This window comes from Oncorhynchus kisutch, linkage group LG19 (genome assembly GCF_002021735.2).
Source record: "Oncorhynchus kisutch isolate 150728-3 linkage group LG19, Okis_V2, whole genome shotgun sequence".
NCBI classification, from domain to species: Eukaryota; Metazoa; Chordata; class Actinopteri; order Salmoniformes; family Salmonidae; genus Oncorhynchus; species Oncorhynchus kisutch.
In genome coordinates, this window is record NC_034192.2 from 6,842,203 (window position 1) to 6,914,291 (window position 72,089).

General features: G+C 43.7%; 1 protein-coding gene across 1 annotated transcript; it reads left to right on the forward strand.

The window, feature by feature from the left end:
* The first annotated feature begins 25,975 nt into the window (after positions 1-25,975).
* On the forward strand, positions 25,976-48,551 carry LOC109910313 (leucine-rich repeats and immunoglobulin-like domains protein 3). Its single transcript, XM_020509465.2, has 19 exons — positions 25,976-26,432; positions 30,102-30,173; positions 30,293-30,367; positions 36,628-36,762; positions 36,945-37,088; positions 37,440-37,583; positions 37,857-38,000; positions 40,621-40,764; positions 42,312-42,392; positions 42,558-42,629; positions 43,288-43,359; positions 43,608-43,771; positions 44,243-44,581; positions 45,467-45,748; positions 45,944-46,402; positions 46,697-46,858; positions 47,047-47,187; positions 47,333-47,605; positions 47,790-48,551. Exons 1-19 carry the CDS (start codon positions 26,230-26,232, stop codon positions 48,053-48,055), a joined length of 3,372 nt encoding a protein of 1,123 aa, XP_020365054.2. The 5' UTR covers positions 25,976-26,229; the 3' UTR covers positions 48,056-48,551.
* Positions 48,552-72,089: the final 23,538 nt, after the last annotated feature.

A 72,089-nucleotide genomic window follows, 5' to 3' on the forward strand; every position in this document is an offset into this window, starting at 1 on the left:
CCCATCCTGGTTCATCCTGACTCTCCCCGTCAGTTCGTGGTGGAGGCCGATGTGTCGGATGTAGGATTGGAGGCGGTACTGTCCCAGTGTTCTGCCCTAGACCTAAAGCTACATCCCTGTGCGTCAATGCCACGGAGAGAAACTGCGATGTTGGAAATCGTGAGTTTCTTGCAGTGAAGATGGAGATGGAGGAATGGAGGCATTGGCTGGAAGGGGCAGAACATCTGTTCATTGTATGGACCGACTACAAAAATCTGGAGTATCTCCGCACCGCAAACGCCTCAACTCCAGGCAAGCTAGATGGGCCCTGCTGTTCTTCTCCCTCTCATATCGGCCGGGATCCAAGAATGTCAAGCCGGATGCACTCTCACCATTATAGTCCCACGGTTATTGCCCTGGTTCCCGACACCATCCTTCCCACCTCGTGCCTGGCAACTGCACTCAGATGGGGTCTAGGGAAACTAGTCAGGGAGGCACAGTGTTCCCATCCAAACCCCGGGGGGGTCCTGATAATCGGATGTTCGTGCCTGACACGGTCCACTCCGCGGTCCTGGAGTTGGCCCACTCCTCCAGACTGGCCTGCCACCCGGGTTCCCGCCGGACCCTGGCGTTTGTGCGACAACGCTTTTGGCGGCCCACCATGGTTCCTGACGTCTCCGCATTCGTCTCCGCTTACACAGTGTATGCTCAGAACAAGACTTCTCGGCAAGCTCCGGCTAGCCTTCTGCAACCTCTGCCTGTCCCTCACCGTCCCTGGTCCCACATATCCCTGGATTTCGTCACGGGTCTCCCCCATCTGAGGGCAACACTGCCATCTTGACGGTGGTCGGACGGTTTTCCAAGGGCGCCCACTTCGTTCCTCTCCACAAACTACCCTCGGCCAAGGAGAAATTCCAGCTCATGGTGCAGCACGTCTTCCGGATCCATGGACTGCCCGTGGACGTGGTCTCCGACCGGGGCCCTCAGTTTTCGTCCCGGTTCTGGAAGGCGTTTTGCACCCTCATTGGGTCGTTGGCCAGGCTGTCCTCTGGGTTCCACCCCCAGTCCAATGGCCAGTCAGAGCGAGCCAACCAGGATCTTGAGACAACTCTGTGCTGCCTGGTCTCTGCCAACCCCACCACCTGGAGCCAGCAGCTTGGGTGGGTGGAATATGCATGCAACACCCTTCCCTACTGCCATGGGCCTATCACCTTTTGAATGTTCTCTGGGGTATTAGCCCCCGCTCATCTCCGAGTAGGAGGAAGAGGTCAGCGTACCTTCTTTCCAGATGTTTGTCCGCCACTGTCGTCGTACCCGGTATCGTCTCTGGCAGAAGGTATGGCTATCCACACGGGATCTGCCGCTCCGGGTGGAAACCCGCAAGCTCTCCCATCTCTAAAATGATTAGTCCCTCTGCTGTTCATCGTCTGTTGCCCCTTACCCTTTGTATACACCACACCCTTAATGTGTCCTGAGTTAAACCCATGTCTCACAGCCCTCAGTTTCCTGTTTTGTCAAGTCAACCAGTGTTTTTTGTATCAGCTCCTGCTTTTCCCCAGTCTCTCTTTTCTCGTCCTCCTGGTTTTGATCCTTGCCTGTCCTGACCCAGAGCCCGCCCATCTGCCTGACCACTCTGCCTGCCCCTGCCCCTGAACCTGCCTGCCGTCCTGTACCTTTGCCCCACCTCTGGATTACCAACCTCTGCTGACCTGACCTTGAGCCTGCCTGCCGTCCTGTACCTTTTGCCCCTGTTGCTGTAATAAACATTGTTACTTCGACACGGTCTGCGTCTAGGTCTTACCTTGTTTCCTGATACAATCATTTGGGATTTTTTGGGCTTGGGTTTATTAAATGTTGTTAACGCTCAGGAAATGTATTTAATATGGGGCTCATCAGGCTAAGGTAGCATTAGGTTTGAATTTTCATGCTGATCAAAGCTCTCAAATCCAGACATTTATATGCATTATAATGCTTTTGAATGACTTGTGATTTATTCTCGGCATGGAACATTTGTAAAATACCGGGGAAATATTCAACCCTAGCCAATGGGGACTTTAGAACAGTTACAGAATTTAATGGCTGTATTAGGAGAAAACTGAGGATGGATCAGCAACATTGTAGTTACTTTTACAGAGCTTGAAGAATTTTGAAAATAATAAAGGAAATGTTGCACAATCCAGGTGTGGAAAGCTCTTAGAGACTCACAGCTGTTATCACTTCCAAAGGTGCTTCAATAAAATGTTGACTCAGGGGTGTGAATACTTATGTAAATTTAATATTTCTGTATTATATTACCTTTTATCTGTCTCAAACAAATTAGCCTTCCATAGTGGCCTCTGGGAAATGTCTACACATTTTACAGAAAACAGCATCCCCTTTCAAACTGCAAATAAAACTGTCCATACCACTTCCACGAGAAACACTGCACTTTCCATCGATCACTGTAGTGGGGAACACTCGCATGTCATGGACTCGTGATGACATGCTCACCGTGACGACGGTGGGCCAGGCGATGGTGAGCTTGCTTGGCTGTGGAAGTCGAAGTAGTAGCCATGCTAATCTCCTCATGGGCTGCCATTGCCATTAGCAAATAATTGCAGAGAGTCAAAACAATTTGCAGATTTAGCCAGCTGTATACCCACTTCTCCAGGCACCACTACACCACTGTGCATGCCAGATAATGACAAAACACCTGATGCCACTAATCATACTAATTTGAATAACCTACTAAAAGCAACATAACCAAACAGATTATGTTTACCTCACACAGTGTCTGTCTCAAACTGTAATTAGGCCTACATTAATCCAAACACAAATTTTACACTGTGCACATGGACATAAAAGTACATTTTATTCATCCATCCTGAGAAGCGATAGTCCGGCGTCCCCTTGTGACATAGTTAAGCGGCTCTGAGAGCACCATCCCCAGGGACACACAGACGGACGAGCACCTCCCTACAATTCCCAACCAACATGTCTCTGGTACACATCCCAAATTAATTTGAATGTGTTGACAGTTGGAGAAATTGCTTGAGCTGCGCTGAGAATTAGAAAAATATGAAATCCAATGGTCCAATATTCTAGAACACTGCTGTGTGTACGGGTACACGCTTGGTACTCTGATAGACCCTTTAGGCTTATCCAGAATCTATCAATGATCTTTATTTCTGTCTCTGACTTGGGGAATCCCCTTAGGCCTCATAATCACTCTCAAATGTCCATCCAACCAAAATGTATTGTCTTTGTTCCCACTATTATATTAGACAGAAACATTCCACACACTATGCTTAGCCTGTAGGCTTATGCATGAGTTAATTCACTCTGAGCAGGATACATTTCTGAAGGCAATGAACTCTAGTTTATTCTAGTAATAACCAGGCAGTTTTTTTACAGAAGTATCACACAAACTGAGTAATGTATTGACTGGAATAGAGAGCTACTGGTGCATGACATGTCAGTGACACAAAGATGCTGCCTGCACAGGCCCAGGTGTCACTGCGTGTGGGGAGAGAGAGTTACAGTTGGTGGTGGTGGGTGATATAAATAGCCTGGCATCTTAAGGTGATTGATGTTTGCTCTCTGTAGCACCAGTGTCATGGAAGGATGGATTAAATTCATTGAGTGCATTGCTTCCATCATCACTGGAGCTATAAGTTAGGCTACATAGACAGTGGTAAAATTGCGAGGAGTACGAACAGGCAGGAAACATTGCAGTCAGTGATACAAATCTATGTGAAATCATTCTTCTTTGTCACAGATATATTTTCTTATTCTGTATCTTGAACTGAAACCAGTCTCTCGAGTGCCATAAGCCAGCCAGCAATTATTAGTTTGGTTCCAAATGTCATGATAGATTGTAAATACCACAAAACATTGTTTCTTCACAGCAGTTTAAATGTGTTTCAATGTATTATAAAACAAAGATTTGCACACCTTGTCTTGTATTAGACCCAATGTTTCTATAATCAATATTGTTACATAATTATTATTTTCAGTCATCCATATTGTCTTTCGCGACATCCCATCACACATCACTTTTGGAGTTTGCTACTATAACAGCCTCCACTCTTCTGGGAAGGCTTTCCACTTGATGTTGGAACATTGTTGCGGAGACTTGCATCCATTTAGCCACAAGAGCGTTAGTGAGGTCGGGCACTGACGTTGGGCGATTAGGCCTGGCTTGCAGTCGGCGTACCAATTCATCCCAAAGGTGTTTGATGGGGTTGAGGTCAGGGCTCTGTGCAGGCCAGTCAAGTTTTTCCACACTGACCTCAACAAAACATTTCTGTATGGACTTCACTTTGTGCACAGGGGCATTGTCATGCTGAAACAGGAAAGGCCTTCCCTAAACTGTTGCCATAAAGTTAGAAGAACAGAATTGTCTAGAAACTTTACAAACTTTACAGTTGACACTATGCATTGGGGAAGGTAGAGTTCTCCTGGCATTTGCCAAATCCAGATTGGTCCGTAGAACTGCCAGATGGTGAAGCATGATTCATCACCCCAGACAACGCGTTTCTACTGCTCCAGAGTCCAATGGCGGCTAGCTTTACACCACTCCAGCCGGCGCTTGGCATTGGACATGGTGATCTTAGGCTTGTGTGCGGCTGCTCGGCCATGGAAACCCATTTCATGATGCTCCTGACGAACAGTTATTGTGCTGACGTTGCTTCCAGAGGCAGTTTGCTTCCAGAGGCAGATGATTTTTATGCGATACGCGCTTCAGCACTCGGCGGTCCCGTTCTGTGAGCTTGTGTGGCCTACCACTTCAAGGCTGAGCTGTTGTTGCTCATAGACGTTTCCACTTCACAATAATAGCACTTACAGTTGACCCGGGGCAGCTCTAGCAGGGCAGAAATTTGACAACCTGACTTGTTTGAAATGTGGCATCCTTGGACGGTGCCGCATTGAAAATAACAGAGCACTTCAGTAAGGCCATTCTACTGCCAATGTTTTGTCTATGGAGAGTGCAAGGCTCTCTGCTCAATTTGATATACCTGTCAGCAACGGGTGTGGCTGAAATAGCCGATTGCATTCATTTGAAGGAGTGTCCACATACTTTTGTATATATGATGTATTTATTTATTAACAGCTGCAAGAAATAAGTCATGGATAATCAGGTAGTATATCACGTACTGTAGTTGCTCAATAAATTCATCAACATTTTGTTGATTAACTGAAGCAGCCTAGTGTCAGGGATCCCTCTGGAACTTTCATTGCACACACCTGGCCCCTATTCCCACTGCTTAGTACTTGTATAAGTGTGCCCTTTGGTTTCCGTAGTCTGTCGATTATTGTTGCAATGTTCGTTGGTTCGTGTGAGTACCTGTGCTGTGTGTTTTGGGCATTCGTGTCCTTGTGGATTGTGCAGATGATTACAGGTCTCGTCCCGTGTGATAATCATTGTGTGCGTGTGTATTTATTTGAGTTACTCCTCGCTTTTATGTTTGCGTTTCAACCCTGTGTTTTGTGTACGTGTTTGTTTGGTCTTTGTCCCTGTGCCTTTACACGGCACGCCGTAATTTGGGGCTTAATAAGAAACCCTGTTACGCATTCCTGCGCCTGTCTCCCAATCCTTCTGTTGCTCAATAGTTTATATGAAAGCATGTGATCCATATGTGATATACACTTCTTCAGAAGATGCCCCCTACCTGCTTCAAATAATGGACAAAACAATAAGCTATCATCTCCCTCCACATGAACATGCTTTGAAAACCTCAGTCCCCTTTTCCATGTTCGGAATGAATTCCCCACCCAAACATGGGAGTAGAATTTAAGGAAGCTTGGCTCTCCCAAAAGCCAAACAAAAACATCCAACTAGTGTGTGTTTTCTATGAAGTATAGGTGAAGTTTCAAGTGAAAGCCAAGAAAAATAAATGAGCTTTTCACTGCTGTAGTATGTATAGTTACAACAAAGAGCTGTGTGTATTTTAAACTGGACCAAGAGAGAAAAATACCATAAAACGTTCAAGATAAGCACCTTCTTTGATGGGAAAACACCATCATAATATACAGTAAACTAGTCGCCATGGTGCATGTAATCAGAAAATAAACAGAAATTGAAATTCACTGAACAAACATGTAAACGCAACATGCAACAATTTCAAAGATATTACTGAGTTACAGTTCCTATAAGAAAATTAAGTAAATGCATTAGGCCCTAACCTATGGATTTCACATGACTAGGAATACAGATATGACAGATACCTTAAAAAAAGTAGGGGTGTGGATCAGAAAACCAGTCAGTATCTGGTGTGACCACCATTTGCCTCATGCAGCGCAACACATCTTCTTTGCATAGAGTTGATCAGGCTATTGTTGATTGTGGCCTGTGAAATGTTGCCCCACTCCTCTTCAATGGCTGTGCAAAGTTGTTGTATATTGTCTGGATCTGGAACACGCTGTCGTGCACGGCAATCCAGAGCATCCCAAACAGGCTCAGTGGGTGACATGTCTGGTGAGAACTCTGACATTTTCAGCTTCCAGTAATTGTGTACAGATCCTTGCAACATGGGGCCGTGCGTTATCATGCTGAAACATGAGGTGATGGTGGCGAATGAATGGCACGACAATGGGCCTCAAGATCTTGTCACGGTATCTCTGTGCATTTAAATTGCCATCGATAAAATGCAATTGTGTTTGTTGTCCGTAGCTTATGCCTGCCCATGCCATAACCCCGCTGTCAGCATGCCAGTTGCACGCTCCCTCAAAACTTGAGAGAAATAAACTTTTGTGCTTATGGAACATTTCTGGGATCTTTTATTTCACCTCAATAAATGTGGTATCAATACTTTTTACATGTTGCGTTTATATTTTTGTTAAGTGTATATTCAAAGAGTGTGTGAAAATAGACTAAAGGCACACTGAATTGAATTTAAATCATCAATATTGGCTAATCTATATAACAGTATGTATCGCCATGGGCACTGTTGCCATGGGCACTGTTCTTCGTATGACTAACGCCAACTGATCACCACCAGGTGGCAATATTGTCAATGAATATGTGTGTTGCCCAGCACATGAAGGGACAGCTTGATGTGTAGTAAATGCTCGAATACAATGTTGTTACTAGTAATAAACATGTAATAACAAATTTACAAGAGTACATTATAGTAAGTTACCAACTTGGGTTCTGTGCTAACTGAAGACCTATTATTAAAGGGGCAGGATTTGTGAGAAGGTCAACATGTAATATGTGAGTTTTATTGCATTGGTTATATTTATATTGGTTTTGGCCCGTAGAAATCATAATATATATCCATATTCATACTCTTCTCTTGTAGTTTTTCTGTCTTGAGGTTTCTAAACCAATATGTTTTTGCAAGTTGGTCTGTGCTGCTTTTTAGAAAATTGATTGCTGAACCACTGTACTTTCTGTGCTAAGCCTGAAGAAAATTCTTAATGGCTGTGCTTCATATTGACTGTAGGTAACTTCTCTTTTTACTTACCCAATCTATTATATCTTTCAATCTACTAATCAGTTCATTCTTCAGTATTTTAAATTGCAGTGTTAGATGATATTGCTCTTGGTTGATTTCATGGTTGCGTACTACTGTCCCAAGGCTTTCAAGTCTCTGTAATGTCAATTAATCTCTAACTTCTGCCCCTAGAGGTCACTAGTCACTAGAAACATCCCATTGGGGCTTCAACTAACCAGGAAGAAAATCAAGATCCCAATCAAATCAAATTTTATTGGTCGCATACACATATTTAGCAAATGTTATTGTGGGTGAAGCAAAATCCTTGTAAAAAATATAACACACACACAAAAAAAAAAATCCTAGGGAGCTAGATGTAGAGCTGCCATGTCTATCTGCGTCATCTTCTGTTCAATTGTTGCTGACAACTGTACTTGGTATTAAAGCAACTGTGCTACCCTACTCATGATAAATGTTCTCATCCTGTACCATCTACTGTATCAACTCAAAATATGCAAGCCTGCTAGAGTACTGCTTAAGTGCACTGTACTTCTAATTCAAGCTTTACTTAGACACCATTTGATCCAGTGACTGATAAGACCACCATAGGAAGTGGTTCTCTCAACACCTTAGTGTTTACTTCTGCTGTCATGTTGTTTCCACAAAGGTACCTGTGTAAAAGACCTTGGGTGTTTTGAGAAGCTGCAGCTGGGGGTAGTATAGTGTTGATATGTGGAATGGAGATATGGAGGGCTTCCCCCTTCCCCCATTCTTACCTCACCGCCTCCCCCTGTAACATGGTGGGGGGAGAGAGGAGACAACCAGCAGCTGTATTCTACCAAGCCCTCTGACCAGGGCCTTTCCATGCTTTCACAGTACACACACAGAAACTGGCAGGCACACATACACACAAAAACTGTTTATGTCCTTCTACGGACGAACTTCAATGTATTTCCCATTTTCTAAAGTTCCTTGTACCTCACACAAAGAGTAGTGCAGTTGCTACTGAGGTGTCCCATGCTGCCCCTGAATATACAACACCAGCCTTGCATGGTCGACCTACACACAAAAGCACAGGATGGAGGGAGGGATAGGGGAGGTAGGAAGATAGGAGGGGGAGGTAGGGTGCATAATCAGCACTCCACAGGGAACCCTATAGGTGCTGTCACTGTGGAGTTCACCCCCTCTCCCCCTTGCTTTCCAGAGGTGGTAAGGCCTTTTGTCTTTTTCCCTGCCCCCAATTCACCAAGCTCCCTGCATCTTCTTTGTATTCAACCTACACAGGGAACTGAAGCTGTGAAAAGAGTTATGCATGGTTATTTTGTCCCTTTCCATTTACTGATGTATTGTAATTGATAACACATTCCTGATGTGTCACCTTGTGATTCACAGGAAATGTATCAGCTAGGCCTATTGTAGGTCCTCTTGCAAATTAGAAATCAGTTACTTGTTATTAACTCTACATTGTTTTCCTTGACATCTCTTAACACTGCTGATTACCCTTAACACTGCTGATCACCCTTAACAATGCTGACCTGGATGTTAGGGGGTTGCATGCCTGTTTTCATGTCTTTGAAATGCAAATTCAACTTAACAGCGAATATCTAACAAATTTTGTCTCGAAAACCTGGAGATAGTATCAAATTTACCAGGGTGATATATTTTTGAAAAAGCCTTAGAGACCAATTATTTTGAAGAATGTTCTCCAATGGTCCACCGTATAGGCAGAACTGGAATCAGTCTGGACTGAGACAGGGATGTACAATATGTCAGGATCAACCTCTGTCATGGACTAATATTGACCTGCTCAGCAGTGACAGCTAACTGGAGATTTGGTGGATCCATCATGGTTGTCAGGTTCCCTGAGGCACAGTACTTTACTTCACAATAAAGACTTTCTAGACCCGATGCCCTCTATAGCAGCACATGAAGAATCACATTTTCTACAGAGGCACACATCCTGTTTTGATCACAGGCATGTTTGCCACATGTTTGCGCCATTGGACATAAGTGCTCACAATGGAAAATTGGATATCATTCCTCCTAGACCTACGGTATGGAACAATGCATGACTATACAGCTTGGTTAGAGCACTAAAGGGATGATTTCATGTAAATCTTTGTTGTCATGTTAATATAATCTGACTCACATAGATGCAGTTACATTATTTTCTATACTAACCTAGCATGCATGGGTGAAATAGTGACCCGGATGGATGGGTTATGGCAAATCACCAGATTAGAAAGGTTTCTCAAATATCCTGTTTATTTGAATCCACCATAGCTTGTAGTATGCGACAGAAAGTCTTCTCCTGTTTTAGTCACGTTCACGTGGGTCAACAAAAACACCCGAATGATACAACTCTGGCTCCCACAATGCATGGGATGGCTGCAGGGACTTGCTGTGACTATCAAAAAGTGTGTGGCCTTCCATCGGTTCTTGTAAAGTTCATGCAGTTGACTTGCGGCTTTTATAACTATAATGCAACACACTTTGAAAATTCACTGATCACTGGGTCATTCCACCAAATGAGTATTCTTTGGGTAGTGTAACTTCGTAAAAGAAAAGAAAAAAACACTTTCCATTAAGTTTGCCCTATTACTATGTAACTACACAGTAATTACTGTAATGACGACATACTAATTACATAGGTGTTACTATGTAATTACATGGTAATAATGTTGTAGGGCTATGGGTTGTTAGACAATTGAAACAAGCACTGTGTAATTGCACATCCACTTGGTGAAGGTTATTCCGCATGTGTAATTACTGATGTTATTGCACATGTTCTTTTTTCCACTGTGTAATTCATGTTTTGTAATTACACGTTTGAAAGTCACCTGTAAAATGATCATGGTAATAGCTCAAACCAAAATCTGACCTTCGTTACAAGTGCAACTACCTGGCAACAACAATTTTAACAAGGCACACCTTGTCATTAACTTCCAGTCATTTTCAATTAGTTTATGTCTATGTTATGACCTGGCTCAAAGGCTATACCGAGTCAAGGAGTAAAGTAAGAACAATGTAGTTATGTAAGATATCATTGTAATTATAGACTTGGTGGTTCGAGCCCTGAATGCTGATTGGCTGACAGCCATGGTATATCAGACTGTATACCAAGGATATGACAATACATGTATTTTTACTGCTCTAATTACATTGGTAACCAGTTTATAACAGCAATAAGGCATCTCGGGAGTTTGTGGTATATGGCCAATATACCACGGCTAAAGTTTGTATCCAAGCACTCCCATAAGAACAGCCCTGAGCCGTGGAATATTGGCCATATACAACACCCCCGAGGGCCTTCTTGCTTAATTATCATGTAACTTCATGTAAAGTGAAACCCATAGGGTATAATCTTTATTATTACTATGTGGTTACAATGTAAAAACCTTTGCAGACAATAGGCTAACAAGGAGAAATAAGGAGAAAGAAGAACATTTTGGGGTTAAGTGGGTTAAAATAAGAACATTTTCAAAAGTCACAGAGGGTGTACAGAGGGACATGTCAAAACATTGAATTCTGGCTCTTTAGCAAGTCTTTAGTCATATAAAAAACATATATTTGTTGAATTCTCCATGTGGTCTATATTAAAGGGCACGTAATTTAATACAACAGGCTTTAACATTAATTTAACATATCAAAGGGACGCAACAAGCACTAATTTGGTGGAACGACCCCACTGCTGATCACTGCTGATGATGACACTCGGAAGTTTGGTAAAGTTTCCACAACCAAGCAGGGACTGACCTATTTTCCAATCAATAACAATTCCCATTTGTTCCTATTATAGCTTCCTCCGTTCACATCCCTATATAAGAGAGAGATAAACATAATGGACTGCACAGAATCCTTGAAGACATTAAAGGGTTATTAAGTGCCTTGCTCAAGGGCAGATCATTCTCTGTTTCACAGAAACATGGCTTGCTCGGGATACGTTATCAGAGTCCGTACAGCCACCTGGTTTCTTCACACATCGCGCCGACAGAAACAAACATCTCTCTGGTAAGAAGAAGGGCGGGGGTGTATGCCTTATGATTAATGAGTCGTGGTGTGATCATAACAGCATACAGTCCTTTTGTTCACCTGACCTAGAATTCCTTACAATCAAATGCCGACCGCATTATCTACCAAGAGAATTCACTTTGATTATAACCACATTCGTGTATATCCAGACACCTCGACAGCCCTGAAAGAACTTCACTGGACTCTATGTAAACTGGAAACCACATATCCTGAAGCTGCATTTATTGTAGCTGGGGATTTTAACAAGGCTAAGCTGAAAACAAGGCTCTCTAACTTGTATCTAACGGCTGTTGGTGGAAGGAGGTGAGGACCAAAGTGCAGCGTGGTACGTGTTCATATTATTTATTTGAAACTGAACACTAAATACAAAAATAACAAAAGGAATAACCGAAACAGTTCTGAAAGGTGAAACAAACACTAAACAGAAATAACTACCCACAAAACCCATGTGGGGAAAAAGCTACCTAAGTATGGTTCTCAATTAGAGACAACAATAGACAGCTGCCTCTGATTGAGAACCACACCCGGCCAAACAACAAAGAAATACAAAACATAGAAAAATTAACATAGAATGCCCACCCTAGTCACACCCTGGCCTAACCAAAATAGAGAATAAAAGCCTCTCTATGGCCAGGGCGTGGCAGTATGAGCATATCGAATGCGTGACCCGGCCTGGCAAAATTCTGGATCATTGTCACTCTAACTTCCGCGACGCATACAAGTCAAATCAAATTTTATTTGTCACATACACATGGTTAGCAGATGTTAATGCGAGTGTAGCGAAATGCTTGTGCTTCTAGTTCCGACAATGCAGTAATAACCAACGAGTAATCTAACATAACAATTCCACAACTACTACCTTATACACACAAGTGTAAAGGGATAAAGAATATGTACATAAATATATATGAATGAGTGATGGTACAGAACGGCATAGGCAAGATTCAGTAGATGGTATAGAGTACAGTATATACATATGAGATGAGTAATGTAGGGTATATAAACATAAAGTGGCATAGTTTAAAGTGGCTAGTGATACATGTATTACATAAAGATGGCAAGATGCAGTAGATGCAACAAGATGCAGCCGTTTAAATGAGTACAGTATATACAGTGCCTTGCGAAAGTATTCGGCCCCCTTGAACTTTGCGACCTTTTGCCCCATTTCAGGCTTCAAACATAAAGATAAAAAACTGTATTTTTTTGTGAAGAATCAGCAACAAGTGGGACACAATCATGAAGTGGAACGACATTTATTGGATATTTCAAACCTTTTTAACAAATCAAAAACTGAAAAATTGGGCGTGCAAAATGATTTAGCCCCTTTACTTTCAGTGCAGCAAACTCTCTCCAGAAGTTCAGTGAGGATCTCTGAATGATCCAATGTTGACCTAAATGACTAATGATGATAAATACAATCCACCTGTGTGTAATCAAGTCTCCGTATAAATGCACCTGCACTGTGATAGTCTCAGAGGTCCGTTAAAAGCGCAGAGAGCATCATGAAGAACAAGGAACACACCAGGCAGGTCCGAGATACTGTTGTGAAGAAGTTTAAAGCCGGATTTGGATACAAAAAGATTTCCCAAGCTTTAAACATCCCAAGGAGCACTGTGCAAGCGATAATATTGAAATGGAAGGAGTATCAGACCACTGCAAATCTACCAAGACCTGGCTGCCCCTCTAAACTTTCAGCTCATACAAGGAGAAGACTGATCAGAGATGCAGCCAAGAGGCCCATGATCACTCTGGATGAACTGCAGAGATCTACAGCTGAGGTGGGAGACTCTGTCCATAGGACAACAATCAGTCGTATATTGCACAAATCTGGCCTTTATGGAAGAGTGGCAAGAAGAAAGCCATTTCTTAAAGATATCCATAAAAAGTGTCGTTTAAAGTTTGCCACAAGCCACCTGGGAGACACATCAAACATGTGGAAGAAGGTGCTCTGGTCAGATGAAACCAAAATTGAACTTTTTGGCAACAATGCAAAACGTTATGTTTGGCGTAAAAGCAACACAGCTCATCACCCTGAACACACCATCCCCACTGTCAAACATGGTGGTGGCAGCATCATGGTTTGGGCCTGCTTTTCTTCAGCAGGGACAGGGAAGATGGTTAAAATTGATGGGAAGATGGATGGAACCACATACAGGACCATTCTGGAAGAAAACCTGATGGAGTCTGCAAAAGACCTGAGACTGGGACGGAGACTTGTCTTCCAACAAGACAATGATCCAAAACATAAAGCAAAATCTACAATGGAATGGTTCAAAAATAAACATATCCAGGTGTTAGAATGGCCAAGTCAAAGTCCAGACCTGAATCCAATCGAGAATCTGTGGAAAGAACTGAAAACTGCTGTTCACAAATGCTCTCCATCCAACCTCACTGAGCTCGAGCTGTTTTGCAAGGAGGAATGGGAAAAAAATTCAGTCTCTCGATGTGCAAAACTGATAGAGACATACCCCAAGCGACTTACAGCTGTAATCGCAGCAAAAGGTGGCACTACAAAGTATTAACTTAAGGGGGCTGAATAATTTAGCACGCCCAATTTTTCAGTTTTTGATTTGTTAAAAAAGTTTTAAATATCCAATAAATGTCGTTCCACTTCATGATTGTGTCCCACTTGTTGTTGATTCTTCACAAAAAATACAGTTTTATATCTTTATGTTTGAAGCCTGAAATGTCGCAAAGTTCAAGGGGGCCGAATACTTTCGCAAGGCACTGTACATATACATATGAGATGAGTAATGTAGGGTATGTAAACATTATATTAAGTGGCATTGTTTAAAGTGGCTAGTGATACATTTCTACACCAATTTCCATCAATTCCATTATTAAAGTGGCCCTCCCTCGCCCTCCTTTCGGCAAATCTGACCACGACTCTATTTTGTTGCTCCCAGCCTATAGACAGAAACTAAAACAGGAAACGCCCGGGCTCAGGTCTGTTCAATGCTGGTCCGACCTATCTGATTCCACGCTTCAAGATTGCTTCGATCACATGGACTGGGATATGTTCCGGATAGCATTGAACAACAACATTGATGTATACGCTGATTCGGTGAGCGAGTTTATTAGCAAGTGCATCGGTGATGTTGTACCCACGGCGACTATTAAAACCTTCCCCGACCAGAAACCGTGGATTGATGGCAGCATTTGCGCAAAACTGAAAGCGCAAACCACTGCTTTTAGTCAGTGCAAGGCGACAGGAAACATGACCGAATACAAACCGTGTAGCTATTCCCTCCGCAAGGCAATCAAATAAGCTAAGCGTCAGTATAGAGACAAAGTAGGGTCTCAATTCAATGGCTCAGACACGAGAGGTATGTGGCAGGGTCTACAGTCAATCACGGACTACAAAAAGAAACCCAGCCCCGTCGCGGACCCCTATGTCTTGCTCCCAGACTAACTAAACAACTTCTTTGCTCGCTTTGAGGACAACACAGTGCCACCGACACGGCCCGCTACCAAAACCTGCGTGCTCTCCTTCACCGCAACCAATGTGAGTAAAACATTTAAATGTGTTAACCCTCGCAAGGCTACCGGCCCAGACGGCATCCCTAGCCGAGTCCTCAGGTTTACGCATATATTCAATCAATCCCTATCCCAGTCTGCTGTTCCCATATGCTTCAAGAGGGCCACCATTGTTCCTGTTTCCAAGAAAGCAAAGTTAACTGAGCTAAATTACTATCACGCCGTAGCACTCACTTCCGCCATCATGAAGTGCTTTGAGAGACTAGTCAAGGATCACATCACCTCCACCCTACCTGACACCCGAGACCCACTCCAATTTGCTTACCACCCCAATAGGTCCACAGACGATGCAATTGCAATCACACTGCACACTTCCTTAAATCATCTGGACAAGAGGAATACCTATGTAAGAATGCTATTCATCGACTACAGCTCAGCATTTAACACCATCGTACCCTCCAAACTCGTCATTAAGCTCGAGACCCTGGGTCTCGACCCTGCCCTGTGCAACTGGGTCCTAGACATTCTATCAAGACACCCCCAGGTGGTGAGGATATGCCCCCAGGCCCCTCAACCTTGGGGCCCCACAAGGGTGTGTTTTCAGCCCTCTCCTGTACTCACCGTTCACTCATGACTGCGTTGCCATGCGTTGCCATCCAACTCAATCATCAAGTTTGCAGACCACACTACAGTGGTAGGCTTGATTACGAGACGGCCTACAGGGAGGAGGTGAGGGCCCTCGGAGTGTGGTGTCAGGAAAATAACCTCACACTCAACGTCAACAAAACTAAGGAGATGATTGTGGACTTCAGGAAACAGCTGAGGGAACACCCCCCTATCCACATCGATGGAACAGTAGTGGAGAGGGTAGTAAGTTTTAAGTTCCTCGGCGTACACATCACAGACAAACTGAATTGGTCCACCCACACAGACAGCATCGTGAAGAAGGCGCAGCAGCGCCTCTTCAACCTCAGGAGGCTGAAGAAATTTGGCTTGTCACCAAAAACACTCACAAACATTTACAGATGCACAATCTAGAACATCCTGTCGGGCTGTATCACCGCCTGGTGCAGCAACTGCTCCGCCCACAACCATAAGGCTCTCCTGAGCGCTGTGAGGTCTGGACAAAACATCACCGGGGGCAAACTACCTGCCCTCCAGGACCCATACACCACCCAATGTCACAGGAAGGCCAAAAAGATCATCAAGGACAACAACCACCCGAGCCACAGCCTGTTCACCCCGCTATCATCCAGAAGGCAAGGTCAGTACAGGTGCATCAAAGCTGGGACCGAGAGACTGAAAAACAGCTTCTATCTCAAGGCCATCAGACTGTTAAACAGCCATCACTAACATTGAGTGGCTGCTGCCTACATACTGACTCAAATCTCTAGCCACCTTAATAATTAAAAATTGAATGTAATAAATGTATCACTAGTCACTTTAAACAATGCCACTTTATATAATGTTTACATACCCTACATTACTCATCTCATATGTACAGTGGGGCAAAAAAGTATTTAGTCAGCCACCAATTGTGCAAGTTCTCCCACTTAAAAAGATGAGAGAGGCCTGTAATTATCATCATAGGTACACTTCAACTATGACAGACAAAATGAGAAAAAAAATCCAGAAAATCACATTGTAGGATTTTTAATGAATTTATTTGCAAATTATGGTGGAAAATAAGTATTTGGTCACCTACAAACAAGCAAGATTTCTGGCTCTCACAGACCTGTAACTTCTTCTTTAAGAGGCTCCTCTGTCCTCCACTCGTTACCTGTATTAATGGCACCTGTTTGAACTTGTTATCAGTATAAAAGACACCTGTCCACAACCTCAAACAGTCACACCCCAAACTCCACTATGGCCAAGACCAAAGAGCTGTCAAAGGACACCAGAAACAAAATTGTAGACCTGCACCAGGCTGGGAAGACTGAATCTGCAATAGGTAAGCAGCTTGGTTTGAAGAAATCAACTGTGGGAGCAATTATTAGGAAATGGAAGACATACAAGACCACTGATAATCTCCCTCGATCTGGGGCTCCACGTAAGATCTCACCCCGTGGGTTCAAAATGATCACAAGAACGGTGAGCAAAAATCCCAGAACCACACGGGGGAACCTAGTGAATGACCTGCAGAGAGCTGGGACCAAAGTAACAAAGCCTACCATCAGTAACACACTACACCGCCAGGGACTCAAATCCTGCAGTGCCAGACGTGTCCCCCTGCTTAAGCCAATACATGTCCAGGCCCGTCTGAAGTTTGCTAGAGAGCATTTGGATGATCCAGAAGAAGATTGGGAGAATGTCATATGGTCAGATGAAACCAAAATATAACTTTTTGGTAAAAACTCAACTCGTCGTGTTTGGAGGACAAAGAAGGCTGAGTTGCATCCAAAGAACACCATTACTACGGCGAAGCATGGGGGTGGAAACATCATGCTTTGGGGCTGTTTTTCTGCAAAGGGACCAGGATGACTGATCCGTGTAAAGGAAAAAATGAATGGGGCCATGTATCGTGAGATTTTGAGTGAAAACCTCCTTCCATCAGCAAGGGCATTGAAGATGAAATGTTGCTGGGTCTTTCAGCATGACAATGATCCCAAACACACCGCCCGGGCAACGAAGGAGTGGCTTCGTAAGAAGCATCTCAAGGTCCTGAAGTGGCCTAGCCAGTCTCCAGATCTCAACCCCATAGAAAATCTTTGGAGGGAGTTGAAAGTCAGTGTTGCCCAGCAACAGTCCCAAAACATCACTTCTCTAGAGGAGATCTGCATGGAGGAATGGGCCAAAATACCAGCAACAGTGTGTGAAAACCTTGTGAAGACTTACAGAAAAAGTTTGACCCCTGTCATTGCCAAAAAAGGTATATAACAAAGTATTGAGATAAACTTTTGTTATTGACCAAATACTTATTTTCCACCATAATATGCAAATAAATAAATAAAAAATCCTATAATGTGATCTTCTGGATTTTTTCTTCTTCTCATTTTGTCTGTCATAGTTGAAGTGTACCTATGATGAAAATTACAGGCGTCTCTCATCTTTTTAAGTGGGAGAACTTGCACAATTGGTGGCTGACTAAATACTTTTTTGCCCCACTGTATATACTGTACTCTATACCATCTACTGCATCTTGCCTATGCCGTTCGGCCATCGCTCATCCATATATTGATGTGTACATATTCTTATTCATTCCTTTACACTTGTGTGTAAAAGGTAGTTCTTGTGAAATTGTTAGATTACTTGTTAGATATTACTGCATGGTCGGAACTAGAAGCACAAGAATTTCGCTACACTCACATTAACATCTGCTAACCATGTGTATGTGACCAATAAAATTTGATTTGGATTTGATTTGATCGACACTGGCCCACACGCTAACCGCTAGGCTACCTGCCACCCATTGTAAGATTGAAGGAAGTTTTGGTCCTACTAATGCTTTCTCTTTGCCTCACTAGAGGCCTGGAACCAGTTTGCCTGTCTGCCAGCCTGACCCCTGCTCTTTGATCAGAGAGCTGGCTGTGCTGAAGGAGAAACTGGGAACCACGGACCAGAAACTCAGAGCTGTGGAGGAGATGAGGAGTGTTAACAAAGCTCAAGACGAAGAACTGAAGACTTTGAAGGAGGGTTTAAAGTGTCTGGTTCTGGGCCTTTGGACCGATCTCCACCGACATCCATTTACAGTACAAGTGAGTATTCTCCAACGTTGGCAGTGGCTACAACTCTGCTAAAGGCGTCTTCACAGCCATGGAGAAAGGGGTATATTTTTTCCGTTACATCAGCGTTTCCCAAACTCCGTCCTGGGGACCGCAAGGGGTGTACGTTTTGTTTTTCCCCCTAGCACTACACAGTTGATTCAAATAATTAACTCATCATCAAGATTTGATTCTTTGAATCAGCTGTGTAGAGCTAGGGCAAAAATCTAAATGTGCACCCCTTCGTGTCCCCAGGACCAAGTTTGGAAAACGCAGCGTTACACCATGTACAACCAAGGAAGTCAACCATCTGTCGTGTCTATGATGAAGAGAGGCTACCTGCGTCTACCTGGTACAGCACCAGTAACCACAGCAGTAGTGAAGCTGGAGGTGGGAGACAGTGTTTACTTATAGCTATGGGCTACCAGGGTTGTCTTCGGTGATACTGGAATCTACAATAGTAATGCAGGTTTTAATCAAATACCTATTAAATGGTCTAACTATCAAAGTTTATTTGTTTGTTGCTCTCTTGCATTTAGTTATGGATGTCAGGATCTTACTACCCTTCACCAAATTATTTATTTTAGGTTCATTTTAGATCGTTTTTTCTTGTCATACTGTTAATGTTAAAAGCATTCACTTAAATACATGAACAATAAAATAGATAATTAAAGGTGTTTTGCTTAAACAAAAAAGGTAACATGAATGGGGGCTGGTGTGTAGTTTCTTGAGTCTGTCCTGAGCTGGTGAGGCTGCATTTCTATTTATTTTATTTATCTGTAAACACAAAAATACTAGCTGTCTATTTGCAATTCATATCAACCCCCTTTTTTCTTCCATGTGTGGCTCAGATCTCCTGTCGGGGTTAATCTGTGCTGTTGGAACAGCTAGTGTTTCTTTATCATTGAGTTTGACTCCACTACTGATTTCTCCTGGTAGGGGAGGGTTCCTCATGTGCGAAGGGCCCAGCAGGAGAGAGATCTTGTCTGACTTGACTGACGCCTCATTGTTTGGCCAAGTGCAGCTGCGACCAACAAACCACCACCGTTTTCTGGTTAATGGGTAAGCCCCTAAATATTGTAAAATGCTCATAATTGCTGTAGCTGTTGTTCTATCTTTATTTGACCAACAAACAAAAAAAGGGTTGGACCTTTTCACTTCATATCTGTCAGGTTGTCATGGTGATGGATACATGTCTACACACTCAAAGCATTAGTCTGAAACATGATACATGTATAGTCTCCAGCCACTGAGTGTCCCAGAAGCTATTTGTCAGAAAAACAGGCTCATTTCCTGGGACTGAAAATAATGCCTTACCCATCATTATAAGATGGATGACCTGTCAGGGACCTGAGTCTGTATTAAAATAATTGGGATTCTATGTTCCACTGCATTGTACTGGTGAGTGGGAGAGAGAAACAATTATTAACTTGGAGACAAACAACACCAAGGGAATGTAATTTAAGATAATCTGCAAACAAAAGCAGACACTCCTAGGGGGTCTTCATCCATCTAGGCTATCAATGTTCTTGTTTGAGTTGTCAACATGGAAGTTTGCTGCCTCTGGTCTGGATTTATAAGAAATAAAAGTCATGACCGTCAAAAATGTTACATCATTTGGTATGTTTTATTGAAGTAATTATAGGTTATTTGAGACCATCCCTATTACTGGGTTCAGTGGTTATAAGAGGTAGGGCTGCCAGAGCATGGAGAGGTCTACAACCTTAGTCTACATGGTACTATGAAAAACAGTACTCTCATATGTGGCAGTAAACAGGACAGATGACCTCTGTGGGACATTTCACACGGACTTGTGGGGACAGACAAGCCTTATGGGGACATTCAAATGAGATACGAGACACAGCCACATCCTGCCTGACAACCGTCAAACAGCTCTGTCTGTCATAGTGAGGTACTCACACACAGATGGTTTTGTGTTGAATGGTGCAGATGCCGAGCTCCACTGTAAAGCTAGCTCTGCTCTTCCCATCTATCTGAGAAGGCATTGGCGATGTGTCATCGTTTTCCATCAGATGATGTCACTAGTCATCTTTTAATAATGCTGGATTCCATTCAGACGCTCAGTGTTAACATCGTTGGCAGAGGTTCAGTCAGGGTCCTCTGGCTCTTTTTTCAGCTCAGCAGTTTTTCAAGAGGGAAAACTCAGCATCTGGGGAACTCATGTCTCCACTGTTCTTCTAGTTACCTTTTTGAGCAATTAATATGAACCCCAGAACCCCATATCTGTACATTATAGGAACACCTGTAGTTACAAAAGTACAATGATTCATGTTTTGCTTTATCTTGAGATTAAGAATCAGTGGTAGAGACTTTGTAAGTGCATGAAGAGGTCAACTGTACAAAAGTCAGATGTCTGTGTGTTGAAACTATACTTTCAGTTTCTGCTGATACTATGTTCCAGTCTTACTTCTGCGAGCACTTGATAGCAATAGGAGGAAGAAGGATTGGGAAACTAACTGCAAATAACAATAAGCTGAACTCTGCCTAGCAGAGACATCTTTATATTAGCAACTATTAATTATGAGCTTATTTGGTATTAAAGTTAAAGGACATCACCCTGGGCGGGGTGATCCTCAGTAGGGATACAAAGGGAAAACACCATATTTTGTACTGAGTGTGTTACTTGCAAATTACTGTAAGTGTATACTCTGGGTTGCAATCATTATTAAACAAACTAACCTCTGATCAGTTTCCTGGGGTCACTTGTGTGCACATAGGGCAGAATTCCCTTACACAACGCACACACACACACACACACACACACACACACACACACACACACACACACACACACACACACACACACAAGTAAGTGTGATTACAATGGGTTAGTTTGGACATTGCCACAGGCATTGAGTGTCATGACCATCATATTGTGAGCTGTTGAAATGTCATTAGATTTTGTCTCCCACAGTGTGAGGTATTGATTGAGGCAGGAATTAGGACAGTCTTTCACCAGCAATACTGTAGTCATAATGTGTACTCGCACCCAGTGTCTGTGATTGCCTTATACCCTGCAATCCCAGTGTAGTAGTGACTACATTTGGACAATATCTACTTTTAGTACAGCTGTCCCCCATATCAAACAACATGACTTGTGTTTACTCACTGCTGTAATATCACCTGTTTTAGTTGTTATAAATGACTGAAATACTGCTTTAGAGGACAACTAGATAATTACATATCTATAATCAATAGTGACATGAGGCTGTAGACTTTTAGCAATGAACCATAAACCACAAATACAATGTTCCACTAGCGTTCTTTCAATGTACAGACATTAGCCTACTAGGACACACAATTGAACAGTAGTACACTTCTTTTTAGAGTCCCAAATCGGACAGGGAGAAGGTTGTGGGAATTCTGTAAAAACGTGGATCCCCTCTATGCATGCAGAGAAAGTGGTACTATGGCTTTATGTGTTATAGGGTGAGTGAGGGCTTGTTGACAAATTGCTGGGTGATCGACTGGCGACCACACTCAATGCCCACGGCTGTCATCTCATTAATTATAAACGGCATGTATCCCTGACCATGAAATATGCATCTGCACACTGCCCTCTTTATGCCACGTCCCAGTCAGCACAACGTTTATTTTGTTTAGGGGTCTCCGACCTGTAATTGGCGAAGGCCACACAACTCAGACCTGAACAAAGACCACTTTTGCACCCACTCAGCCACCCATCAACAGAAACCTCACACAGTCATGGGGATAGGAGGCTTGTGTGTGTAACCTTGACAGCGGCCACTCTGTTCTGACACTTTCCTGTGGTAGCGAGTCGATGAGCTGAGGAGTCTGGGAAAAGTGATGTTGTTTGTGTGTTTTGGTAGTCAAGACTTTTGAGGTGAGACGAGGTCTCATAAACCTGGTATGTGTCAAGATGTGTGTCTAGATGCTCCACATTCCAATGGCTGGTTTCACTCTCAGAAGCATGATGCATCAGTTTTCAGTTAGAAGATCCATGCTAAAGATCCATTTTCAATGTGACACAAACATATGCAGTCACATTTTAGTCACTCAGTCACATTATGAGGTGAAACTGTTACTAAAATGTTTTATTTTCCCATGACTGTTTTAACTGTGGTTTATTATATTTCAATTGGATGGTATCAACTATTTTCCATGTCCTCCCCCAATCCAAATGCTAATTTTATCAAGTGCAACTGTGTCTGACATTTTAGATGGAGTAGACTGCAGGTTTATACAGACACAGTACCTCATTCTGACTCTGGGTAAAGAAACGTGAATAAACAGTGTCTGCCTTCTGTTGCCTGTAGAGAGACCCCTCCCATGCACACACACAAACACACACCCGTCAACCCTCCTCAATGTTTTTACTGGCCAACATTGATACCTGGAGCTAGGCATGCTGGGTAGACATGTTTTAATTCTGTTACTATTCTGAGTATAATGACTGGCACCTAGCCACTTGGAGAGAGTTATCGGGTGAAAGCAGTCCACTGCCAACCTCTGTACGTGCTTCTGAGGACTTCACCAGGTCTTCAACGCCTTTATTATCTTACATTCCAGACACTTGTCTTATTAAACCACACTTGATGGACCTGTAGTTCTCATGTAAGAGAAAAGTACCTCAAGCTATCCTCTGTGTGGGGTGGATGTTCCGTGGCCAGCGAAGCATCCATCATCTAGGCGCCAAACAACTCGGCAGCCAAGAAGAGAAAATATGATTTCACCAAGTAGGGAATGCTTTAGATGGCATATGTTTTAGCTGAACGAGGGTCTGCTTCAGTGCTTCTCCAGACAGCAGAAAAATGTGTGTCTTTGTTGAATGTGTCGCGAATGTTTGCTTGTGAATATGTCACAATAAATGTCACTCGCATTACACACAGTCAGATTACAAACAAAGTTCTGTCTTTGTAATGTGCTTTCTCTCTATCACTGGCAGGTGATTTTCATAAAGGTTTGTGGAGACATGCAAAGACATGTATTGGCTTGTGTTCACCCAGTAGTTTATATGTTAAAGAGTGTGGGTTGGTTGGTTAAACAACTGCTGTTGTTGCTCTCTTCTCCCTGCTCTCAGTCTGAGAGTGAGACCACTGCAGACTGGTGAAGCATGAGGAAGCAATCAACTGATCAGGGATTGGACTTCCTAGGGCCTTTAGGGCATTTCACCCACCATCCAGGCCTGGCTGGCCTACACGCTCCCTCCCCCCTCTTTCCCCTAATCCAGCAGGGGTCCCCAGGGACCTAATCAATCACGGCGGTCATGCAGATGCATAGGCATGCCTTTCCACCCCCAAACTCCCCATGCATTCCCACACTGTGATTGTTCCAGGGTGCTATTACTAAGTCAGATGTTCTAGAAAATGTGCGGTTGTCTGTGGATTTAGTCCAATTTAATGTATTGGAATGAAGTGTTGAAGACTGTTTTTGCTGCTGGTAAAATAACAGATAACACATAGACACAGAACAACAGTACTTTTGTTGTCCTTTGAGCATTGGCAAGAACAGATTGATGAAAAACAACTAATGGTTCTAGACTACGAAAGATAAAGGACCGTTTTTTTCAGGTTATTTCATAATTGTTCAATACTGATCTCAAATCAACTTTTACAGATGATTGAAACCTAGTTGAGTCTCTAATTATATGTTAAAGGGGACAATAATTCTACCTACCTTCTAGTACAATACAATAATTATCATTGATCAATTGTTTTTAATGGAAAATTTGACTATGCATTGGATTGATTGGTATACCAATACTGTCTTATCTGTGCTTCTCACATTCTAAATTGCCAACACACCATTTTGGTGTTTTAGATGTATATCCTACCTTAATACCTTACAAAAAGATACTCACTTAAATTGCAGCATTTATTTTGTGCAATTTGACTGCAAAGCATTCAGAATATAAGCACCTTACATAATAGCAAACCCACACCTCTAATGTGCCTCAGACATAATTATGAATTTGGAGCACAGAGAGCTATACTTATAAAGATAATTAACAGGACAGTCCAATAAGATAGCTCCTAATTTGTTGCTGAAGTTTTAGCACAGAATAAAATAATGAAGTTGCTCTCTGGCTGTACTGGCGTCAATGAGAATTGATTCCCATGTGCCCCAGTTTGCTTGTATTCTGATTCTAGAGGCCCAATCTCATTTTCAATTGACCAGGTGACCCATTTTGAATACAAATGACAAAGATAATTGGGGCAACTGGGCCGAAGGACAAGTCTCACACCTTGCTGTTTCAATTATTGATGCAATAAAGCAGTCAAGAGACTGCTTAAAGACAACAATACACATGCCTCAACTAAATGACCTTCATTGTGAGTTGGAGTGGAAAAACTAATACAATGTCTGTCCAAACAAGAGGTACTTTGGGGGAAAAGGACAGATTGGGCCCGTTTGGGATAGCCAGAGGACGTGCAATTGTCAGACGAAATTGAGGAGAGTTTTTTGTTGTTGTAATTGGACAAAATGGGGGAGGAAATAGAGTCAGTTATGTTGCAAGCAATCAGGACTTATTAGAAGCATGCATTATTCAGGTTGTTTTGCCTGAAGGATCTCACGGAGTGAACTGCAATTTATGGAAATGTAACCAACTGGTATCAGACTCTGGCCAAAGTACACTTACACTATGTCCACAGTCACACCTAATAACATGGGAGATTGAATGATAAGAGAAACAACAGAAAAGTGAATTTACAGGAAACTGCTCTTTCACACTCTGCCTACGGGAAGGCTCGATACATTGCAATGGGCCATGGAGTGTCATGATGTGTATTTCACATGGTAATAAACAACGAGATGGGAGTTTCTTAAATTCTAATAGTAGTTCTTGTTTGGTTTTTATTATTACTTACATTTTTTATTCTATTTTCTGTTATCTATGTTATTGTCATTGTATTGTTGGAAAGAGCTCTCAAGGTGAGAATTTCACTGTACTGTTTTACACCTGTTGTATTTCACATGGTAATAAGCAAAGAGAGGGGAACGTAGCCTTCATCTTGCTAATGTAATCATTTATCAGAGACTACACATTGTTAAGCGTTCGAGAATTTACAACCAGTAATAAGTCATAAAACAAATGACCCTTGGCCAGGCGTTCTCAAAAACCTTGGTTTTATCTGTGTTAAGACTGTCTTTGACACACATTAGCAAATATTTATGTGAAATGTCTACATTAGACAAGAATAAGCCGTCTGTTTGTGTCATCAACATTATGGTGTAAACAAAGTTGTGTAAAATTTGAATAAAATGAATCTGGAACAGTTGTAAAATAGGACTACTATTTACCCCCACCCCCACCCCTGCCCCCGCCGGTGCGTATCACTACAACAACCAATAGAGAGGCGCGCTGTTGAGAGCCTTGAAAGTAGTAGCTGCTGCGAGTGCAAGGCAAAAAGTATGCTATTACAGGCTAAAACTTTTACGAAGGTATGGAGAAGTTTGGGTCCCGTAAAAATATTTTACATGTTCGTAGTTTCAAAGGAATACGGTCGAGGAATTGGATTTAAGGACTAACCAAACCTCTGACTAAACCGTACAACATTGTCCTTGGGTTGGAACTTTTACTATATCGGATTGTCTCGCGCTTTTCTCTAAAACTTGGGGGGAACTTCAGTGTGGCTAAAATGTCCGCATCTATGCAGCCTCTCAACGCTGCGATGTATGCGGTCGTTTTCTTACTGTTTTCCCGAATAGAACTTATACTTGGATATGATGAAAACACAAGGACGTGTCCGTCTCCGTGCACATGTGTTGGAGACCTTTTGGACTGCAGTCGGTTGAAAAGGCGTGGAATTCCTGAAAATCTTCCCGAATGGACCGTACAATTGTAAGTCAATTTAGAGAGCGTTTGTTGATTTGCCATTTAATCTTCACTGCCCATAGATACGAACAGCTATCTTAATGACCTTTCACACCTATGTTTGAAATGAGTAGTTTGATAGATATAGGTTTTAACACAGTTACAACAAGTGTATAAATGGAATGAATACTCGAATAGATACATTTATGCAGAGAATTAACGTTATGTGATTTGTTACATTGTTGCCAAATTTGTTAGGTTGTTGCTTACTGACGATTCGAAGAGAATGAAACCGTTTGGAAACTAAGTTTATTTCACTTCACATCAACAAGAAAGGGAAATTAGTCCTAAATTCTTACTTTTTGATTCCCCAGGACTGATTTGCTGTTTGTTTAGAAATTATTTCGCAATAACGCGCGATAGGCCTCTCCATTTTACAAGGTGCGAAGGCCAGAACAGATTTTTTTTTTGTAATTTAGAAGACGCTCTCATCCAGTGCAACTTGATACATTATTGTACTTTTTTCCGTACTGGTCCCCCGTGGGAATCGAACACACAACCCTGGCGTTGCAAGCGCCATATTCTGCCAACTGAGGTATAGAGATATTTACTGAATAAAAGTTGTGTTTGTCACATTTAGAATTATATTATTGGATTTTTATTTATTGTGATTTCAAATTCAAATTTCAAATACTCGATTGTTTATCATTCCTTAGCAACATTTGGTGTTATTTAAGATAAAGGAAATTACTCTAAACATCAAGGAAATTTACATTTTGCACTCGAACAACACTGTAATTGAAATCAAACATATTTCTTGCAATGTCACACTGCCTACAATTCTTCCATGGGAATACCTATAGGACATGTGTGCCATACTCCTTAGGAACAAGAGGGAAGCTCAGTCTTGTGAGTAATAAAGCCAGCCGTTTTAGAAGAAGATATAACACGAATGACCTTTACACATCAATGTCCCATTGTCAGTCATTCTACACTAGTGAATCATTAGTTGGCCTTTTATATTAGGATTATTCCAATCACCCAGTAGGCCCAACAAGACATGCCAACATCAGTAGGCTAGTGAGTTGGTAGTACTGTTTGCTTCTGAGTTTGTTGTCAGTGCAGTGAGGTACAATCATTTCCCAACGTTATATAGTTTGGGGGCGGCAGGGTAGCCTAGTGGTTAGAGCTATTTGGACTAGCAACCGAAAGGTTGCATAGTTCAAATCCTCGAGCTGACAAGGTACTAGTCTGTCGTTCTGCCCCTGAACAAGGCAGTTAACCCATTGTTCCTAGGCCATCAATGAAAATAAGAATTTGTTCTTAACTGACTTGCCTAGTTAAATAAAGTTTAAAATTTTTTAAAAAATTGTTAATGGAGACCTTTTAACCATCTTTTGAGATTTTGGTGCTATCACAATTTCCAAAGAGAGAAGAGCCTAAAATGCCATCATAAACAATTCATTACATTCCATTTTGACAACTTGTTGAACCTTTTTCAGCATGTAAATATCAGGTGACATCATGATAAGGAGCTAATGCAGAATACAGATGTCCATTACACTAGGCCCTAGATGAGACCAACTGCTGAATGACAATTGTTTGCCTTTTGTTTATGAGGTGATACCATCATTGGGCCTTTCCATATTATGTGAGCTCAGAAGTTCTTCAGGCCCCAGGACTATTAAGACAAGAAATACATAATGTAAAATGAAGTCATAGTCACTCCAGGCCAATCTCCCATGGTAATGCCTCAAATGGTTGTTTAACATGTATTAATAAGCAGATGTTCATAGGTCTGCCTGCCTGGCTTCCATTCAGACTGCACCATGTTGATGTATCCTCACTACTAGCTTGTGTTTTTTCTAGTTCATATTTCACAACACAGCTAGGCTAGTTAGTCCCCTGTTAGAATGTTTGTTTGGCATTTACAAAATGTGTGCTGCCCGCTCTGGAAATTTCACATTGCCAGAAAACACAGGCACAGCCTCATAACCAAGGCAAGACAGCCAAAAAGGAAGAAAAAAAGTTCCACACGGGGAAAATTCTTTGCACTCCGGCATGCTAATTTACGAGTGTCTCTCCAGCACATCTTAAACTGCCCGGTCCTTTGTTTTCCAGCACCCGGTTATTTCTGCTGAATTAGCATCTCCAGAGCCACCGATGGTACTGATTAAGGAGCCACTGTTGGATTAGTTCGTACAAACTCTCTGAAAGAGAGAGAAAGCAAGGGAAGGAGGGATGGATGGAGAGAGGGAGGGAGTGAATGTGGGAGGGAAGGAGGGAGAGGCATTTAGTTTGAGCTTCAAATTTCTCGGTGAGTTAGGGGTAAAGATTTTACGATTCAAATCTAGACGAGTTTACGTTTTTCCCGAGTTTTTTCGGGTTTATAGCCTGGAATGTAGCGTAATATGCATTTGAGGAGGTAAGCTCTCGCAGGAGACTCACTCAACATTGCTGTATTACCAGACCATCCCATCCACAGCCAGTTCTCACCTATAAAATAACTTTACGTTTCACAGATTTACATAAGCGAGACGTGTGAGATCAAGCCATTATGTTATGGCACTTCAAAGATAAGGAGAGAAAGCGCTCTGGATTATAACGTAAGAGCTTTAGCTGGTGGGTAAGGGAATGCCTTTGTCAGCTTGGAAGTCAATTACCTATTTTCCCTTGTGATCTATATTAGTCCAAGTGCTTTAAGAACCACATCAAAGAACCAGCAGGTCTATCTTATCTCATTACTAAGAGGATGGATAGCTTGGTTTCATTCACTCTCCAGACACAGATCAATGTGTGGTGCACAGTCTAATATATACAGGCCAAAGCATATCTAGCTGTACTGATTTAATCGGGTCCACTTCTGGACCTTCTGAAGGAAGTGTAAGTGTCAGAAACCCTCAGGGCTTATCTGGACATTTTTGATCCTACACCTCTCCACCTCTCCCATATGGCCCGATTAGTGGAACAAAAACATACAGCTGCATGTTGGGAAGGGAAAACAGTTTCAGAGAGAGAAGTAAAACTCTTGTTGAAGAGTTGAAAAAACGATTTGCTGAAGAATAAAACCAGGGCCAGATCTAGAAAAGTGCAACAGGAGTGTTTCGGCTTGGAAACTCACTTCCCCGGCATTGTGAATAGATTACCAGTTGTTCGTTTTTTCCCCTCCCTCCTCTCAGCTCCAGTTGATGGATTCCAGATGGGGGCAAGCCAAAAAAAGGGTCTGGCACCACAATGTTGATCGTGCGCAGCAGCGTCAATAACTCCACAGCTTTATAACACTCTGGGCAAGGCAGGCTTCTCTAGGCCTGTTTTCCACCCCCTCTCAAAAAGGGAAAAAAATTGAATCTCTCCCTTCCATAACTTATCTGGTTGTCTGTTTTGGCTCTGTGATTCAAGAGCGGATTGGATGCGTGAGCTTGTCTGGCTGGATTTTCTCTCAATGTTTTAAAAAAGGCAGCTATGCCAAAACTAGGCCTATAGCTGGCTAGCTTTACTTTTTTGCATACAGTGGTTTGTTTTGAAAATTACTCAGTTGCTTTCCCACATTACTTCAGTTGGAGCTGTATAAGCTAGGCTCACTCAGACAACTTATGTCTCCTGTTTAAAAACAGAAAGGCCAGTATATGATTGGTTGTGAAGCGAACGGCCCTCCATGTTGTGTAACTTTCCTCTAACAAATGTCTTTCTTCACAGGGACCTGAGCCATAATAAATTGCAGTCGCTCGACAGCACTGTGTTTAGGAAACTGCGGCACTTAAGTGAGATGTAAGTATACTCTGTGTTCTGTACTTCCTAGAGTAAACAACATCAGTCACAAACACTCTCCCTCCACCGCCCCTTCACACCACATGTGACAAACAACCTTTATGCCTGTATGTTTACAGAAAGCTAAACAACAATGAATTTGAGACGGTACCTGAATTGGGCCCTCATGCGGCAAACATCACCACCCTCATTCTGTAAGTATGAATTACTTTTGAAACAACCCCCCCCCCCCCCCCCCCCCCACCAACCCAGAGCTGTCAGTGCTAGTTAACAGTGTAGAGCTGCTAAGCCCTGCTCCTCCCTCCTTGGTGGAACCCCTTTTGGCTGAGTTGGTTCCCAGACTGGGTTGTCCCAGGCATGGCAGCCAGTTTGAGACAAGTCACTCACATGTCTGAAAATAAATGTCATTGTTAAAAATGGAATCGCCAGAGGTGGTTCCAGCGTTTCCATAAATGTTGATCTGGGATCTGTAAGATTAGACTTCTCTGTCCGTCCATATCATTTCCGTTATAGAAAGTCTGTATCTACTTAGGTGCTTCTACACCTGCATTGCTTGCTTTTTGGGGTTTTAGGCTGGGTTTCTGTACAGCCCTGTGTGACATCAGCTGATGTAAGAAGGGCTTTATAAATCATTTTGATTGATTGATTGTATGAGTAGTGTGGCATTTCATCCATCTGGAGGTTGAGTGTTTGTATACACTCCTAGTAGGATGGGCCCAGAACATGATGGAGCAATGTGGGGCTTTCATGTGTTTTCAAAGACAAATAGACCCGACAATGTCAGAGGTTTCAAAGGCATTGATTTCGAACTTTTCCCCCGGCACAATGTCTCACAAAATCAATGGATACGACGTTTTTTTCCCAACAAGAATGCATCCATTTCAAAAACTAGAAGAGGCATATTCCTCATCAAGCCTGAACTTGACAAGCAGTAACACCAGAGAAAGAAGCCTAAGGGGTTTCAGACATCGGCTATTAGTCAATTTGTCTTCAGACTTTTAGGTGTATAGCCTATAGGCCACAGATGTGGCTGGCGGTATTACCTGGAACTAAACCAAAATACAGTGCCCCAGGGTATGTTTGATTTCCAATAGGGCTGATTCATTTATGAACTTATGAACATTGTTGTTTTGACAACATTCAGAGGTTTTGGGAGTTGTACAATAGTATTCCCCTCTACTCTCAAATCTCCACTCAAGGTGCATATTTAGTTGATGCTTCTTATTAAAACATATAATGCATGAATAGGAGAACAATTCCAATAGATTTCACCATTGAAAGCAATGTTCCAAAGTATGTCAGCCAGCCTAGTTGTCATCCTCAATGTGCATTTGGGAATGATCAATTCATACTTTCTTACCACAACGTGTGTTCATTTGTGTCTGGGTGCTTGCATAGTATTCCCAGTTGATTTACTTAGTGTCTACTCGGCAACTTACATCTCTGGGGGGGGGGAGTTTAAACACAAAATTCCTCTTCCCCCCGCTCTCTTTCTTTTTGTTGCTGGTATTGGCATCATTGATGGAGAATATGTGTGTGGTATTTCCTATTGGAAAAAGAACAGAGTTTTGAGAAGCCATCAGATGACTTATTTTTCAGACTGGCGCCTGTAATGAGAAGCAGGGCTGCTGCGTTAGCTGGGGCGGCTCAGGCACACATCAGACACTATATTAAACACTACACCAGCATCTGACCCAAATTGCTAATAGCACAGTTAACACATCATCACGACATTGTTCCTGTACATTGTCAGGTTGCAGTAGGACCGCATCAACTACAGTGCTATAACTGATACATAATACACAACGTCTGTCTGAAGGGAAACATGATTGAACGATGAGAGAAAGAGTTATAATGTTGGTTTCATACAGGGTTTCCAAACCCTGATCCTCGAGTACCCCCCAACAGTACACATTTCTGTTGTAGCCCTGTACAAACACACCTGATTCTTGCTAATTGAGGGCTTGATGATTAGTAGACCAGTTGAATCAGGTGTGTTTGTCCAGGGTTACAATACACATGTGTACTGTTGGGTGTACTTGAGAACCAGGGTTGGGAAACACTGTTTTAGTAGATATTAGGTTATTACAGTATTGAGTTACAAAGTTACAATGTTTGTTGCCAAGAGCTTTGTAAGCAAGACATCCAAGTATATCTGTCAGCTTAGTTAGCCACAGAAGAAAGGATGAATTGGTAGATATGCAGAATATGAAACTCTTTCCAGTTCCAACTCAGTTACCTTTTCCATACATAGAGATTCCATCAAACCGTCTTCTCCAAATACCTAATCAGCCCTGGAATCACCAGATAATTTGTAGAACCCACCAAACTCAACGAGAGGTGGTTTCACAGCAATCTGGTTAAAGCACCCACCCCCTACCATAAATTCCTGGGAAATTGTTCAATTAATTAAGATGATCACAACTCAATTACTACCAGCTGCAGGGTTATTGCCGTTTGTTTTTATTCTGGGCTGTGGGGTCAAGGAAGTTGACGAGAGCTGCCGCTATGTCTGCCTGGCTGTTTGAATAAGTGGCATTCGATACCCCGGGGCTTTTTTTTCATTACTCCCCTCCCAGGCCAGAGAAATGGAGGAAGGGGAAGAACATCTCCAGTATGTGCGAATGGAAGGAAAAATCAGACTGTACTAAATGGAGAGAAAAAGGGGGTTTCAGGATTATCAGGCCTCTGTTGTTGATTCCATCTTATTGCGTTATTAAAAAGTGAGTGTTGCTGCCTTTAGGGTAACTTGTTTGCGTATGTGTGTTTCTGACTGACAGCGGCCTCTGCAGTTTAGCTATAATTTATGTGGATTTGAAAAATTATTGAATTCAAAAAGGAATATTTCTGTTGCAGCGTCAGCTGTCTATAATAGTCTGACACTGTCGTCTTGTTTATGTAGGTCATATTTCTTCAGATAAACACATTCGGCGTGTGAAGGCAACACAGCCCAAAAATATGGAGTAGATTTGCTCGAAAACTGACTAATTATACAGAGGTGTAATTCAAATTTAGATGTGCTGCTGTGTAGCCTTATTTTTTTCATTGTAGCTTTTTTTGACTGATATCAATCAAATTCCCTAGAGTACACTTTAATGAGTCCGGCAGCACATTTCAGCTGATCTAGGATCAGCTCAGCAATAATGTAGGGTACACCTCCTTCTATTCAAATAGTTATTAAGTTGCTTACTATACCCAAAGGCTTGGAGTTTCCTCAAATTGGGACACATGCATGTGCTACCTGATTCATTTAATGAATAAACAAAGCACAGTTTTATAGATGCTTTAAATTTCCCTGGTCATACGTTTCAATGTGTGTTAAAATGAGAAGCTAAAACCTGAAGAGACCCAAACGAGAATGACAGGCAGATCTTGAAACTATTAACCCAACGGTGCATAGTAACCTTATTTGCGAGAAAATTGGTTAAACAAATTTGAAGTGTGTGCCGTCCGAATGGACAATGCCCCTGCTTGTTTGTCCGTGGAGTTGGCCGACGGGTGGAGATCAACAGATAAGCACTTGGAACTCTCCTGTACACAGCATTTAGGTTGGTCTTTCAATAGCTCTCATTAGATCTCTGGGCAGATGTTAGGGAGTAGAGAGAGATGGAGAGAAACTTTTTGTTGAATGGATCATAGCCAAGATCTCCTTCACGTCTATCCCTGTAGGCCTCAACTGCACAGTCTCAGTTGATATCACAGTCCTCATCTGCCACAATGTTTAAAGTTAGAGTTGGCTGGGTGTTGAGATTCTGTTGTATGTTGTACTTACAGGTTAATACAACCGGGTTCAATTAATTGCTCAGTGGTCTCTGAGATTCAAGCAAGTGTAGCCATAACAGCTCCTGTAGGTCCCCACGTAGCCTATCTCTCTGTATATCTGGAGAGGGCTGGCCTCTGCTGTGTGTAGTCCATGTTTTGCCAGATGGTCTTGACCACTTCCTTCAAAATAGGGGTCCTCATGAGGGTTATAAAAGGCGTTGACTTGTGTGGTCTTTGTACTTCCCAAGACATGACTCTTGTATGGATTCTTATGCTCCTCATGGGTCATGTCAAGTTTTTAAAGCCACGGAGAGGCTCATTTGTAGCAGCACTGTTTTGGTTCAAGTGGGAAGTGTGTCAGAGAGTAAGCATTAACAACATCAGCTTGGGACACCATGTTGTATTTGGGGCTTCTCCGATGGAGGGGCTGCTAATTCTCCACAACTTAGCTTAGGGTTAGCATCACAAGCAGCTGAATGGAATCTTAGATGTATCTGGCCCATTTGCACTCAAACAAACAGGGTTTGATCGTATATGAGTTGTCTGGTCTCCACAGCTGGCCAGATGTTTACTGTGGGGGGAAGGGAGAGCGTGTTGGGGTACAAAGACCAGGGACTCATCATCATCATCACCACCACCACATCACACCTCCCTCCAGCTGACAGGCCCCAGGGTCAGTCCGTCTTTTGTAGAGGAACATGGACTGAGCAGCCAGCGTTGACAGTTGCCCCCTCCCCTCAAAATGTCCAGGGCTCCACAAAACTGGAAATACAGGTTCTTTCTATTTTTCTCGCCAACCTCTCTTCTCCTCTTCTCTCAGCGACCAGTCAGGGGAACATGTAAACCCAGGCCCAGGTGGTGTGTGCCCCTTTTGTTTGGGACCACAGAGGCCGTGGTGCGTGGAAAGCCCTTTGCAAATCTGCACACAAAAGGCTGGCTTGTACCCTTTTTACTGCGGGTGGTGTGGTGTGCTGCACTGCATCTAGCTCAGCCTGTGGCTGTTGCCTAAACTGTGTTAAAAAAATGAAATAAAACAATTTTTAGGCAGTGACTGAGTGTTTAAGAAGAAAAAAGGGGGATTTAGTTTCAGCCTCCCAGAATCTACCCTCTACCCCCACCCTCAGCCCCACACTCTACCCCCATGCCCAGCCCCACACTCTATCCCACCCTCAGCCCCACACTCTACCCCCACCCTCAGCCCCACACTCTACCCCCACCCTCAGCCCCACACTCTACCCCCACCCTCAGCTCCACACTCTTACAGTCGGTTGGCATAGAACCAAGCGTTGAGTCTTGGCCTTGCCGGAGGCTAGGCAGAGGGACGTGCTGTGGCAGGTTCTACCCCTAAGTGCCCCAGACACCCCATCAGCCTCTCCTTCCTGGGCCTCTATCCATATATCCTCCTGGTACTGCCTTTGTTCCAGGTTGGACTGACTGACAGACACACTCGTCTGTTTTCCTCTGTATGTTTTGGTGGTAAGACTGCCAAGGGGTGTCACTGTCTCAACGTGGGGAGCCGAGTCATAAGAGAGGTATGGATGGCAGATTTAGGGAAATGTGTGGAAAATGACTGCTCTGTCCAAGTCAAAGATCACACTTTCTGAGGCTTATTGATGGACTGAAAAGCTACGTTGCCACTGTGCTCAATTTCTCACTTGATTGTATCTTCAGTGCTTTTTTAGTCTCGCTTTGGCCAGGCGTACAGAGGAGCTGAGTCAGTTTGAGACTTTGAGTCTGGCTCTCGACTAGTGCTGGTTCCGTGTGTCTGTTTCATTGTTGTTTTCTTATTGGCAGCTTCTTGAAGGGTACTAGTGTTCACATAAAGCAGTACTTCTCAGCCATGTCAATGTTCATCCATTTCTCCAAAGGGCTGTATGTTGACGTGTGTATTGCATGCATGCACAGTATAGGGAAAATGCAAACACTTTGGTCAGTATCAGGAAAATGCACAAAAAATACGTATCATAAAGAAGATCAAATTAAGAACTGATGCATTAATACAAGTTATATATAATTTTTTTTTTTTTGGGGGGGGTTTGTTGTTATGTTAGCCTTGCAATTAATAATGAAACGGGGCCTGCAGTCTGGTGTATTAGAGGGAATTCCTACTCCTTTCCCTCACTCTCCCTTTCTCTACCCATCGAGGCCCATACACAAAGACGGCTCTGTACAGGCACTGTTTATAACTAAGCAGTCCCTGCACTGCAGCTCAGGAAATTGCCAGCCTCTGCTGAGGCATGCTTTCACTGAGGGAATGGTATTCATCAGACAAGTAATTGGCAGGTTATTTTTTTAAATACCTTGTTAGTAATTACCTTATAAACAAAATAACACAGCACTAAACCAAACGGCTGTTTTGACCTGTTGAGATGAGTAGTGACATTGGTTAGCCCAAGGTATTGCCCCGTCCTCCCCCCTTTCCTAGACAACCAGGGAACTGTGGTCTTTTTCATGGTTCAGGGAGAGACTCAATGTTCTAGGAAAAATGTCTAATAACATAATAATAATGGGAAAACGGGTAGTGAGGGTCGAAGGGAAATGCTCGGGCGAGGTTGGTCATTTATTTAATACCGCCCGCTAATTGACTGCTCTGAGTGTTTGTATGTCTGGAAACGTTAGACTGGTGATCCGCGTTGTTAAAATATACCGTATTTTCTACTGTTCATTGGAGCCGTTCTATCTGTGTTTTCAGAGCAAACAACAGGATCACGCAGATCTCTCTGGAGCAGCTGAGGCCCCTGCAAGGCCTGGAAACCCTGGACCTCAGCAATAACAGCATAGTGGATATCAAGGCTGACTCCTTCCCTGCGCTGCCTCTCAAGAACCTGTGAGTCTGTCCGTTTGGACTTTTGAACTCAAATGAATGGTTAAACTCCGTCCAAGAATACGATATAAGTGTTTGGATCAAATAGTAACATTTTGGTGGAACTACAACATTCTTTGGTCATTTTTCCTCTTTGGAATTCATTATATGATCAATATCACATTATGTATTTTCTTCTCCTCTAGTATCATGAACAACAACCGCGTTTCCACCCTGGAGATGGGCTGTTTTGTCAACCTGTCCAGCACTCTGCAGGTCCTCAGGCTCAACCGCAACCGCCTCTCAACCATCCCTGCCAAGATCTTCCAGCTCCCCAACCTCCAGCACCTGTAAGTGACAATTGCACTTTAAGCGCTGTTGGGGTTGACCTGAAACTATACTATGACTGCTCTTTGAACGTTTGTGTAACGGTCCATGACTTTTCACTACTCTTTGATGTTTCTCTGACTGCTCTGTGAACTTCCTGAAAACACATTGTGACGGCACTTATTGACAGTGCGTTGACGTCTCTAACCACTCTTTGACCACTCTTCCAACAGTCATTGACATCTTCTTGGCTTCTCTTGGGTGAATTAGATTCCTTTTCAACCTCACTTCTTGAGTTGAATGAACTCTTATTCCTACCCTGCATATATGATGCTGTGGTTCTCTTACGGTCTGGTTGTGGTCCAACCTTGCAGGGAGCTGAACAGGAATCGGGTGCGCAGGGTGGAGGGCCTGACGTTCCACGGTCTGCACGCCCTGCGCTCGCTGAAGATCCAGAGGAACGGTATCAGCCGCCTGATGGACGGAGCCTTCTGGGGCCTCAGTAACATGGAGGTCTTGTAAGTAACTGTCCTCTGTGACAAGAAAATGTGCCTTCCTTTACTAGTGTTCATTGGTGGATTTAACAGCATATATCTGGTTGCAAGTGTCTGCATACCATCTTTGGATACGTATTTGCAGCTATATGTCTAGACAACGATAGTTGACTATAGCCTATACAGTGTGGGATCAGTCCAGGCCAGCATACGTCTTCATCTCTGTCTGTCTGTGTGTCTATATGTCTATATATTGATGACTGACCTCTGTTTGTATGTCTATGTGTGTCCCTGCAGGCAGCTGGACTACAACAACCTGACGGAGGTGAGTAAGGGCTGGCTGTACGGCCTGCTGACTCTGCAGCAGCTCCACCTGGGCCACAACGCCATCAGCCGGATCCAGCCCGACGCCTGGGAGTTTTGCCAGAAACTCAGCGAGCTGTGAGTGACCCTTTTTTTCCCTTCTTCTTCTTCTCCCTCCCTCTCTTTTCCCTCTTACTTTCTCTCCTATTCACACTGTGAACTCCCAACACCTCTCTCTTTCTCTCTCTCCTTTGCTCTCCCCACCTTCCTCGCAGTTTCCAACTCTCCACCCCCCACACACACACCCTCTCTTCCTCCACCCCTAGTGCCCAGTGCCAACACCAATGCAGGGCTCCTGACAAAATATTACTCCCCCACTTCACCCCCGCCTCTATAGCCCCCTTCCTTTAATGCCTCGCCACGTCTATAGGGGAGAAAGGAGGGAGGGATTTCACAACCAGAGTGTCTGCTACCACAAGTGGCGGCAGCAACATATTGTTTCCTTTGTTGTTAACTTTGTTTATGGCACTGGCCAATTACTAAGTCCGCCATGTTTTTTTTTACTAGTGACAAGGTTGTTTCTGAGAGGGGAGAGGTTGTTTTTTCCATTTCTCTTATCAAGTGAGCCTGAGCGTTAAACAAATTGGCAGTTGACTGATCTTTTTTCTCCCACTCTTTGGTAAATAGCCTTCTTCCTGATTTGTTAGTTTTTTCGTCTGATGTTTGCATTTGAGGATTTCTAGTACAAAGTTAATACTTTTTATACTGTCTGCATTAGAGGTCGACCGATTATGATTTTTCAATACCGATACCGACTTTGGAGGACAAAAAAAGCCGATACCGATTAATCTGCCAATTTTTTAACATTTATATATATACATTTTTGTAGTAATGACAATTGCAACAATACTGAATGAACACTTTTATTTTAACTTAATACATATTATTTAACTAGGCAAGTCAGTTAAGAACAAATTCTTATTTTCAATGACGGCCTAGGAACGGTGGGTTAACTGCCTGTTCAAGGGCAGAACGACAGATTTGTACGTTTGTCAGCTCGGGGGTTTGAACTTGCAACCTTCCGGTTACTAGTCCAACGCTCTAACCACTAGGCTACCCTGCCACCCAAATGACACTGAAGAGTCTGCTTAGGAGACAAATACTCTCAACTGTTTGAATAAAAATAGTTTAAGTTACCTTTGATGAATGTTGAAAACAAAAACTGTAATTTCTATATGCAGGAAATCCTATATTAATAATGGACATGGTAAGAATTGACTACCAAAGTGCCATGACACCTTCTAGCAAAATCTGAAAAGCGGTTCCTTCATTCATTTATTCCATAGGATATTTTTAGATTCACTTAAAATAAGGTCTGTGTTTCGTGTAGGCTTACACCACCGTGCCAATTTTATAACTGTGTAGATATCCATAGGACAAGGTAACTTTGATCAATATTGGCTAAATTTAAGCGAAGATCATTTTTTTGGTTGAGTGGATTTATGAAAATATTTTGACAAACGTTACCTTATCCTAGTGAGATTTACACGGGTATCAAAATGCAGAGGCGGTTTAAGCACGAAACACAGACCTTATTTGAAGTAGATCAAGACATCCTCTATGGAAGACATGAACGGTAAAATAACGAAGGAACCCCTTTCAAGTTCAGCCGCAACTTGTTACAGGAATTATAACGCGTCAACTATTTCTCTAAACCTTTAACTATTACGAGCCTGCTGCTGCCTACCACCCCTCAGTCAGACTGCTCTATCAAATATCAAATCATAGACTTAACTATAATAAACACACAGAAATACGAGCCTTAGGTCAAATCTGGAAACTATCACTTCGAAAACAAAACCTTTATTCCGTTACGTATTTTATCTAACGTGTGGCATCCATGAGTCTAAATATTCCTGTTACATTGCACAACCTTCAATGTTATGTCATAATTACGTAAAATTCTGGCAAATTAGTTCGCAAAGAGCCAGGCGGCCCAAACTGTTGCATATACCCTTACTCTGCGTGCAATGAACGCAAGAGAAGGGACACAATTTCACTTGATTAATATTGCCTGCTATAACCTGGATTTCTTTTAGCTAAATATGCAGGTTTAAAAATATATACTTGTGTATTGATTTTAAGAAAGGCATTGATGTTTATGGTTAAGTACACATTGGAGCAACGACAGTCGTTGATAGATTTTTTTCTATAAGATAAATTTAATGCTAGCTAGCAACTTACCTTGGCTTACTGCATTCGCGTAACAGGCAGGCTCCTCGTGAGGCAGGTGGTTAGAGCGTTGGACTAGTTAACTGTAAGGTTGCAAGATTGGATCCCCCGAGCTGACAAGGCCTCGTTCCTAGGCCGTCATTGAAAATAAGAATGTGTTCTTAACTGACTTGCCTAGTTAAATAAAGATTAAATAAAAGGTGTAAAAAAAAATATAAAAAAAAAAAACGATTGTTATGAAAACTTGAAATCGACCCTAATTAATCGGCCATTCCGATTAATCGGTCGACCTCTAGTCTGCATACGGTTAAACAAAGTAGACCAGCTGTGCAAGGTACAATCTAACAAGGTTTTTACCTTATTGGTAATTCATAGATTAATCTGGCTATAGTTGGTGCACGTTCCTAGTGATCTGAGGCCAGTTTATCCTCTACCTCAACTGTTTATTTCTACCCCCCCTCCTTTCCATTTGCCCTGGGGGTATGAACTGTGTGATGCTGATGTTCCTTCTCTCTCCACCCGACAGGGACATCTCGTCCAACCACTTGACAAGACTGGAGGAGTCCAGCTTTGTGGGCCTCAGCCTGCTTGACGAACTCCACATCGGGAACAACCGTGTGAGCTTCATCGCAGACGGAGCCTTCCGAGGACTCTCCCACCTACAGATGCTGTAAGTTTGAATAAGGATGTCAAAACTCAATTTCAGTGAATTACTTGTCAGAGATGACAGCTCTATTGAATAATGTGCCGAAGCATTAAATTATTATTTTCAACGTCCCACTGGCAGTGAGTGCATTAGCCATGGTTAATATCACTAATCCTGGTTAGAGTTTTCCCTGATGTTGTTTGAGAAGCCTCAAGGCTCATGGGAGTTTAGGGATGAACTCGATTTAAACTCCTCATCAGCCTACACTTAAAAATATATATATATTTTACCCTTTTTTCATGATATCTCATTGGTAGTTACAGTCTTGTCCCATTGCTGCAACTCCTTACGGACTCAGCTGCACCAATATGTTGGAGGTAACACCATATAGCTGGCAACCAAACTCAGCGTGCATGTGCCATGCCTGCCACAGGGAGTCGCTAGAGCACAATGGCCAGCTGCAACACAGCCTGGGATCGAACCCAGGTCTGTAGTGATGTCTCTGGCGCTGCGATGCAGTGCCTTAGACTACTGCTCCACTTGGGAGGCCCCATCAGCCTACATTTTATCATTGCTTTGTGTTCTATAAGATAAGCCCTATTTCACTTCTATAAGAGTACATTAGCAGCTAGCTAACTTCTCAGATGCTGCCTGCTTGTTGCATTTCGCTCCCTGTCCGTCTCCACACTCATCGAGGCGTCAGTGTAAATATTCCCGCCTTGTTTGTTTTCGGGATGTGGAATAGATGAACGTACTGCCTGTGGTTTCTCCCCAGACATAACCTCAACAAGTCAGCAGAGTGAGACTGAGTCCCCCCCCCCCCCCCCCCCCCCGGCTCCATAACATTGCCCTGGTCCCTCTCTTAAATGGAACCAAATGTTAACTGTGCGTGAAAGGTCAGCAGAGGGCAGGTATGTAGGTTGGTGGACGGGGAGTTGGGGTGGCTTAGAGGGCTTTACCCCCCAGCCTCTCTCCACAACCCGCTCCTCTACCCTCTCCACCCCTCCTCAACCCCAATAATTTGTAACCAGGCATGCAGAGGAGGAAACTAGCTGTTTGAAAGTATTTAGAGACTTGAGAGCGGGGGAAGGGCGACGACATCCAGCAAATCTCTTTAGCAGACATGATGTACTGCTGTGTGCACATGACATTCAGTTAGGTTAAAAGATATTTCGGATTTTTCAAAACCCTTTGATATATAGTTAAAATGTTATTTACCCCAGCCATAAAACCCATGACTAAAAACGTATAATTTTTCACTAAATGAAGAAGAACCAACGTGTGGGTTTGAGTTCCTCCCTGTTAAACACGCTGCATTGCATGTGAAGCAGTGTTATGCTGCGAGACACGGAGAAACCATCGCAAACATTTAAAAAGACCCAAAGTTTGTGAGAAACATCCTCCAGTGATGGGACCAATTTGAATACAAATGGAAAGACTTTGACTTCTTTCTCGTCCTTCAGACGAAACGCAAAGCCGCACCAAGGTTTGCTAAGACTATAATAAGTGCAGTTGTTTTCTGGGTGTGGATTTTTACAATGTGGTTTGTTTTTGTTTTTTTGTTGAAATAGAGATCTGCAGAACAACGAAATCTCCTGGACCATTGAAGATATGAACGGACCATTTTCTGCTCTGGACAAACTGAGGAAACTGTGAGTAGGCTTGACTTTACCATGGCGTTGTCTTCTAACCTGTTAGTTTCCAGAAGATAGATTAGAAACTATAAAATGGACCATGGGAACAGATTTTAACTGGAAGTATTTTCTTGTTATCTTAATATAAATTGCTGTATTTGAATTAAAATATCCTTTTCTCAGGTTCCTTCAAGGAAATCAAATCCGCTCGGTGACCAAGAAGTCATTCTCTGGCCTGGACACACTGGAGCACCTGTGAGTTGACCTCAAATCAATATCCTCATACGTCTGTCTCAACTGTCCTAAAGCTGTAAACTAAATATGGGAGAATCCATAACCATGAGAAACAAAGCCTGTTAGTGAGAACCACATGACCTTATTGTCTCTGCTTTTTGTCCCTGCTTCTTGTCCACACTTTGATGAAAAACAGAGCTGTCTGGTATTCACCATCTCCATATGTTGGGAGACTATTGATCACTAACTGCTTAGGCATTGCGAGAGGAGTGTTTGTGTGCGCCTGTGTGTTCGTGCTTGCATGTGTGCTGATTTCTGTGTGTACAAGTGTGTGTGTGTGCATGTGTACATCTGTGTGTGTGTGTGTGTGTACATCTGTGTGTGTGTGTGTACATCTGTGTGTGTGTATTTCTATCTGTGAAACAGCTGCATTTGATTGTAATTAACTTTTCCCCCCAGTCGTGTCTGAGCTCAAAGGAGCCGAAGTCGGGCCCCTCTTGATTAACAAAGCACAGTGCTGCCCAGATTTCTATTGTTCTCAAGACCTTTTCTCCCCCCCCCCTCTCTGATGATTGAAGTGTTAGCAGTCTTCCTCCAGATAGGCCTAGATGGAGGGGAAAGTTTGCCATCTTTCTGTGTAAAGATCCATCCGTTCTCCCCTCTTTCCCCCCCTTCTCAGAGATTTGAGTAACAATGCGATCATGTCGGTCCAAGGGAACGCCTTTGTGCAGATGAAGAAGCTTGAGGAACTGTAAGTATCTCTTGGTTCAGTCACACTGCATTCATATTCTGCAATGCCAATAGACCAGAGTCACTGTTCTGGACTAACTGAGGAAAGGAAGAATCCTCCATAGACAATTACTTCAAAAGCACCTATACTCATAAAAGTGATTATCTTAAAATGTAACAACTATAAATTTGCTCAAGTATTATGGATAATCTTTGTGCTGGGTCTCTCTTGTGATTCCTGGCTCTAATGCAGTACCTTCTCCCTCCCAGGCACCTGAACACATCCAGCCTGCTGTGTGACTGCCAGCTCAAGTGGTTTCCTCTGTGGGTGGCGGAGCAGGCCTTCCTGCCCTACGTGAACGCCAGCTGTGCCCATCCCCTGATGCTGAAGGGCAAGAGCGTGTTCACCGTCAGACAGGAGGACTTTGTGTGTGGTGAGTGTGACTGACACACACACAAAGCCTCTTAATGTAGCCCTTGTTAAAAACAGCCATTTAACCGTGACAGGTTTTCCATTTTATGAACTGACCCAGATTGTTCCATATTTTCCTTCAACTCATGCACAATCTGATGGAGCCAGCGTAGTAATGGAACCATGTGGAAATTCAGTGAGTTAACAGCTTGGCTGAGAGAGCAGGGAGAAAATAAATCATTGTTGAGGAATTTCTGGGATCAGTTTCTTTAAGTAATGACTACTATTAGAGCTGAGGTGCTTTGCCTTCGGAGCTTTCAACATTTCTCATTTCTCTTGGCGCATAAAATAGTTTAATTTCCATATTTAAGCTGTTTGTGGACCTCACGGTTTTAACAAAAACTGGTTAGCCCCAAAATGAATCTCAGTTTGAGTTTAGCCCCATTCACATCAAATGGAAACTAATGTTTTTCCCCTCTTGTCTTCCAACCAGACGACTTCCCCAATCCTCAGATCACGGTGCAACCTGAGACCCAGTCGGCCATCAAAAGCACCAACGTCACCTTCGTGTGCTCGGCGGCCAGCTCCAGCGACTCACCCATGACCTTTGCCTGGAAGAAGGACAATGAGGTCCTGAATGACGCTGAAATCCACAACCAGGCACACCTCAGAGCCCAGGGGGGAGGCCAAGGCCGTGAAACAGAGGTTACAGAGTACACCACCACACTGCAGCTACGCAGTGTAGAGTTCACCAGCGAGGGGAAGTACCAGTGTGTCATCTCAAACCACTTTGGTTCCTCCTACTCCACCAAGGCCAAGCTCACTGTCAACAGTAAGTTAAATAACCTACTGGTATTGATTTGACTAGTGAAAGGAATTGTATAATATCTGTAGATTATAGGAACACCTGTAATTACAAAAGTACAATGATTCATGTTTCGCTTTAGCTTGAGATTGAGAATCAGTGGTAGACTTTGTAAGTGCATGAAGAGGTCAACTGTGCAAAAGTCGGACTCAGCCGCACCAATGTGTCAGAGGAAACGCTGTACAGCTGGCAACCGAACTCAGCGTGCATGTGCCAGGCCTGCCACAAGGAGTCGCTAGAGCGCAATGGGACCAAGGCCATCCCGGCCGGCCAAACCCTCACGACGCTGAGCCAATTGTGCGCTGCCTCATGTGTGTTGAAACTATACTTTCAGTTCCTGTTGATACTATGTTCCAGTCTTACTTCTGCGAGCACTTGATAGCAATAGGAGGAAGAAGGATTGGGAAACTAACTGCAAATAACAATAAGCTGAACTCCTCCTAGCAGAGACATCTTTGTATTAGCAACTATTAATTATGAGCTTATATGGTATTAAAGTTAAGGGACATCACCCTGGGCGATCCTCAGTAGGGAGGTGAATACTCCAGATTGCAATCATTATTAAGCAAACTAACCTCTGATCAAAGTTTCCTGGGGTCACTTGTGTGCACAAAGGGCGGAATTCCCTTACACTGGTTATTTCAAGAGTTTTGTCTTTCTTAGTATAACTCTCAGCATGATAAACTATGACGAACCACAAGTACACTGCAAGTATCATCTTGGAGTGCCCTAAGAACATATAAGGAATCTCATTATGACTGACATTGCAAAACCTTGTAACTATCATGTTGCTCTTGAAGTGGTGGTGCAGTTAGATGTCAAATAAAATGTCCATCCCTTTTGTCCCTCCAGTGCTTCCGTCCTTCACCAAGATGCCCATGGACCTGAGTATCCGGGCCGGTGCCACGGCCAGACTGGAGTGTGCCGCCGTGGGTCACCCGTCTCCACAGATCGCCTGGCAGAAAGACGGGGGCACAGACTTCCCCGCGGCCCGGGAGCGTCGTATGCACGTGATGCCTGAGGACGATGTGTTCTTCATCGTGGATGTGAAGACAGAGGACATCGGGTTGTACAGCTGCACCGCCCAGAATACTGCCGGAGCCATATCTGCTAACGCTACGCTAACTGTGCTAGGTGAGAATTGTTCTTTCTATTTTCACCTGCTGTCAAAGAACTTTGCATTTGTCTGTGTGTGCCTCTTCATTTTGTCACAGATCAATTTAATTTCATGGTATTACATAAGTTTTCCCCCCCAAAAAATGACGTATAAATCAGGCGTTTTGGGACTGTAAGACAACTAACATTCCCCCTTACCCCATTCTCCTCCAGAAACGCCCTCCTTCCTGCGCCCTCTCATGGACCGCACCGTGGCCAAAGGGGAGACTGCGGTCCTCCAGTGTATCGCCGGTGGCAGCCCTTCCCCCAGGCTCAACTGGACCAAAGACGACAGCCCCCTTGTGGTCACAGAGCGGCACTTTTTCGCCGCCGGCAACCAGCTGCTCATAATCGTGGATGCAGCGGAGGGCGACGCTGGGATGTACACGTGCGAGATGTCCAACACGCTGGGCACCCAGCGGGGCAACGTGCGCCTAGCCGTACTGCCCAACCCCAACTGTGACGTGGGGGTGGGCGCCTCAGGAGGCGTAGGCTCGGACGAGGACGGCTGGACCACGGTGGGCATCGTCATCATCGCGGTGGTGTGCTGCGTGGTGGGCACCTCGCTGGTCTGGGTGGTCATCATCTACCATACGCGTCGGCGCAACGAGGACTGCAGCGTCACCAACACAGGTGAGGAGAGGGTGCCATTTTATTTTGTCAGCACGGAACTGGTTTTGAAGAGTTCAGTACTTGCATGCCTATGTTGCCTCCTCCTTCAAACATAAATTACATTTTTGGGGGAGCTTGAGTTTTGGGCTCCAGCTCCACATACTTTGGCTGGCATGTTGTTAAAACCACACCTTTTACAAATGCTTTGAAATGAATCAGTGACAGACCATTGCCTTGAACAGATTATTATTGGGCATTGTATTTCTCTATGGAAACATTTCTGAAACTTTTCCCTCCCTGGTGTTTTCCCTGCAGACGAGACCAACCTGCCTGCAGACATCCCCAGCTACCTGTCCTCCCAGGGCACACTGGCCGACAGACAAGACGGCTATATCCCCTCAGAGAGTGGCAGTGGCAACCACCAGTTCATGGCTTCCTCCATGAGTGGATTCTACATGCAGCCTAAAGACATGAATGGTAGGATAGCAGCTATTTCATTGGAAATGCATGGGGACTTTTATGTCATGAATATGTGCATTAGATCAGTCAACTGTACTCTGAGCATTTTTCTATATGTATTGTTTCACCTGAATACATATTGGAATAGTGTAAGTAATTTGAGGCAAGTACCAATGCGTTACTAATATGTCATGTGACTTGTACAGGTCTGTGTCAGCTGGACACGGGAAGTGAAGCGGACATGGAGGCGGCCATAGATCCTCTGCTCTGCCATTACCAAGGACCCATCAGCTCTCTCCTCAGGAGAGGCAACATGTACACCGAAGAATCCTCAGAGGCTTTCACAGGTTGGTGCAACAGATAGATATATATATTTTTAAATTGTAGCATTATAAGTATTTTTCCCTAAATTAAACAATAACAATAATGTGTTGCTGTCATACTGATCTGATTTACCATGGCTCACTGTAACTTCTTCCCCCCTCCGTACAGGCTGTGCTATGGACCAGCGGCCCATCTGCATAGATTCCTACAGTGGCAGCCTGACCAGCTCCAAGAGGAGGAACTACTATCCATGTGGCGGGGCCCTCCAGGACCCATTTGACCATGGGAGCCCCAGTGTGCTGATGCAGATGCCCAACGGCAGCAGCTTCCACGGGCCACACCACCTACAGGGCGAAGGCCCCCCCTCCATGGACGAGGGAGATGGAAGCGAGTACGGCCGACCTCGGGAGACGAGGCTCTCCTCCTCCAACACATTCATGGGTACGTCTGAGGAAATTTCTCTGTATGGATTTGGGTCAAGTCAAGCACATTTTAAGTCCACTCAGAAAATAAATTCTCTCAATTACTAAGTGATTTATTGAATATTAATTTTCTTGACAACTAGCACAACATGTGAATGTCTCAGGCCTTACCCTGTATCTCCCTCCATCCTTCTCTCTCGCAGGAACGTTTGGGAAAGCCCCATGGAGGCCTCAACAGGAATTATACCCCGGATTTGGACCACCGCCATTGGCCCTGCACAACAGCATGATGCTACACGAGAATCCCTACGCAGCCCTGGACACAGACTCGGAACGCGAGGAAGACAAGAACAGCGTCCAGTCAAAGAATTCTAAATCGGAATCGGAAAAGAGCGGCAATAATATCTATGAACAACCATATGATCTCAACAGGACTGCTACTAGTCAGCAAGGTCGAGCGAACACATAGCTGAATATGTGCGTTCAAACAAACTGACATTCCTTTGAGTTTTTCTTCACAATGAGGATGACCAACAAAAAAAATACTACCTCAGTGAATGGACACTTTCTCAATGATGGACACTGCAAATGTGCAACGCTTGAATGTAAAAGGATAATGCATTGTGCCTACAAAAGGCTGAAAAATGATATGAGGAGATATTAACAGCGAGGACTGTTCTTTTTTTAAGAAAATTGGGAAACATCTTCAATTGAAGATAGAAATGTATATATGAATGTATATACTTTTTTATACAAAGTTTATTATATTTTGTAAATTAAGTGTAAAAAATAGAATCCATTATTTTTGCTGTACTATTTCCTGTAAATGAGTATTTTGTGTTGTGCGACCGTCCACACCTGTTCAGTTATTCTAGCTTTTGTTTTGCTTGGAGTTAAGCACCCCTTTGCACATACATATACATAATAAAACACCATAACATGTGCTGCTACGTACATTAACAGTACTGTGACTCCTTCCTATTTTTAAATGGCTGTACCATGCACAGACACCACTGTTCTGTAATGGAGGACGAAGAGAATAGAGGTAGAAGAGAGTATTGCTGAAGCCGGGGTTGAGAAGTGAGAAGGGGGGGGGGTTGACATAGAGCGTTGCTTTTCCGAGCAGAACCACAGACCGCCAAGGACGGCTTGCGCCTGCCATGAGGCCCCCCACCATGCTGCCCAAATAGAATCCAACAAGTGTATGCTGAGAAAGTGTGTGTGTGTGTATACGTTTGGCATTTGTCTGTGTGTGTGGGAAGTTCAGGGCTAGCTTCTTCAGTCTTTGGCTCAGTGTAGACTCAGTACCCTGGAGACAATCGATGGAAGGCTAAATTAGTGAAGACATGTCAAGGAAAGGAACAGTCACATGAGGTCTCTGGAACTGTTGGAGCTGGCCGTCTGGTCTGGTCCTGCTCTCTCCCAACCAGCCAGTCACAGGGCTCCCCTCTCCCCCTCTTTGGGCCTTCGTCTCTGGGAAGGAGGGTGGGGGTTGCTGCTCTTGCTGTATTCAGCACATGGAAGCTTTTCACCAGATGAGTCACTCCCCATGCCTGTCCCCTTCTGGCTTTTTCACATCTTAGGTTTGTTTTTTCAGGCCTCTCCTTTTCAACATGGAGGAAAAAGGTGTGCTTGTCCGCTAGCTGTTGAAACTTGCCCTTGGAAATTGTCTTGCGGGCTCTCTCACTGCCACATTGGAGATGTGTGTATAAAATGGATGATTCACTGAGAGGGGATGGTGGTGCCAGTATTTTGAGGTGGGCTTATAGAAAGACGCCTTACTAAGGGGATTCAGTTCAGCCGTCCACTTAATCTGCCAATCTTCCTATGTGGAATATATTACAAGAGCTTATAAAGACCTCATTGAGTTATAACACATTTTCTAGATGTATTCAAATGTTTTGTTTAAACCTTTTGTTTGATGCAATCATATTCAGAGTGGTTTGTTTGAAAACCCATCCATGTCCTTGAGCCTCAGCGACACACCTTGTTATTCACTGAGTGCTTATTGGGGAGTATACATTCACCCCAGTGTGAAGGAATGAAACAATCTGTTGGAAGCCTTGCCAGCTCTTTGAGGAACTTGGGCTAAGCACAAGATGGTGGAACCAGAACCACACACATTTAAACACCTGGAAGACAGCTGCTGAAGCTAGTCCTCAAACCCAAGGCCTCCCATTGGTTTAGAGAACCTTGTGGGGTCTAACAAAAATGACCCGATACAGATGAGGTGGTGCAGAAAGATGTGATGTTTGATCAACTTGGAGAATTACCAAAGCCTGCAAGCATTCACTTCAAACCTGTAGTAATTCATGGCTAGATAATTGATGTTTGATGAACACAAAGAATGCTGAAGTTCATGTTATTAGTCAGTAAAACCAAACTTCAACTCGTGTCTTTTTCAATGATCTAGGAAATGTATATGTTGTTCCCATTACTGAGTTAGTTAGCTGCCCATGTAAATAAAAAATCATAGTTCATGAACTCTCGCCAAGGGTTTCTTTAGGTTAAGATTATACCTTGCTGATTTCCCCACAATGTTGTTCAGATGAGACTTCTCACTAGAAAACATAGTTTTGCACTTAACTATTACTATGTATTACTGTAACTACACACCAAACTACTATGCATGTAGCAATTACCTGTGTGGATGTAATTTACCTCCACACATTTGGGTGAGGCCAAAATGGTTTATTTATTCCTCTGGCAAAGTTTTCGAAAACAATCTGCAATCGAGAAACAATTTGTGCCATAACAAGGGGCTGAGGGGGGTTTTAAAGGTTTACTTGAGAGAAGAAAAAAAATGATTTAGAGCCAGTAAACTCCTGCAGAGACTGCAGCCAGCGAGAACCTTCACGTTTCCAGCCGGGGGAAAAAATAAAACACTGGCCAGATTGCAGAATAATTTCCCCTCTTTGATTTCGGCTCCAGAGAAACGAGACAGGAAGTCGACTATTCCTCAGACTACAAATGACTGACAGTAGGGGTTAGTGAGTCCCCCCCAACCCCTGGTCCTGGATCAGCTTCTGAGCACCACACATTGACCCACACCAGCATTAGGCCAGCATTGGACTCCCCAACCCTGTGAATAAGCCCAACCCTGTGAATTAGCATGCCAGAGCCTTATCTCATTGCCAGACACTCTGAAATTCGTATCTGATTTGTCTTCATTGTTGCCAGATGTGGCGACATGGATACAGATGTTTATGATATTAAATGGCCACGGGCAGCTCGCTGAAATTGTATTCTTTTGTTGTGAAGTTCAGAAAATCTGCTGGGGGAATGGAGTCTAACTCTTACTACCTACCTCCACATCCCTATATTCTGCCTTCAAACTCCGTCTGTGAGAAGTTTTCAGACCGTGCATAGAGAAAATCATGTTTATTCACTGACATGAATAATTAGAATTATTCATAATGATTCTCTTAAAAAACATGTTTTCCTTTATCTGCTTCTGAACATGGTGAGACTTACATTCACTGGTCAGTGGAGATTCTTTCTTGTGGATATTCTTTCAAGCCCTTCCAGACTAGTTCACAACTTTTTGGTTGATGCAACTTCTGGGGGAAAACAAAATGGTGAGCGCTTGCTTCTTCCACGCGTCATGTAATTTCTAAACAACTGTACCACCCCCAAACCAATGCAAATTTGACTTTGTTTGCAAGTTTGTTCATGCTGTCACAGTTTACCCTTCTCAAGTAACTCAAACATGCCTAAAGGATGTTCTTGGTTTTGGCTGATTGTCATTAACAGCATGATAAAATGTTTGGATATTCCACAAGCGGTGAGCTAGCTGTAGCGTCTTGAGAGTTGACTGGTAACACTGGAGTAGTGGCCAGTGAGAGATACCTCCTGACCAAAGACTTTGACTGTTCTCTTTGCTACCGCACGGCAAGTGGTACCGGGGCACCAAGACTAGGTCCAAAACCCCCCTTTGTTTTTACACTGCTGCTACTCGCTGTTTATTATCTATGCATAGTAATTTTACTCCTACCTACATGTACAAATGAAAGCCGCACATTAACTCGGTTCCCCCGAGTTATTGTTATGTTATTGTGCAACTGTTTTTATTGCATTTTTTAACTTTAGTTTATTTAGTAAATATTTTCTTAACTATATTTTCCTAAAACTGCATTGTTGGTTAAGCATTTCACGGTAAGTAAGCATCTCACGGTAAGGTACACCTGTTGTATTCGGCACATATGACAAATACAATTTGATTTGATCAATTATGCAGCAGCATACAAGACATTTTTGCACTCACCTTGTGCTGTGCTCACTTGAACAGGAAGGTGGCACGACGTTCCTACTTGTGGGCTCTAGAAAGAGGCCTGAAATCCCGACTTGGAATTCAGAGTTGGATGACCGTTCAACATTATTTTCCGTATTTTGAACTCACTGAAATCTGAGATTTCCTAGATCTGAGTTTACAGCTGTTTTGAACATGGCAGAAGTCATGCTTGATTGACAGCCAATGTATTCAAACTTGTATGGCTCATGGCGTAACCCCCTTTTTCATGATATCCAATTGGTAGTTACGATTTTGTCTCATCACTGCAACTCCCTTATGGACTCGGAGAAGGCCAAGAGCCAAGCCGTACTGCTTCTTGACACACTGCTCGCTTAACCCGTGCCAGCCGCACAAATGTGTCGGAGGAAACACTGTCGAACTGACGACCAAAGTCGACCGAGCGGCCTGCCACAAGGAGTCGCTAGAGCATGGTGAGACAAGATCATCCCGGCCGGCCAACCCTTCCCCTAACCCGGACGACGCTGGGCCAATTGTGCGCCGTCCCATGGGTCTGCCGGTCACGGCCAGGTGTGACACAAGCTGGGATCGAACCCGGGGCTGCAGTGGCACTCAATGTTGAATTTGCGATTTCCAACTTGTTGTGTTTATGTTTATGTCCAATGGCCGATGAGAACCAATACGTTTTATCTATAATTTCTCTTGGATTGAAAAGGATTTGCCAGTAGATTGCTGACTTGATGCATGATGATGACTGCTTGTCTAGTTTGCTAGCTAAGATTTTGAAAGTATGATGTTGACATGCTCAGTCCAATCAAAGCTACTGTAGATATAACTTGATTTGACGTCATTTTATCTGTGGCCAATGACCTTGAGGCTTCTTGGATGGGCACTTCTAATGTAAGTTTCTGGCAGCACCCAAAGGGCTTGAATTTCAAGCTCTACCCGTAGATTTTGCGGTGATGTAGTGTCCCGACGAGTGACAGAACACTGAGACAATCACGGTGCAACTAAAGAATATTACCAACCCCTATGCTCTGTATTTTCCGCTGGCACAGAAAGTTGCTGAGACCATGTTTGTATGCGGTTTTATTAACTAAATTATTATTTTTTGTTTTTGCCCCACCTGCCCTGCTGAAGGACGCGCCACTGTAAGACAGTAATAATGCTCATAGATTATGCATGTATGAACTAAAAATAGACAAATCAAGCCCAAATTGGGAGGTTTAAAAAATACTTACATAGTCGCCAAAGTTCCGGAACGTCTCTTTAAGTTAACCATCAGTGAATCCCACCCTCTCCGCCACTAAAAAGCTCTCATTTGGCTCTCCCATCGAACCATAGGGGCTCATATGATTAAAAGCAGATAGAAGCGTTTTTCATCTTGCAGATGTTGTAATAAATCACTAGTTGGCCTTGCCTAGGCAACTGGATGTCTGACAAATGTTCCACAATAACTAAGCCCCCCACCCCACCCTTCCCGTAAAAACTATTTGAAGAAAAAAGTCTGGAATTTCTGCCAGGTTGCTTGTAAATCTTTCGGGACAATTGTAAACTCCCAGCCATGTCAGCACAGGTGAAAACCTGAAGGAACCATAAAGGAAGGAAACAACGCCCACAGCCGGCTTTCTCTTTCTCTCACACTAGTTTATTTTCACCATGGAGGCTACGATCTTAAACTCCCTTGTCTCCAATGCAGTCTGTACTGTGACTAATTCCACACAAAATGATGGCGGCTGAACCAGCCAGACTGCCTAAGCCTCCACGGATGGTGTTAGCTAATATCCCCACCCCATAAAAAAAGCATTAATGGCTGAGGCGACGGCCAAGGCCATGAATCAGTCCCTTGACAGCTTCGAAAAAGATGCTCTCTCACCGTAGCCTCAAAGCCACACTACTGACTACTCCCATCCCATTGCATTTCACACTGATAATGGTGGATTAGGACAGGGTCCCAGAGGATTTCATGTTTATAACCCAGGGGAGGAGATATCTTGCTATGCTGACACAAATACAAGAATAGTGACTACCACTGTACTGTCTAGCCAACTAATCTACTGTTAATTAGACTAAGATACAGGAAAAAAATATTGTCTTCAGACCTTCAAACTCTATATGGATTTACATTCCAGTTCTCCCCATCAATTAAAGCAAGATGTGTCTTATTCATCATTGTTTAACCTTTCTGTGCTTTAGTGTACAGTTACATGCCCCCATTATATTTGACACAAACCCTGCAGGTGAAATATAGTCTAACTAACTCATAGTGGTGTGCCCCCTTTCATTCTCCATTTCCTGACCTTGTAATAGGGGTTTGTGACATTTTGCTCTGAGTGTACTAAACTGGGGGAGTAGTGTAGTGAGGGATAGGGGTGAGAGAAGAATGGGGGAGTACAGCGACGAGAGGCTAAGTGTCAGGATTTATGGAGGTGATGGTGACAGCAACCCACTAGAGACCATCAGTCTCGCCTGAAACAGGGTTACCTCAGACCTTATTAAGGTTTATGTTTTGGTTTACAGCTGCTTTGAAGACTGACTGCAAGGAGTCCTTTCTTGTTTCAGAAGTAGTACGTTTCAGTCAATTTGTTTGTGTTGTCAGAGTGAACAGTTATATTAATTCCATGGCATATTCCCCTTGATTAACAAAAGAAGGATTCGTTACTTTGTTTTGCTGGAAAGGGATAGTCATTATCATAGTAAAAACAAGAATAGAACAGTTAGTGTATCAATTAAATAACAGTAGCTAATGGATCTAAACATAGTGTTACAATATTGGTGGTGTCAAACACTCCAGAAATAATCCCTTAACAAATGGCCAATAAAGAGCTAAATGTTGTCTGTGTTTAGCCTGACTGAAATTATAGCCCTTGATAAACCCAGACTGGTTAAGTGTATGTCTTCGGGGCATCTTTTGTGAGCGGATATATATATATATATATATATATATAAATATATATATATATATATATATATTTTTTAAAGAAAGGTGACCGTGCCTGTTTAATTTAAGTCCAGGTGGTTTCCGCTCGTTCTGTCAACACAATCGACGTTCCAGCCTCTTTGCATTCTTTCACTGTATGCAAAGAGCCACTGCAGGGAGCAAACAATGCTCTTTGTGCCCAGTGGGCACTGTAATTGGCAGGCTATCATTATCATATTCATTTGTTTGGGCTCGTCTGATCCCTCTTGAACCTCTGTTTCAAAAGCCTTAAAGTAAACTGTGTGAAAAATGGAAATTCTGTGTTAAAATTCTTGTTAAAAGTAATTTTGTTGTGAAGAAACTCATATTGTAAGATGGAGAGGGGGACAGGTGTTTGTACATTTAAAGGAAGAATAAGTCAAACTTACAAACTACAACCACAAAAAATGTATTTACCTTTTTGTATTTACAGGTTTAATTTCAGCATAATCAACAGATTTCAGTGTGGCAATACCCGAGCAGAAAATGAACCATTATTCAAATCAAAGTTTATTTGTCACGTGCGCTGAATAGAACAGGTGTAGACCTTAAAATGAAATGCTTACTTACAGGGTTTACCCAACAGTGCAAAAAAGGTATTAGGTGAACAATAGGTAAGTAGAGAAATAAAACAACAGTAAAAGGACAGCGAAAAAAACAGTAGCGAGGCTAAATACAGTAGCGAGGCTACATACAGTAGCGAGGCTACATACAGTAGCGAGGCTACATACAGTAGCGAGGCTACATACAGACACCGGTTAGTCAGGCTGATTGAGGTAGTATGTACATGTAGAAATGGTTAAAGTGACTATGCATATATGATAAACAGTGAGTAGCAGTAGCGTAAAAGAGGGGTTGGCGGGTAGTGGGTGGTGGAACACAATGCCGATAGCCCGGTTAGCCAATGTGCGGTTGCACTGGTTGGTCGGGCCAATTGAGGTAATATGAACATTAATGTATAGTTAAAGTGACTATGCATATATGATAAATAGATAATAACAGCAGCGTAAAAGAGGAGTTGGGGTGGGGGCACACAATGCAAATAGTCTGGGTAGCAATTTGATTACCCGTTCAAGAATCTTATGGCTTGCGGGTAAAATCTGTTGAGAAGGCTTTTTGTCCTAGACTCCGGTACCGCTTGCCATGCGGTAGTAGAGAGAACAGTCTATGACTGGGGTGGCTGGAGTCTGACAATTTTTAGGGCCTTCCTCTGACACCGTCTGGTGTAGAGGTCCTGGATGGCAGGAAGCTTGGCCCCAGTGATGTAATGGGCCGTACGCACTACCCTCTCTAGTGCCTTGCGGTTGGAGGCCAAGCATTTGCCGTACCATGCAGGGATGCAACCAGTCAGGATGCTCTCGATGTTGCAGCTGTAAAACCTTTTGAGGATCTGAGGACGCATGCCAAATCTTTTAGTTTCCTGAGGGGGAATAGGCTTTGTCGTGCTCTCTTCACGACTGTCTTTGTGTGTTTGGACCATTCTAGTTTGTTCGTGATGTGGACACCAAGGAACTTGAAGCTCTCAACCTGCTCCACTACAGCCCCGTTGAGGAGAATGGGGGCGTGCTCGGTCCTCCTTTTCCTGTAGTCCACAATCATCTCCTTAGTCATGGTTACTTTGAGGGATAGGTTGTTATTCTGGCACCACCCGGCCAGGTTTCTGACCTCCTCCCTGTATGCTGTCTCGTTGTTGTCGGTGATCAGGGCTGCCACTGTTGTGTCGTCTGCAAACTTAATGATGGTGTTGGAGTTGTGCCTGGCTATGAAGTCGTGGGTGAACAGGGAGTACAGGAGGGGACTGAGCACGCACCCCTGGGGGGCTCCAGTGTTGAGGATCAGAGTGGCAGATGTGTTGCTACCTACCCTCACCACCTGGGGGTGGCCCGTCAGGAAGTCCAGGATCCAGTTGCAGAGGGAGCTGAAAAGGGAATCTGGTTGATAGCCCATTCCCTGCTCAATAGGGACACATCGGAACGCAGAGCTTTCAAAACATGAGTCACTTCCTGATTGGATTTTTCTCAGGCTTTCGCCTGCAATATCAGTTCTGTTATACACACAGACAATATTTTTACAGTTCTGGAAACTTTAGAGTGTTTTCTATCCTAAGCTGTCAAGTATATGCATATTCTAGCATCTTGTCCTGACAAAGTAGCCCATTTATTTTGGGAAAGTTATTTTTCCAAAAATGAATATAGTGCCCCCTAGATTCAACAGGTTATTAACATGTTGAAATAAATTAGGTAGAACTGATTTAAGTTTCCCTGCATTAAAGTCTCCGGCCTCTAGGAGCGCTGCCTCTAGGTGAGCGGTTTCCTGTTTGCTTATTTCCTTATACAGCTGACTGAGTGCGGTCTTAGTGCCAGCATCCGTCTGTGGTGGTAAATAAACAGCCACAAAAGTATAGCTGAACACTCTCTAGGCAAGTTGTGTGGTCTGTAATTTATCACAAGATACTCTACTTCAGGCGAGCAAAGTCTAGAGACTTCCTTAGATTTTGTGCACCAGCTGTTGTTTACAAATATGCACAGACCACCCTCCCCTCGTCTTACCGGAGTGTGCTGTTCTATCTTGCCGGTGCAGCGTTTATTCCGCTAACTGAATATCCATGTCATCATTCATCATTCAGCCACGATTCCGTGATGCCACGATGATGGCAATGACAGTCTTAGCAAGGCAGGTGAGAACATAACGTTTTTTACAGCTACATCATGCTATTTGTCAAGCCTGGTAGATTGTGTCATGAGTTAACCTCTTTGACCTGGCAACTATGACATTATCGGTCATTGACACAAACCCACACTTAATGGCTTACTTCACTTAGTGAAGGACCTTGGAGGGCACCGGCACAAATATCAATCAATCAAGGGTGCCCCTGGCTCTCTGTAGATAGAAGATGCCCCTTGGCACTGATAGTTCTTCCACCGCCTTCATATTACAACTTCATATTAAAACAATATATTCAGTATTACAATGTTCCGTATTAAAGCTGTATAAAACAGCAAAGTTTAGGCATGAATATTGCCTTTTTGTGGTGCTTTCACCAGCCACATGAAACTTCTAAGATCATGTGGCTAGTACCCCCCTTAAAAATGTGTGACTGGCCAGAGGGCCAATTCTCTTATCTATAGGGGATCTGCCTTGCACGCTTGACGATGGAGAGAGGGTCATTCACTCTTGAGAAGGGCCTGATTGGCTTGACCCCAAGGCTATTCATGTAAGATACCCCCCCCCCCAATCTTTCCATAGTGAAGCGAATAATGTGTCTGAGTCTGCGTTGTTGAAGTGCCATGCTAATTGTTGTCCGATTCAAGAATTTCAGAATTTATTTACAATTACAAGAACCCTAAAGATGAATGCTAACTTGAGGCACATGATCGAAATTGAGATGGTATCGTAGATCAATGCAAATAGGAGATTTGCTCAAAGAGAGGTCGAGAGGGGGTCATTAAGTCATAAATCCTTGGAGTAACTGACAGGTGAAATGGAGCAAAACTCAGGGTGCCACACAGTGTCTGATCATGTAGGCGACGGTGACACTCCCACACGAGGTATTGACTGATCTGACCCTTGACCTGTTGGAACACCGCCACTTCAGACACTCCAGGGTCAAACATGCTGACACAACAACTCAGGAGAACCTCACCATACGCACACACAAATGTTCAAACCACACACTCAAACCACACACAAAAATGGGCAAAGACCTGACCTCAAGGGTCTTTCACTTATTTGCTTAATTTCTTAAATAAAGAGAGCTATCCTTTAAAGACATTGAAGATGCTGTCCTGGAACTGAGGTGCAGATGAGTCCTTGTCAAGCGATGACATGACATATCTTCAATTCCACCATTGGGAGTTAATTTAAAAAAATATATTTTACCTTTATTTAACTAGGCAAGTCAGTTAAGAACTAATTCTTATTTTCAATGACAGCCTAGGAACAGTGGGTTAACTGCCTGTTCAGGAGCAGAACAACAGATTTTTACCTTGTCAGCTCGGGGGTTTGAACTTGCAACCTTCCGGTTACTAGTCCAACACTCTAACCACTAGGCTACCCTACCTACAGCACTGCAATGGATGGCCTGGGACAAGTCAATGGATGTGCTTTGAAAAGGTGTGAGTGATGCTCCTCCATAAATGGATGGAATTGGCCCTTTTGTTGACTATGAGCAAGCGAACACCAAAGGTCTGTAATGTGAAGCCAAGCCCCCTGTCATCAGCTCAAACAACACCTGAATGAGAGGAGGGATGAGGGGGGAGGAAGGGGGAGGAAGGCAGGAGGAGGGCACACAGACATCGACCCCTCACCCCCCAAAATGACTCATTCATTGATTTAAAATGCTCTATGTAGAAACCAGATCTGATGACAGAAAACAAACAGGGGAAGAGGTTTAGAGTAGCGGGGGTGTTTGGGTTGGTCTTCTACCACGGTAACCAATCCACTGTTTACTGAGAGCCAAAGCCACCAAATGGCTGCTGTTTTAGAATACTCCAAATGACTCAGCCAAACAGAAGGTGGACCAGGAATGACATGGGGGAGTAATATGGCTACATACAGTGTGGGGAAGACAGCTAGCCAGTACTGTGCTATGGAGATTACCTGAATGTGCCAGAGACTTTTCATTATAGGGAGTACTTCTATATTCCCATATACAGTATTATAAGTACTCAGCTCCAAGATTTTCTCTGTGGAGCATCAGAGACCGCTGCAGATATGTTGATTTCAAGTCTTGGCTGGTATGTTAAGACAATTATTGTGTTTTTCTGGGTTTTGCCAGTGATTAATGGAAACAATCTGTTTGATCCCTTCACATGCAAAGAATCCACTCTTGGCTCCATGGTGTATTTGTTTGCCTCGTGCTCTACTGGTGCTGTCTGGGGAGCCTTGTTGCACTGCTGCCATCAAAAAAGCCAATTGAAACACATACAGTGCCTTGCGAAAGTATTCGGCCCCCTTGAACTTTGCGACCTTTTGCCACATTTCAGGCTTCAAACATAAAGATATAAAACTGTATTTTTTTGTGAAGAATCAACAACAAGTGGGACACAATCATGAAGTGGAACGACATTTATTGGATATTTCAAACTTTTTTAACAAATCAAAAACTGAAAAATTGGGCGTGCAAAATTATTCAGCCCCCTTAAGTTAATACTTTGTAGCGCCACCTTTTGCTGCGATTACAGCTGTAAGTCGCTTGGGGTATGTCTCTATCAGTTTTGCACATCGAGAGACTGACATTTTTTCCCATTCCTCCTTGCAAAACAGCTCGAGCTCAGTGAGGTTGGATGGAGAGCATTTGTGAACAGCAGTTTTCCACAGATTCTCGATTGGATTCAGGTCTGGACTTTGACTTGGCATTCTAACACCTGGATATGTTTATTTTTGAACCATTCCATTGTAGATTTTGCTTTATGTTTTGGATCATTGTCTTGTTGGAAGACAAATCTCCGTCCCAGTCTCAGGTCTTTTGCAGACATCAGGTTTTCTTCCAGAATGGTCCTGTATTTGGCTCCATCCATCTTCCCATCAATTTTAACCATCTTCCCTGTCCCTGCTGAAGAAAAGCAGGCCCAAACCATGATGCTGCCACCACCATGTTTGACAGTGGGGATGTGGTGTTCAGGGTGATGAGCTGTGTTGCTTTTACGCCAAACATAACGTTTTGCATTGTTGCCAAAAAGTTCAATTTTGGTTTCATCTGACCAGAGCACCTTCTTCCACATGTTTGGTGTGTCCATAAAACACTTTTTATGGATATCTTTAAGAAATTGCTTTCTTCTTGCCACTCTTCCATAAAGGCCAGATTTGTGCAATATACGACTGATTGTTGTCCTATGGACAGAGTCTCCCGCCTCAGCTGTAGATCTCTGCAGTTCATCCAGAGTGATCATGGGCCTCTTGGCTGCATCTCTGATCAGTCTTCTCCTTGTATGAGCTGAAAGTTTAGAGGGACGGCCAGGTCTTGGTAGATTTGCAGTGGTCTGATACTCCTTCCATTTCAATATTATCGCTTGCACAGTGCTCCTTGGGATGTTTAAAGCTTGGGAAATCTTCTTGTATCCAAATCCGGCTTTAAAATTCTTCACAACAGTATCTCGGACCTGCCTGGTGTGTTCTTTGTTCTTTATGATGCTCTCTGCGCTTTTAACGGACCTCTGAGACTATCACAGTGCAGGTGCATTTATACGGAGACTTGATTACACACAGGTGGATTGTATTTATCATCATTAGTCATTTAGGTCAACATTGGATAATTCAGAGATCCTCACTGAACTTCTGGAGAGAGTTTGCTGCACTGAAAGTAAAGGGGCTGAAAAATTTTGCGCGCCCAATTTTTCAGTTTTTGATTTGTTAAAAAAGTTTGAAATATCCAATAAATGTCGTTCCACTTCATGATTGTGTCCCACTTGTTGTTGATTCTTCACAAAAAAATACAATTTTATATCTTTATGTTTGAAGCCTGAAATTTGGCAAAAGGGGGCCGAATACTTTCGCAAGGCACTGTATCTTCTGTGTTTTCCAGGCTAATCATAATATGCGCAGTCAATCTGAAAATGTACACACTTGACATATACCATGTGCCTGAAGACTATTGAACTGATAAAATATTATATGTAAAAATACAGACAGATCTGTGCTGTTGGAGAACTTGCAATGAAGTTATGTAAGAGCCTGTGTGTGAAACCTCATTTGGGTTGTGTATAGTAGGCTACAGTATGTTTTGAGGCTGGTGGTTGACAATAGAAAAAGCCTCCACATCGCCATAAAGCGAGCATGTTCAGGCGTGCACTGTTGTAGAAACACTGCTGCTTTTAAAACAACTAAACTGTCTAATATTTATTGTTTGGTTTTGGGTTACAGCCCTGAATTATGACACTGGACTTGAGTAGCAACAAGGCCCACAGTGGAGACAGAGAGAGGGGGATTTCCCACTTTCCCAGCCCAGATTTGTACATTCCAAATGGCACCCTATTCCCTAAGTAGTGCACTAATTTTCACCAGTGCCCCAAGGGCCCTGGGACCAGAGTGCTATGGATCCTGGTCAAACGTAGTGCACTAAATTGGGAATAGAGTGCCATTTGGCTAGCAGTCTGTTGGTTCTGTTTTAAGACATAACACCAACTTCAGTTGATAGATGAAGAGTTTCCATATCAGGTGAATTTGTCCAGAGGGGCTCTCCGTTGATGGATCGGTCTACCCTAGCCAGGGTCTTTTTGTAGCTGATGGCTCTCTCTCGCCCCAAAATGAAGGAGAAGTACAGTTAAGCCCCTGGAGACATCTTCTGAGATGTACATCTCCAAGCCCACCCAGAAGAATATTACAATAAATGTTTATTAAGTTACACAACCCTCCTCTCCATAGATTGACTTTCTGGGTATGGTGCCAAAGTCTTGTATACATTACCCCCTCCTCCCCACATCAATTTAGTACGATCCAAATGGAAATAGAGAATTTTTTTATTTTTCTTCCTCAAGACTCTCTCTACAACATGAAGACTGAGGCATGGGAGCTCAAACGTGCAGTTCATTTTGGTGAGCATCACACGCTTTTCATAACAAAGACTTTCTAATGTTTTCCAGACCAGCGAAGGGGGGAAAAGCAGCGGCAGCAAGCACTGTGGTGGCTCCATCAGTGTGTTGGATAATGTCCTGGCACTGCTAGCTTTCTGAAACATAAATAAGATTATTAATAAAGATGGTCGTGGTGATGGCAGAGTGAGTCCAGCAGCTCTCTGTCTCTGCTGCCTTGTGCCCCCTGCTGGAAAACTCAGTGCACAAGTAAAAATAACATTTGATCCCTCAGGCTTTTCTCAGATTGTATTCATACAATATGTGGTGTGAATACCCTGCCTTGATTCCAGTTCTGCATTCAGATGAATTCACTTCAGTCAAAGGCCTCAGTCAGCTTTTGAGTGGGACTATCCTGTGCTATTTCAGATGCCAATGTGTGTGTTCACAGTGAGTGAGAAGTATTAGGAGAGAAAGTGAAACACAGACAAAGAAATTAAAAGTGGACAGGAGGGAGAGAAAAAGTGAACGGACAAGAGGGAGAAAGAAAGAAAGAGAGAGAGGTGGAGGGACGGAGGTAGAGAGAAAGCCGGCAGAGCCCTCCATCAATCCTGGCTTGAATTACTATCATTATTGTAATGGCTCTGTAATGTTTTCTCTCCTGGGGCCAGTAATTGTTACCAAACCTGGTGTTCAGAAGTGCAGGTGGACAAATTACTCCCTACAGAAAAAAACAGCATTACTTTCCATGGTAGTGGGTGGAACTTGCTTCGCTGCAGTTAAACTAATCATGTCCACAATGGAGGAGGTAGCTGGGGAGAAAACATGCACAGTTTGGTGGCAGAATTGTCTGATTATCTCCCTGAGGAGATCCTTTCCTTGTACTGTTTGTTCCTTTCCACCCCTACTGTTATATCCTACAATTATTCTAGGTTATGTACCCCGTGTGTATGAAACTGTTTTTCAACCTCCCTCCATTGCCCAGCACTATTGTCTTTGATATGCCCCCTCGGTTAGCTAGCAGACACCACAACAGCACTCAGTTCTGAATGCATTTGGGCATGCCGTTCCTTTGTACAATAAAGGCTGAAAAGTACTGCTAATAGACATTTGATCAATGTCCTTCCTACTCCCTACTAAAATCAAGTGGGAAGACACGCACTCTTGGCGTAAAGTGACATCCCTCACCTGTAGCCTGGTGGGTAGGAGCTTCGAATCCCCAAGCTGACAAGGTAAAAATCTATCGTTCTGCCCCTGAGCAAGGCAGTTAACCCACTGTTCCCTGGGCGCCATTGACGGTGGATGTTGATTAAGGCAGCCCCCTGCACCTCTCTGATTCAGAGGGGTTGGGTTAAATGCGGAAGACACATTTCAGTTGAATGCATTCAGTTGTACAACTGACTTGGTATCTTGCTTCATCCAGACTTCTGTGTATTACAGCTAAATCACACATTTATGTGGTTATAGGGAAACAGCCCTACCATTTCCACATAGACATACTACTTATGTTCCAACCATGCACTATACCGGCATGTACTGATCCCTTTAAACCTCCACGCTCCATATAACCCACATGAAAACCTCCCTCTAGCCGCCTCAAACTACCCATGAGTCTTAAAAACCACCATATGGTCCTCTACGTCATGTAAATGCTGGACACGTCACAGCTCTCTCCAAAGTCAAGCGCCGAGAACTCTTGGCTCTGTTCAAACGACTTGTTGCACTGCGTTTTCAGACATGAATGTCTCTGGGTGGCTTTTTTCCCTTTCTTTTCCTGATGATCATCTTTCTTTTCAAACCCAGATGGCCTTTAGTTGGACTCTTCAAAGTCAGCGCAGACGGACGCACATCAAAAGGCGAATTCCACGGCTTTCAAAGTGTTGTAATTACCAGAGTGCAAGAGCACATATGTGGGCCATATTGCGTCAATCAATCAAAGAAGAACGTCCGAGTTTAATCACTTCGCCACGGTTGCAATGATCATTCTGACACCCACAACGTGGTTCAAACGTATCTTTTGAGATAAGAAAAGAAAGAGAGGGGAACTATGTTGTATATCTGGCATGAAATGTTTTTAGGATCTATAACCAGAGAAGGTGACACAGTTCATTTCTGTGTAGGCCCTATAACCAGATCATATCCACCAAGTTCACAGTTCTTCAGATCAGTGGTCGTGTTGTTATGAACTTGTATGGCCTTGGATAAACAACATGTAAACCTATTGTTATTCACCACATAGAACATTTCGTTTTTGTTCTCTCACTTTTTGTGGCAAATACTGCTTGGGGGGAGAATTCATTCCCAGACTAGCAGCTGATTTCACCACAATAAAGGGTTTTTAACTCAAATGAATTTCACTCAATTCACTTTTTCTTCAAGCAACTTGACTCCTATTGTGTTACTTTGACACAAACCCTGATTGAAACTCTCATGTACCCCTGGGTAGATAGCAACACACCTCTTGAACTATTATTTTGTATCCAGCAATATCTTGGGTTGATACACCCCACCATTCTATGTGAGAAGAGTCATGTTTCTGGTCAATGACTCACAACCCCATGGCCAACCGCAGGTCTGTGCCCTTGTGTATGTTCCTTCAACCTACAGTGTACAGTGCTCCATGCACTCTCACAGAGAAAACTTGCAAACAGCTGCATTTTCCGTTAGAAGTGGTTAGAAAGTGTTTTTTTCTTTCGGAGGCGGAGGGGAGCGAGGGAATAAGGAGAATGGGAGGCAGGGGTGTAGATGAAAGCCAGAGAAGTCTAGAGAGTTTAAGTGAGAAAACATGTGGCGGTTGGTCAGCTGCATGGTTCCTGAATTCCCTTATCAGCAAAACATAGCCTTGGTGAAACAGACAGACAGACACAGATGGATGGATGGATGGGAAGACATGTGAAAAGACATGTAGGTAGTTAGGTAGGTAGGTAGGATTGTGAATCCTGACCACCATTCAGGTAGCCAATCTCCATGAACTGATCCTGGCATATACCATCCAATTGGCCCAGTGTCGTCCGGGTTTGGCCGGTGTAGGCCGTCATTGTAAATAATATTTGCCTAGTTAAATAAAGGTTAAAAAAACTAATAGGTAGGCAGGAAGCAGGGGAGAATGGTGGGAGGAGCTATTGGAGGGCGGGCTCATTTTAAAGACTGTAATGGAATCAATGGAACGGAGTCAAACATTTGGTTTCCATATGTTTGATGTGTTTGATACCGTTCCATATATTCCACTCTAGCTCTCTTTCCCTGCTTCAACTACTGGTTTACTCTGTACCAGCTGTAGTTGCCTCTTTCTACAGCTTGGTGATGTCATTTCCGGTCACAACTTGCAGACTTGTTTTCGAGTTGCTGTGCGTTTTGTTGCCAACCTATTTTGCTACCTGACAACTTTACGGTTTTTACTTTTTAATTACCGTTTATATATATATATTTTTTTTTCCCTCAACTTTTTCACTCCGGACGCTTTATCTGGACACGATTTGTCAGGACCTCCAACAGCTGAAGCTAAGTAGTAACATTAACATGATGCCTTCTAATTGCAGTCGCTGTACTCGCCTTACGGCGAGGATAGCTGTGCTACAAGCCCAGCTTCAGACGCAATCGTTAGGCAAGGGTAATTTCAGTGTAGGAAAGGATGAAACAGCGTATGTGCCACCAGTAAGTACAGATAGTAGTATAAATCCCCTGGCACAGTCCCCGCAGCCGGACAACTTTCTCACGGTTTCTGGAAGGAAATGCTGTAGGAACGCTCAACCGGTGTCGCTCATTCAGCCGACAGAAACTTTCAACCGGTTTTCCCCATTAAGCAGCTAGTCAGTCAGAGGCCGAGTCTTCTCTGGTCTCTACTCCTCTCGTTACGGGGTCTGAGACGCCGAAGCTTCCCACCATTAGCTCTGACAAATTGAAAACTCTAGTCATTGGCGACTCCATTACCTGCAGTATTAGACTTAAAACGAATCATCCAGCGATCATACACTGTTTACCAGGGGGCAGGGCTACCGACGTTAAGGCTAATCTGAAGATGGTGCTGGCTAAAGCTAAAACTGGCGAGTGTAGAGAGTATAGAGATATTGTTATCCACGTCGGCACCAACGATGTTAGGATGAAACAGTCAGAGATCCCCTGGCACGTGCGTGTAAATCAGCTAGAAAGATGTGTCGGCATCGAGTAATTGTCTCTGGCCCCCTCCCAGTTAGGGGGAGTGATGAGCTCTACAGCAGAGTCTCACAACTCAATCGCTGGTTGAAAACTGTTTTCTGCCCCTCCCAAAATATATAATTTGTAGATAATTGGCCCTCTTTCTGGGACTCACCCACAAACAGGACCAAGCCTGACCTGCTGAGGAGTGACGGACTCCATCCTAGCTGGAGGGGTGCTCTCATCTTATCTACCAACATAGACAGGGCTCTAACTCCTCTAGCTCCACAATGAAATAGGGTGCAGGCCAGGCAGCAGGCTGTTAGCCAGCCTGCCAGCATAGTGGAGTCTGCCACTAGCACAGTCAGTGTAGTCAGCTCAGCTATCACCATTGAGACCGTGTCTGTGCCTCGACCTAGGTTGGGCAAAACTAAACATGGCGGTGTTCGCCTTAGCAATCTCACTAGGATAAAGACCACCTCCATTCCTGTCAGTATTGAAAGAGATCATAATACCTCACATCTCAAAATAGGGCTACTTAATGTTAGATCCCTTACTTCAAAGGCAATTATAGTCAATGAACTAATCACTGATCATAATCTTGATGTGATTGGCCTGACTGAAACATGGCTTAAGGCTGATGAATTTACTGTGTTAAATGAGACCTCACCTCCTGGCTACACTAGTGACCATATCCCCCGTGCATCCCGCAAAGGCGGAGGTGTTGCTAACATTTACGATAGCAAATTTCAATTTACAAAAAAAAAAGAACGTTTTCGTCTTTTGAGCTTCTAGTCATGAAATCTATGCAGCCTACTCAATCACTTTTTATAGCTACTGTTTACAGGCCTCCTGGGCCATATACAGCGCTCCTCACTGAGTTCCCTGAATTCCTATCGGACCTTGTAGTCATAGCAGATAATATTCTAATCTTTGGTGACTTTAATATTCACATGGAAAAGTCCACAGACCCACTCCAAAAGGCTTTCGGAGCCATCATCGACTCAGTGGGTTTGTCCAACATGTCTCTGGACCCACTCACTGTCACAGTCATACGCTGGACCTAGTTTTGTCCCATGGAATAAATGTTGTGGATCTTAATGTTTTTCCTCATAATCCTGGACCACCATTTTATTACGTTTGTAATTGCAACAAATAATCTGCTCAGACCCCAACCAAGGAACATCAAAAGTCATGCTATAAATTCACAGACAACACAAAGATTCCTTGATGTCCTTCCAGATTCCCTCTGTCTACCCAAGGATGCCAGAGGACAAAAATCAGTTAACCACCTAACTGAGGAACTCAATTTAACCTTGCGCATAGACCCTAGATGCAGTTGCACCCCTAAAAACTAAAAACATTTCTCATAAGAAACTAGCTCCCTGGTACACAGAAAATACCCGAGCTCTGAAGCAAGCTTCCAGAAAATTGGAATGGAAATGGCGCCACACCAAACTGGAAGTCTTCCGACTAGCTTGGAAAGACAGTACCGTGCAGTACCGAAGAGCCCTTACTGCTGCTCGATCATCCTATTTTTCTAACTTAATTGAGGAAAATAAGAACAATCCGAAATTCCTTTTTGATACTGTCGCAAAGCTAACTAAAAAGCAGTATTCCCCAAGAGAGGATGACTTTCACTTTAATGCAGTGATACATTCATGAACTTCTTTGAGGAAAAGATTATGATTATTAGAAAGCAAATTACGGACTCCTCTTTAAATCTGCGTATTCCTTCAAAGCTCAGTTGTCCTGAGTCTGCACAACTCTCCCAGGACCTAGGATCAAGAGAGACGCTCAAGTGTTTTAGTAATATATCTCTTGACACAATGATGAAAATAATCATGGCCTCTAAACCTTCAAGCTGCATACTGGACCCTATTCCAACTAAACTACTGAAAGAGCTGCTTCCTGTGCTTGGCCCTCCTATGTTGAACATAATAAACGGCTCTCTATCCACCGGATGTGTACCAAACTCACTAAAAGTGGCAGTAATAAAGCCTCTCTTGAAAAAGCCAAACCTTGACCCAGAAAATATAAAAAACTATCGGCCTATGTTCGAATCTTCCATTCCTCTCAAAAATGTTAGAAAAGGCTGTTGCGTAGCAACTTACTGCCTTCCTGAAGACAAACAATGTATACGAAATGCTTCAGTCTGGTTTTAGACCCCATCATAGCACTGAGACGGCACTTGTGAAGGTGGTAAATTACATTTTAATGGCATCGGACCGAGGCTCTGCATCTGTCCTCGTGCTCCTAGACCTTAGTGCTGCTTTTGATACCATCGATCACCACATTCTTTTGGAGAGATTGGAAACCCAAATTGGTCTACACGGACAAGTTCTGGCCTGGTTTAGATCTTATCTGTCGGAAAGATATCAGTTTGTCTCTGTGAATGGTTTGTCCTCTGACAAATCAACTGTAAATTTCGGTGTTCCTCAAGGTTCCGTTTTAGGACCACTATTGTTTTCACTATATATTTTACCTCTTGGGGATGTTATTCGAAAACATAATGTTAACTTTCACTGCTATGCGGATGACACACAGCTTGTCACGCCCTGGTCAAAGTATTTTGTGTTTATCTTTATGTATTTGGTCAGGCCAGGGTGTGGCATGGGGTTTTTGTAATTGTGGTGTGTTTGTCTTGGGGTTTTGGTGGTGGTATTGGGATTGTTGCTAGTAGGGTTATCTAGCAAAGTCTATGGCTGTCTGGAGTGGTTCTCAATTAGAGGCAGGTGTTTATCGTTGTCTCTGATTGGGAACCATATTTAGGCAGCCATATTCTTTGAGTTTGTCGTGGGTGATTGTCCTTAGTGTCTTACTTGTACTCTCTGTTAGTTTGCACTAGATAGGCTGTTTCGGTTTTCATTACGTTTATTGTTTTGTTCGTGTAAGTTCGTGTTATTTTGTTTCATTAAATATGAATCGCAATCGACACGCTGCATTTTGGTCCGATCCTTGTTCTACCTCTTCGTCAGAGGAGGATATAGAAGAAAGCCGTAACAGAATCACCCACCACCAACGGACCAAGCAGCGTGTCAACAGGCAGGAGCAGCCCAAAGAGGAGAGGCGCTATAAGGAGTTCTGGACATGGGAGGAAATCCTAAATGGAGAAGGACCCTGGGCTCAGCCTGGAGAATATCGCCGCCCAAAAGAGGAACTGGAGGCGGCGAGAGCGAAGAGGCGCCGTAATGAGGAGGCAGCACGGCGACTCGGAAGGAAGCCTGAGAATCAGCCCCAAAAATTTATTGGGGGGGGGCTCAGGGAGAGTGTGGCAGAGTCAGGAGTCAGACCTGAGCCAACTCTCCCTGTTTATCGTGAGGAGCCTAGGAGGAGACCCGAACCAGAGCCGGTGTTGGAGGTGAGCGAAACAGAGACCGTGAAGGAGTTAATGGGGAAATTGGAGGAGAGAGAAATGAGGGAGTTGCTGTGTTGGTGCTTTTTGCATGGAATTCGCCCGACGGAACGTGTCGGGGATTTGATGGCACCTGGGTTAGCGCTCCATACTCGTCCTGAGGTGTGTGTTAGTCGGCTAGTGAAGTTGGTACCAGCCTCACGTACCAGGCCTCCTGTACACATCCCTAGCCTTGCACGTCCTGTGCCAACACTGATCTCAAGATCTCCAGTACGCCTTTACGGTCTAGCCCATCCTGTGCCACCTCCACACTCCAGTCCTCCGGTAGCAGCTCCCCGCACCAGGCTTCCTGTGCGTGTCCTCGGTCCAGTAACACCAGTACCAGCACCACGCACCAGGCCTTCAGTGCGCCTCGCCTGTTCAGCGCAACCAGAGTCTCTCTCTTCTCCTGCGCTGCTGGATTCTCCCGCCTGTTTAGCGCAGTTAGAGTATTCCTCCTCTCCTGCGCTGCCGGAGTCTCCCGCCTGTTCAGCGCAACCAGAGTCTCTCTCCTCTCCTGCGCTGCTGGATTCTCCCGCCTGTTTAGCGCAGTTAGAGTATTCCTCCTCTCCTGCGCTGCCGGAGTCTCCCGCCTGTTCAGCGCAGACAGAGCTGCCAGTCTGCAAAGAGCTGTCAGTCTACATGAAGCAGCCAGAGATGTCAGTCTGCATGGAGCAGCCCGAGCTGCCAGTCTGCATGAAGCAGCCAGTCTACATGAAGCAGCCAGAGCTGTCAGTCTGCATGGAGCAGCCAGAGCTGTCAGTCTGCATGGAGCAGCCAGAGCTGTCAGTCTACATGAAGGAGCCCGAGCTGCCAGTCTGCATGAAGCAGCCAGTCTACATGGAGCAGCCAGAGCTGTCAGTCTGCATCAAGCAACCCGAGCTGTCAGTCTGCATAGAGCAGCCAGAGCTGCCAGTCATCAAGGAGCTGCCAGTCTACATGGAGCAGCCAGAGATGTCAGTCTGCACGGAGCTGTCAGTCTGCACGGAGCTGTCAGTCTGCAAGGAGCTGTCAGTCTGCATGGAGCAGCCCGAGCTGCCAGTCTGCATGAAGCAGCCAGTCTACATGAAGCAGCCAGAGCTGTCAGTCTGCATGGAGCAGCCAGAGATGTCAGTCTGCATGGAGCAGCCAGAGCTGTCAATGTCTACATGAAGGAGCCCGAGCTGCCAGTCTGCATGAAGCAGCCAGTCTACATGGAGCAGCCAGAGATGTCAGTCTGCATGAAGCAGCCAGAGCTGTCAGTCTGCATAGAGCAGCCAGAGATGTCAGTCTACATGGAGCAGCCAGAGCTGTCAGTCTGCACGGAGCTGTCAGTCTGCACGGAGCTGTCAGTCTGCACGGAGCTGTCAATCTGCAAGGAGCTGTCAGTCTGCAAGGAGCTGTCAGTCTGCAAGGAGCTGTCAGTCTGTAAGGAGCTGCCAGTGCCCCCAGTCTGCCCAGCGTCGCCAGTCTGCACCGCGTCGCCAGTCCGCACCTTAGGGGGGGGTTCTGTCACGCCCTGGTCAAAGTATTTTGTGTTTATCTTTATGTATTTGGTCAGGCCAGGGTGTGGCATGGGGTTTTTGTAATTGTGGTGTGTTTGTCTTGGGGTTTTGTTCTACCTCTTCGTCAGAGGAGGATATAGAAGAAAGCCGTAACACAGCTGGACATTTCAATGAAACATGGTGAAGCCCCAAAATTGCCCTTGCTAGAAGCATGTGTTTCAGACATAAGGAAGTGGATGGCTGCAAACTTTTTACTTTTAAACTCGGACAAAACAGAGATGCTTGTTCTAGGTCCCAAGAAACAAAGAGCTCTTCTGTTGAATCTGACAATTAATCTTAATGGTTGTACAGTCGTCTCAAATAAAACTGTGAAGGACCTCGGCGTTACTCTGGACCCTGATCTCTCTTTTGACGAACATATCAAGACCATTTCAAGGACAGCTTTTTTCCATCTACGTAACATTGCAAAAATCAGAAATTTCTGTCCAAAAATGATGCAGAAAAAATAATCCATGCTTTTGTCACTTCTAGGTTAGACTACAGCAATGCTCTACTTTCTGGCTACCCGGATAAAGCACTAAATAAACTTCAGTTGGTGCTAAATACGGCTGCTAGAATCCTGACTAGAACCAAACAATTTGATCAAATTACTCCAGTGCTAGCCTCTCTACACTGGCTTCCTGTCAAAGCAAGGGCTGATTTCAAGGTTTTACTGCTAACCTACAAAGCATTACATGGGCTTGCTCCTACCTATCTCTCTGATTTGGTCCTGCCG

Bases quoted from the DNA above. Each gene is read 5' to 3' on its own strand.
- LOC109910313 (XM_020509465.2), top strand. From the start codon at position 26,230: ATGTCCGCATCTATGCAGCCTCTCAACGCTGCGATGTATGCGGTCGTT. The intron at 30,174-30,292 runs GTAAGTATACTC...GTATGTTTACAG, and splicing joins CTGCGGCACTTAAGTGAGAT to AAAGCTAAACAACAATGAAT. The intron at 43,360-43,607 runs GTAAGTATCTCT...TCTCCCTCCCAG, and splicing joins ATGAAGAAGCTTGAGGAACT to GCACCTGAACACATCCAGCC.